Here is a 72089-nt window from a genome sequence, read left to right on the forward strand (position 1 = left end):
TGCTTGAATTTGGTAATTGGAGGGATTTTAGATTGCTTGATATTTTTTTCAACAATCGAGTTGTTAATCAAGGTGTTTCACCTGTATTGTTATTTTGACTGTGTACAGTTCAATTTGCTAATTAACTGATCTGTTTCGGACTTTCGGTAGTTTTGTTGCTATGGCTGTTAAGGTTTGTTGGTTCAGAGATGACGATGGAGGGAGGAACAAAAGAGGATGGAGAAAGAGACTAAGCGAGTAGTAGTAGTAGTAGAAGAAGAAGAAGAAGGAGGAGGAGGAGGAGGAGGAGGAGGAGGAGGAGGAGGAAAGAAAGAAAGAAAGAAAGAAAGAAAGAAAGGGATAAAGAGAAGGCATTAGAAAAGAAAGGATTTCTTTTTCTGTTTTTTACTTTTAAAGAAGCAAACCATCAGTTTAGTTGAAACTTGACGTGTTACAATCTTATTAGGAATGCACCACGGCACACACCAAACAAGTGCAGGAAATCCGGATTCCATCCGGACACCATTCCCGCCAAGATCACCGTCGAAAAAGCAGTTGGAAATACATCCTCTATTTTCCTCCATAAAGGGTGGGTGTGCATTGTAAAAGGAAAGACAAAGAAGAATGTGGAAACTGGTAGAGGAGTTGCAGTGGCTGATAATATCTACTTCGCAACAGGGGAGTTAGTTTGCAGAGAGAGCAGGAGTGAAGAAACAACCCAGATCCATAATTCGTGTCGAAATCCTTTTTTATGTGGACCGCAATGGATTTGCAGTTAAAAACTTCATAGAGGGGAAGCGGAACTCATGGCCTGTATCTGCATCTGCATGCCTGTCTTTCTATCAAAGCTTTGCCCTCCAACATCCTCTCCTCTCCTCTCTGCTCTATGAAACCCAAATCCATTTCTCTCGACCTCTTCTAAATGAAAGGAAAGCAGAAGAAATCAGAATACAAATAGGCCTTTATGAAACCCATCAACATCATCTTCACGTTCGTTGCCTTCCAAATGTTGCAGAAAAAACAGAAAGGATTTAATGCTTTATTGAAAACTTTGCTACTGACACAAAACCCAATATATCTAGAGACAACGTGGGAAGTCAATGCTTTATTGAAAACTTTCCTCCTTACCTTCCCATTAGGCCCATTACTGGTCTTCTGCAATGTGGGAAGCCAATATATCTACGGTCAAAGGATAACCGAGATGGTGTTCTCACCGTTTCTGGGTGCTAGGCGAGATGTCAAATGGCGAAGTGTCACGGGGGTAGTTCTACAGCGGAAGAAACACGTGCGGCGTCCTGACTAAGGCAGGCCAGGACAAGCCTTTCTGCGCTTAGAGGCTAGGAGTTGCCCGATGGGATGGCTCCACCAACGTCAGTAGCACTGGATCATGACCTCAAGTCCAATGGCCGGGGCACTCTCCTGGCTCAGACCGGTCCATGGGAGGCGCCGCTTACGTGCTAAAGGGGGACAACCATCATGGAAGGCGACCATGCGCCGTTGTGAAGGGTCTCCTATATGCCGATGATGACAGGCACCTGTGTGCCCTGATGATAGGCAACCGCTTGGGCCGGAACACACCCGTGCGCTAAGGGCAACGGGATAGCTCAATCAGCTTGGGCAAGGGGCTGGCGAAGTGAAGGGACATGCTTGAGCCAGGCCCGCATGCCAAGCCTCCCTTGAGTATCGGTAGCGCAGTGCCGGTCCAACACTGTCCCCATGAGCAAGTGTGCGCCCATGAGGAACCCTGGTAGCCATGCTAGCCGTTAACCAGGGCCGCCCCACAAGGGGATGAAGGTCTAGGAGTGCCAAGGTTAGGCACCCAAGGAGGTCGACCACCCCTCCTCAAAGAGTACGTTAAGCTTCTGGTGGTCTGCCTGAAGATGACATCAGTTCTCCCAAAAATCTTACAGGCGAAAATGACGGGCATGTCCCTAACGTAAGCCTGCCAAGCGTAGGCAAGGCTAAGCCTGTGCTGAACCGTAACAGGCTCCCCCACTCAATCCATTGTCGTCCTCGACAATGGGTCTTCCTCGTGAATGGGCGTCTATGTCCCGCGCCATCCACTCTTCTGCCAGTTTGGGGCTCGCCTGGCCAACCCGGGTCTTGCCTATATTGGTGTCCATTTATGGGGACGGAACCATTTCACCATGCCGGCCTGCCTGGACTTCACCCCTTGTGTCGAGGTTACTCAAACCGCGCAATGGCTATGCCGTTGAATGTGAAAGAAGGGCCCTCGAAGAAATGTGTGTGGTGCTTCGCGGAGGTCCGCCCCATGTATCATCTTACCTCAAGGCTCAACCGTCTTCATGGTAGCTTTTCTGTGATGCTACCGAACACGTTGATAGGTCTACTCCTCATGTTGGCGATGACACGGGTACCCTTTCACCATGCTGGCCTGCCGACTTCACCTCGCCCTGCGCGGGTTACTCAAACCTAGCCATGGCTTATGCTCTCTGGGCCCTCGAAACTACACTTCGCCTCGCCGACTCGGGCTACATCTTCACTCCGAGGGGGCCCCACTGCTACTGCCTCAAGGAGACCTGACCGCTTCGAACGTGAGTGTGGCAACTTTTACCCATGAGTTGCCGAACATGCACTCGCCTTAAGATGAGCTTCTACTGTTGCAAGTGTTCCACCTGAAAACTGAGCATGTCCACCTAAAACTTTGCCGGTGTAGGGCCGCCATGCTCCAACGGCTAGCGTAACCGCATTCCTAATAAGGCCCACGCGTCTGCCCCCGCATGAGGACAACAACCAATGCGTCTGCACCCGCAAGGGAAGCTGTTTTAGGGTCATTGGAATGGGAACGCGAACATTGAATGGCCTCTTGATAGGCCTGATAAACAATCTGCTCGGCAGTGTACCCACATTCCTATCAAGGCTCACGCGTCTGCCACCGCATGAGGACAACAACCAAAGCGTCTGCAACCGCAAGGGAAGCTGTTTTAATGTCATTGGAATGGGGACACGAACTATGAAATGGCCTCTTGTCAGGCCTGATCTGAGTTCTGCTCGATCCTGGGTGGAGGTGACTAGGGACCGCACCCCACAAAATGCTGCTTGTCGAAATGACCGCTTCAACTGGCTCTGGGCTAATCTGCTGAAAACCAACTGCTGTTGCAATTAGCCAACTTGCTCTGATACCAATTGTCACGGGGGTAATCGTTGGGGCCCCGTGCGGCACTCGAAATGGGCGAATAAGCCTACGAAACAAAGCAAACACACACACAAAGGCAACACGAAGGCACACGAATTAGCAAAAGGTTACTTGTATTGCATTAATCAGTGGTAAGCACAAGCACACAGTACAGTGTCGAGGGGATCTCGTGCTTAACCTTTACACGCTTATGAGCTCACTCGACTACCTACCTCCCCTCAAAGAGTACGTTAAGCTTTTGGGGGAGTGACAATAGGAAACATCAAAATGATGGAAAAGCATACTAAGTAATTACAATAACGCCATTGGCGGTCCCCCTTACAAAATACAAGTAAAGCCCACCCATGAGACACATGTTGACACCATGAAGGCACGCGGTTGGCACTCGGATGGCTCACTGTAGGTGCTTGATGGCACGACAAAGGAGTCACTTGTGACAGAAGGGCAATATCATCATTTAATGAAATCGGTAAAGGGAATTACAGGGACTTCAGAGACGGAAATGGGGAAATGTGTATCGTGGCTCACATACAGTGGAGTTATGACACGGAGATGACCGATGTCATTGGTAGCATTTTTCGGTGATTGATTTTTCACCATTTTCTTTCCCGGTACCACGAGAGTCCATGTTCATGACCGGTCTAATGACACAACCGGTGATTCTCAGCCCCATTCAACGACATGAATTATAGTCGAACAGAGCCTGGAGACACCACCGTTTTCTGATTGATTCGCACTGAACAGCGGCACCAGCACAAGTGTCTGGCACCAATGCCACTGCCGGCATAAGGGAGCCAAAGCAACAGCCAAAATCCCTCAGTGGCCTTAGAGGAGGGGACGAGGGTAATATTGGATTTTAAAATAATTTGACCCTTAGTCAATTGTCAGAAATAGTTAAATAGTTAAATAATAAAGGTATAATTTGTCAATTAAATAATAAGGATAGTTTAAGAAATTTGTCCATATGTATTTGCATTCTACACATTTGTATTTGTACTCCTTTCAAACTGAGCCATATGTGCAATACGCAAAATTTGAACCAATCATCTCTAGGAAAGGTATTAGCAATTGAATAGCCCTTACTCCTAAATCTTAATATTTGATGTTTTGTTCAATTCAAAAATTGATATGCATCACACCATAGGTAACAATACCTTGCAATATTTTGAACCTTGCATCAGCCCTAGCTATACTCCAATAACTCTACTATGCCTTGGAAGTAGGCTAAAGATTGATCATGTGGAAGAGACCTTTTGGCTATGTTTGGTTTGAAGGAAAAGGTAGTAAAAAAAGGGAAAGACAGGGGAACCTATACATGGTTTGTAAAGGTTTCCCTACTTTTCCCTTTCTTTCCTTGCATTTTCCTTCAAACCAAGCATAGCCCTGATCATGGGTTCACTTCCATGGTTACTTGACCATTACTACTGAACCTTTGTTGGACTAGTATACATATTGCCAACAAAAAAAGAGTTATAATTTAGATAAGTTGTAAGCACAATTAGGCCATGTTTGGGAGGGCTTATGCTAAAAATAAGTGCTTAAAAACAATTGCTTATTCAAATAAGCACTTATTTGCATTTGGCACCTACCTTTTTCAAAAAATAAGCACTTATTTCATATTGGGCATATGGTGGTCTTTTTCTTCAATAATCACTTAAATAAGCAATTGTGATTCTTTTGGCCTTTATTTTCTTTCAAAGTTTCAAAATATCCAATCCAAAGTGAATAAGTAAAAGTACTTTGATAGAAGTGTTTTATAAATGTACTTTACTTTTATAAAAGTATTTTCAAAAATACTTTTATAAAGGTGCTTTTGTAAAAGTGTTTTTATAAAAGTACTTCCATAAAAGTGTTTTTATAAAAGTACTTCCATAAAAGTGCTTTTATAAAAGTACTTCCATAAAAGTACTTTTATAAAAATTCTTTTGTAAAATTTATTTCCTAAAAGTGTTTTACAAAAGTGCTTTTATAAAAGTACTTTCATAAAAGTGTTTTTGTAAAAGTATTTTCATGTAAAAGTACTTTCCTAAAAGTGCTTTCAAAAAATGATTTCGTAAAAGTGCTTTCATAAAAATACTTTACTTTTGTAAAAGTATTTTTCATAAAATTACTTTTGTAATAATGGCTTTGTAAAAGGGTATAATTGGTATTCTAAAAATTTATCGAGGACAATTCTAGGAGAACAAATTTGAATAAGTGCTTAATATATGAGCACTTAAAAAAAACTAGAAATTTGGGATTAAAAAATAAGCCCTTATTTTAAAATAAGCACTTATTTCAAGCTTATTTCCCAAACACCAATAAGTGTTTAATGGTGTGGTTCCCACCCAAATAGGCTGAAAAGTTTACTAATCCATCTATATCTAGGGTTGTTCATAACAAGACCCAAACCGACCAAACCGACCAAACCGGTCCGATCCAATTCGAGTTGGCCGGTTTTTCTTCAGTACCGGCCGGTTTTGAGTTACAAAAAAACATAAACCGATGGTTTGGTTCGGTTTCGATTTTTATGTGTGAAAACCGAAATCGAACTGACCCAAACCGACTTAGATATATATTATATATATAATATATTTCAGATATTATATATATATATACATATATATATATATCAGTTTTAATATATATTTCAGATATATATTTGTGGAAATATATATATATATATATATATATATATCAGCTTTATTTAAGAAATATACATATTATATATAAAATTTCTGATATATAAAATCTCAGTTTTAGTCCATCAAATCATTTTTAATTTTTAGGCATCCAGCCTTTGCTTTCTTAGACTTGAATCCTTTACCGTTCATACCGAGATAATCATTCACAAAACCGACCCAAACCGACCCAACCCGATTCAAACCGGCTAGGTCGGTTTTACTTAGTACTGGGTCGGTTTCGGTTTCATTTCTAGGTAAACCGACTAGGTCGGGTCAGTTGGAAAAATGCTAGTAAACCGACCCAACCCGACCCGTGAATAGCCCTATCTATATCTATACTACTTATAAAAGTGTGAATGGGGTCTAACTTTTTGGAATTGGACAGAAATTGCCCCTTTATCTCAAGTTCTTTAGGCTGCATTTGGAAACGATGCAAATGGAGTGTAAATCTTGGTTCAAGGTAAATTTGCACTCTAGTTCACTTTTTGCCTGTGTTTGGCAACATTACATTTATGCATTGACAAATAACAGACCAATGCATATTTACATTGATAATAAGATGTAAAAGTACATCAATAAAACAGAAGTAAATTTGCATTCAAGTGGTCTTTTGATAAAAAAAAAAAAAGCATATGCTTTAATCCTTTTTAGAATTCGTGTTTGCATCTATAACTGCTAAAAGTCTGTTTGGTAAGAAGGTAAATTTGTCAGTGCAAAACTAATCCAACTTTGTAATTTATATGAACCGTTTTACACTCTACATATTTGCATTCACACTTATTTGCATCATTTCCAAACACAGCCTTAGGCTCAGTTTGGAAAGAGTACGAATACAAATATGTACAGTATAAATACATAAAAAATGATACAAAATATAAGGTTTTGCACTCTACATAGGGTAAATTTGTATTTTGAAAAAGATACTTTAATTAGGACAATTAAAGTTATAGTACTCATCATGCTAAAAATCACTAATCACTAGTCACCTATAACACCATCATCTTAGAAGTTATAGTCACCCACACACCAACTCATCCTCCAATTAAAATCCACTCAATACTCCCTTCACCCCTACATACACCAAAACATTGAAATCAAAGGAACAAAACTAATGAATCTAAAAATCAATTCTAAATCCACCCAATCTCGTCTATGATCCAACATCAGCGTTTTGCTCCTCCCGCGCGCTTACTTCAGTGTCATCAATAGTTTGGTTTGAAGGAAAGATAGGGAAAGGAAGGAAAATATATACAAAGTTTGTTAAGGTAGTCACCCATGTTGTCATAATTAAATAATAAATATTTGAAAAAAGATAGAGAAATAAAAATTATTAAAAATACAAAAAATTTATAAAAAATATTTGGACACATCTCTAATATTCTAAATTCGTTATGTTAAACAAAATTAAGTGTGATAAATAAGAATTGGTTAAATTTATATGATAGAAATGGAATAAAAAAAAATCAAAACTAACCTAAAAACAAAACAGTTTCCATCCAAGTGATGGATCATTCGACAAATCATACAAGTAAAATGAATCAATCAATGATGTCATAATTGAACACAAAAATATAAAATTACAGAAAAATTGATAAATCTCATATATTTTACATTTATCTTATTAAATAAATACTAGTTTGATAAACATGATTTATTTTTATGACTAACGATGAAAATAGAATGGGGAATTTAAAGTCACTCAAAAATAAAATCATTTTTTCTTTCGAGAGAAATGGATCAACCGATGATATCATCATTAACAATATAATAAAAACTCTACAAATAGATGAAAACAAAAATTTATAGAGAATACAAAAAAGAGGCTACACATCTCTAATATTATATAGCATACAAAATGCAAATAAATATGATAAATAAAAATATTTTTTTAACAATGAAAATAGAATACAAAATTTAAATCTTAGCACACCATAAACTCCTTTTTATTATTGTTATTTGAAATTGCGATGTTAAACCCATAAACTCCTTTTTATTAGTACCACCTAAATGGCAGAGGGAATGGAAAGAGAAGTACAAACTGAAAAAATATTACAAGGGAATTTTCATGATTTCATATGATGCAACAAAAATCCTGGAGACGCAACAAAATATCACATCCCAAACAGTTAGGAAATCCAGCCCTTTAACGAGTGGGGTCTACACTTCCGTTTCTGATAGTGAGATGCAACAAAGTATCAACTTAACATGTGTCGAGAACTGGACGTGTTAATGAAGGCACAGGTTGGATATTTATGGACTGAATCATTCCACCTTTCAACGACGTTCAGATGTTTTGAGGAGAAGGAGACAGATGGAGATGGGGGGAGCTGTGGATGAGGTTTTCCTTTGAGTGATAATATCGTTAAGTTCTCATCTCAATATCTCATCCATTGTTTCTGTCACACATCTATTGCATTAATTCTGTTATCCAATTTCCACATTCCATCGATACCCGAAAATCGAAAGGAAAATTGGAACCAAACAAGAAAATCCAGCCATCAGAAAAAAAAAAAAAAAACAATAGAGTAAAAAGAACAATAGAACTCAGTCTAAGATTCTCATTTGTGTTGTGGTTGTGGACCAGCGGGTGAAGAACTGATGAAATGAGGATATCCATACCAATGCCTCAAAAATTGACTTGATAAAATAGAAAATGGTCTATTCTGAGACTTGTTTTTCTTTCCTTTTTGCATAGCCAAAGAAATTCTGACCTTCAACAATGAATTGTGTGATGGTCCAGAACTAATTAATTCATGGTCCACTTGCTAGGTTCATTCTGGATAAGTCTTAATTTCATAATCATCATGATCCGTTTACAGTGAATTAGTTGTGTCCAGTCACCAGTGTATTAGTAATCAGAGTCAAGGGTCCGTTTGGTTTATAATCGGAATCAGAATCAGAATTAGAATCAAAATCCTTTAGAATCGGAATTATAATGGTCTATTTCCATAATCTGTTTGATTCAGATAAGATTCAGAATGAGAATTGAAATCAGCTGAAATGAGATTTTATTCCTAAGGGAGGTTGAAGGAATGGCCATTCCCTCAAATGGGGGAATGCCATTCAATCAAGAATGGGAATAGGATTCCAATGCCACCCAACCAAACAGTTGGAATCGAAATGGCGCATTCTACTTGATCATTGTCTCTCAAACAAGCTGCCACTCCTTTCTGCAGTTATTGGCCACATATAGGGATGTCCATGGGTCCAGTTTGGGTTGGATTCTTTACGAATCAAAATCAAATTAATTGAACGGGTTGGAAAGACTAATAGAATAGATATTGAATTGGACTAATCCAGACTTAATGGTCCAAATTATTTATTGGATTGGATTGGACCTGGTCCATCTGTAATAGATTTATATTGGGCTGGGTCGGATTGAACCAATACCTTAGTCCATTGATAGAAAATAAGAGCATAGGTGCCACTAGGGGTGGATTCGAGCCGAGCCGAGCCGAATAGTATGAGGCTCGAGCTCAGCTCGCCAAGGTTGTATAAGGCTCGAGCTCGAATTCAGCTCAACTCAAGCTCAACCTAAGGAAAAATATTTTATAAAAATAAAAAATTATATATAAAAGATTTTATTTGATATTTAAAAATAAGAATTATAATATTTTTACTATATATATATATATATTCGAGCTCGGCTTGTTTATTAATCGAGCCCATTGTTTTCAAAACAGGACCGGACCGGACAATCGGCTTGTTTATTAATCGAGCCCATTTTCCTCCAAAACCGCTTTTTCCCCCAAAACCGTTGATTTTGGTCAGCAAACCGCTGAACCAGCCAATTAACTATTCGAATGGTTTTGACCATTTTCCAATTTTTTAATTTTTTAATTTTTTTGTTAAAACGGGCTGGTCGTTCAGGTCGAACGGCCGGACTGCTCTAACCGGTAACCGAACCCCTGACCGGTTTGTTTTTAAAAACCATGATCGAACCTCTAAATTGGGCTCAAACTCGACATAAAACTCGGTTAAAACTGAGCTGAATTGAACTTTTCACAAGCCGAACTTGAACATCTTGTGAAAAACTCAGTTCATTGCCACACCTAGGTGCCACTAATGGGCCAGGTTTAGATTGGACTCAATTTAAATTAGAACCAATTTGAACAGATGTGAAAGTCCAGAGGTTGAATTGGACCAGTTTAGAATGGTCCAAAGTATTCATCAGATTGGATTACTGGACCTCATCCATATGTAATGGACTCAAATTGGACTGGGTCGGATAGGACCAATATCCACTCCATTGACAGCCCTAGATGCATAGCAGATGGATGCAGTTGTAATACTATGCAATGACATTATGAAATTTTTGCATCTTAATTAATAAATATGCAGTTGTAATGCTGTGCAATGACATTATGAAACTTTTGCATCTTAATTAATAAATAGGCTGAGTTTGGATAGAGTATAAATACAAATATGTACTGTGCAAATACATACAAAATAATGCAAAATATAAGGTTTTGCACTCTACATATTTGCAGTTTGGAAGGAGTACAAATACAAATATGTATAGTGCAAAACCTTGTATTTTTTATATATTTGTATCATACGTATTTGCTTTTTTACTCTTTCTAACCTAAGCCTTTTATGCTGCGTTTGGTTGTAGTGCAAAGATGCAAAATTATGATAGTGCAAATGATTTGGGTGAAAATTTTGATTTATTTTTATTTTACATTTTACCTTATTTTATTTAATTACAATATTAATAAAATAAAATAAGACCTGAAACAGAATAAAATAAAACTTTGCATTCTTTTCATTTGCATTCCCATGCATCTGTATAGTACAACTAAAATTGTATCGCAATCAAACACAGCCATGCTTTGATAGTGACGGTTACAACTGTATCATCGTTGGTTTATTTTATTAGCAGAAGAGACCCATGTCTACCATGCCTAATGGGCCCATGGCAGCTGCTCCTAGTGCACCTTCCTCTTCCACCGATGCAACTGTGGGCCCATCTACTTCTGATTTATCTCCTCAGTGTACGGCCCAACAGCCCCAACCCAATGAAGATGCCATTGTCTCCTAGTTCAACTAGCAGTGAAGGAAGAATCACCTCCACTTCGAACTAGGCCCATTTCAGGTAACCCAGAAATTTCAAATCCAGGCAAAGCTCCATTTGCAGAAACCATATACAATTGTAAAAACAGATTTTTTCTGGATTTTCCTTTTTTATCTTTTTATTCATCGAGGATTCAGATATATATATACAAACTCAGACCTATCTTTCCTATCTCAATTATATAAGATAAGGATTAGAAGAGAACGGAGACTCCTACTCCGAATTCGATCCTAACTCAGTGGAGTCTCCTAATCTCGGAGACTCCTAATTCAATCCTAACACCCCCCTCAAGTTGGAGCATGTAGGTTGTGAATGCCTAACTTGCGGAGAAAATACTCAAATTCTCTTCGACCCAGTGCCTTTGTAAAGATGTCAGCCAGCTGGATGGTAGTTGACACATAAGCTAGACAAATGCATCCATTTTGATTCTCATCACGAACAAAATGGCAATCAACTTCAATATGTTTCGTACGCTCATGAAACACTGGGTTTGCTGCAATATGCAAGACTGCCTAACTATCACAATATAATCGCATTGGGTTCGAATGCGTCACTCCAAGAGCCAATAACAATCCCTTCAGCCATTTTAATTCACACGTGGCCGTGGCCATAGACCGATACTCTGCTTCCGCTAAAGAACGAGCCACAGTGTGTTGTTTCGTAGTTTTCTAGGAAATCGGTGATTTCCCAAGTAGGATAAACCACCCAGACAGGGAACGCCGGGACAAAGGACAACTCGCCCAGTCTGAATCACACCATGCATATAATTGCAAGTCACAATCTGAATGCAAGAGAATTCCTTGACCAGGATTTCCTTTCAAGTAGCGCACCACTCGCAATGCAGCCTCCCAATGTCTTTCTTGCGGTTGCTGCATGAATTGGGACAGAATGTGCACACAATAGGACAACTCAGGATGAGTTGCTGAGAGATAAATAAGCCTGCCCACCAAGCGCCTGTATTGCTCAGGATCAGATAAGAGAGGCCCATCTGTCAAGGCTAGATTGTGATTCTGCTCCATAGGAAAAGGAGCAGGTTTTGCACCAAGTAATCCCACTTCAGCAATAATATCCAGAGCATACTTTCGTTGAGACAGAAAAATTCCTGTTGAGTTTCGGGCAACTTCAATGCCCAAAATAATATTTCAATGGTCCCAAGTCTTTCATATGGAAGCAGTCACTCAAATATTTCTTGAAGACTTGAATTACCATATGATCATTACCTAACACGATAATGTCGTCCACATACACGAGGACAAGCACATGTACCCTGTCTCGACGAAAGGTGAATAGGGAGTAATCTGAACCTAATTGCTGAAACCCATATGTCTTCAAGGCTGCGGTTAATTTAGCAAACCAACATCTCGGCGCTTGTTTCAAGCCATACTGAGATTTTCGCAACTGACACACCATACCTAGTTTATCTGACTGAAACCCAAGAGGCATTCGCATGTAGACTTCCTCATGAAAGTCACCGTGCAAGAATGCATTATGTACGTCCATTTGATGAAGCTCCCAATTTCTATCTGCTGCGACTGCAAGAAAGGTACGGACAATAACTATTTTTGCAACTGGGGCAAAAGTTTCATTATAATCAATTCCCTCAACCTGCTTGTTCCCAAAGATCACGAGACGGGCTTTGTATCTTTCCACTATCCCATCAGCATTGTACTTGATTCGATAATACCCATTTGCATCCTATGGCTCGTTTTTCGGATGGCAAAGGCTCTACGGTCTATATCTGATTATTCTCAAGTGCTTGTATTTCTTTCTGCATTGCATCCCTCCATTTTTCATCATTTACGGCCTCAGCAACAGAAGTAGGTTCAACTCTTGCAGTAATAGCTGCCAAGAAAGCACGATGTCGACAAGAAAAATTGTTACAATTCACATAGTTATCTATGGGATAAGGACTACCTGCAGGATGTGATTGACCGAGTGAGCTTGCAAAGGGACGCGGAGAGGGACTCAAGCGCTATGTGGTGTGAAGCACATAGTCTCTTAACCTTGTGGACTATTGTTTCTTTCGATGCCCACGCCCCAAATGAGAATCAGAGTGCTATTGTTGCTCAACATTGCCACCCCCTCTGACGTTAGGACTGTATTCGCTTGCATTTTCTGTGGTGACGTCAGAAGAATGCATAGGTTCACTGGTATTGGCATTTTGGTCTATGTGGGTTCCTTCTTCTACATCGACTCCTTCTGCGAGTTCACCTCGCTGGTTAGTCTCCATCTCGCCATTTGTTTGTCCTGGTAAATAAGTGGACGACACCAACACCTCATCTGTCCCACCTATTCCACAATGAAATTGGCCTTGTGCTTTGTTTGGTTGTTCATCCTCCTTGTGTGCATAAGGGAATTCATCATCTAAAAAGGTAACATCTCTTGATGCAAAGAACGTGCCGGACTCTAAATCATACAACCTCCATCCTTTCTTTTCAAAAGGATACCCAACAAAAACACACCGTTTGCTTCGACTGACAAATTTATCCCCTCCATGTCCATGATTGTGCGCATATGCCAAGCAACCAAAAACTCGCACATTATCATAAGAAGGAGGTCGCCAAAATAAAACTTCATAGGGAGTCTTTCCCTTCAATAGAATTGACGGTGTCCGATTGATCAAATAACATGCGGTCAATACACATTCCCCCCAAAAATCAATAGGCATGCTAGCTTGAAAACGCAATGCTCGGGCAACATTGAGTATGTGGCGGTGTTTGCGTTCAACCCTCCCGTTTTGTTGAGAGGTCCCGACACAAGTGGTTTGATGAATAATACCATGCTGAGCAAAATAACTAGCCAAGCAGACAAACTCAGTCCCATTATCAGTACGAACCACTTTGACAGGTTTGTTAAATTGCCTTTGAACCATAGCAAAAAAATTTCGAAGAACTTGTCCCACTTCTGTCTTATCAATCAGAAGATAAATCCAAACACTTCTAGAAAAATCATCTACTATTGTCAAGAAATAATGAGCACCACAAGAAGCTGCAGTTCTATAAGGACCCCATAAATTACAATGAATTAACTCAAAAATATCGGATGCTTTATTATTACTAGAAACAAACCCTTCTCGACATTGTTTAGCTTGGAAGCATATATCACAACCCTTAATACTGTCATCCTTATTATTTTTAGTACTAACAAAAGGCAGCAATTTAACAATTTTATGAGAATGATGCCCTAGCCTTTGATGCCAAATATCACATGTCTTGTTCTCTGTAGTCTTCATTGCTCTTGTTGTTGCAATGCTCCAGAAATAATAGAGTCCCTCTCGCTGCTGACCTGCTCCAATCAGCATCCTCGTAGTTCGGTCCTGTATCACACAGAATTTATTAGTGAACTGAACAATACAATTCGACTCCTCAATCAATTGCGACATAGAAATTAGATTGGAATGCAAAATAGGCACATATAAAACATTAGTCAATTTCAGATGATCGTCCAGTGCAATTGTGCCTTCTTTCTCTACTATTGTCGCTTTCCCATCTGCCAGCCTGACAGAGCATTGAATGATGTTCTTTATGTCTCTCATCGACTTGAGTCTTCCTGTCATATGATGAGAAGCCCCTGTGTCTATTATCCACTCTGACAATTTTCGCTTACCACTTAGTTGTTGACTCCCCTCTTTCTGTGTGTTCAAAAGATTGAGTAACATGTTCCACTCCTCACTACTTAGTCCATTTAACCCAGTCTTGATTGCATCGATTGATTCTCCTTGAGACGCATTGCCTTGCACAGAGACTTTGGTTGTATTGGCCTTGACTTGGCCGCCACGACCTTTTCCTCCTACCCCTGCTCCTTGTTTCCGTCCACCACGCCCACCGTGTTCTTTTTCTTTGTTTTCAGCCATATCGACCACCGTGTCTGCTGCAGAACTTCGACTCGCTGAAAACCCATTAAAGATCCGGACGCTCGTGAGTCTTATCCGGAACTCCCTGAAGAGGCAAAACCTGCCGCAGAACTTCAACCTCCGCTCCCGAAATCAAAAAATTCAATAAGCCTTTAATTTTCGTCTGCGCTTCGATTTCGTCTGGTAATGGATCCGTGATCGAGGAAGAAAAGGAGTGGACCAATGAGGATTACAATTTGCTGAAGAAACAGATGTCAAAGCACCCCTTGGAGCGCCGAGATGGTGGAAGTTGATTGCCGAGGCTTTTCACCACTGTCCAAACCAATTTACAGAAATCAAACTTGAAGACTTCAAAATTGTCCACCTCATCAAGCGCACATCCCAAGTATATCTTGGAAACAATGAAGATGTCTCCTAAGAATCTACCAAATAAAACTGTCATACTATGGCTTTTATATCAGTTCGAGGATCCTGCACTTCAAATAAGGTTACGGTGGCAGTAGTAGCAACAACTCCACTTCTATAATAGTTAGACTTCCATTAAAAGTATAAGCATATGCTTTAACCGATAAGCAATCATAATCTTACTGTCCAACTGTTGCTGCAAATCTTGATGAATCCATTGGTCGTCGTCAGGTCGGGCAAACAAGATGCAAGGCTCCTCCGTGTAAAAGGATTCCAGAGAAAACAGTCCGAGCCAGAGGCGGAGAAATTGTCATCCCATAAAACTAACCAGTCGTTGGAAAATGCCAAACATTCCATCCCTCGCATCTCCGCTAGACCTGTTCATGGGCCGGGTGGCCCGACGGGCCGGCCCGGCCCGGCCCTCGGACGGGCTTGAACACCTATATAGGCCCGCGGGCTTAACCTCAGGCCTAAAAGTCTGACCCGCAATAAATCCAAGCCGGGCTCGGAATTTGCCAAAATAGCCCAGCCCGAGCCCGGCCAGACCCGACCTATAAATAAACCTAAAAACCCTAATTGAATACCCCTCTTTTTTTCACCCCTTTCCCTTCTTTTTTCAACCGAATTCTTCTTCTCCACATCCTTTTTCCCTTCTTTATATATATATTTTTTAATATAAATAAATTTTGAATATATATATATTTTTAATGTAAATAAATTCTGATTTATATTGATTATTGAATAGGAAAAATTTCTAATTTTTTTTATTAGGTCGGGCTTCGGGCTCGGGCTCAGGCTTCGGGCTTTTTATTAGGGCCGGGCTCGGGCCCATGTTGTAGGCCCATTGGTCGGGCCGGGCTCGGATTCGGGCCTAACATATTTCTGTTAATGAAGAGTAAAAGCCCGACCCGAGCCCGGCCCGGCCCGGCCCATGAACAGGTCTAATCTCCGCCTCTCTGGTATGTGATTGACGTGGTAACGTCCTTCTGGCAGGCTGGAAAACGTCCGGTTACGCATTTTCCTCCCATGGATGAAAACTAAAAAAGGGCGCTGCTGATTTAGGTGGAGCTCGGACACGCTAGCCTTTCTCTATTGATTCTTCTTCTTCTTCTGCCTTCAATCCTTGGCTCTGTTGCCGAGGCTTTTCGAGGGTGGCATGGATTGGACAGTGTGACGATTCTGCCATTGGACAAGCAGAACTTTTTGAGGGCGGCGAAATTGTTGTTCGAGAAGAAACCAGGTGGTGGGGATTCCTTCTCGCAATTTCTGAAGCAGCGGAAACCTTGGACAAGCGGATCCAAGCCGTTGATGGAGAAATTCCGAGTGGCTCAACGGATAGTTGGGTTGGATTTTGGTTTTACCGATTGCGTTCGCCACTTCGCGTCTCGCACTTGCACTCGCCGGGCAGCATCTCGACCCCTCAGCACCTTGCGCTTGTTTTTCCAAGATGGAATTCTTGGACGAAGAAAGTAGGCCAAGGTTTCTTTTCCAATCTCGCGTTTCCTCGTCTTCAACCTCGCTCTGATACCATGTAAAAACAAAACTTTTCTGGATTTTCCTTTCTTGTCTTTTTATTCATTGAGGATTCAGATACATATATACAAACTCAAACCTATCTTTCCTATCTCAACTATACAAGATAAGGATTAGAAGAGAACGGAGACTCCTACTCCGAATTCGATCCTAACTCAGCGGAGTCTCCTAATCCCGGAGACTCCTAATTCAATCCTAACAACAAGTAAGAGTTTAAGAAACATGGGAAAGTATATTGTTGGCCGGGAGCCACTAGAATGCCAGAACAGTTCAGATTGGGTGGTTGCCAAGTAGAACGTCGATGATGAAGAAACCAAAAACTGGTAATCCTTTTCCATTCACTCAAAGCAGTCACCTAAGATCCAAAACTCAATACCTCACCACTTAATTCTATTTGCGAAACAGAAGATAGGTTGTGTGGGCGGTGGAGATTCGGGCTTTGTTGAGGCAGATCGGTGTTGTATAGGGGTGGTGGGGACGGAGGAGAAGAGAAGAGAGAGTGAATGAGAAAAGAGTAAGAGGCTATTTTTATTGGATGGGATAGAAAATTTTGTATCATTAGAAGGTAGACAATGCGAGCTCCACTGAAAATATTTCCTGTACTTATCATTGGAAGATGTTCTTGATACATGGTTGTGATGTATTCTATGACATTTTTGGGATGTATTTTGTGGAGGGGCAGATGTGACTTTTAGATGTAGGTGATAGCTAGCCTTTGCTAGGGTGGTTTAAGGTTTGGTTTTGTGTTGTGGTTTGTTTCAGCCTTAATTTTCTTTTGTGTTGGTTTAGTGGTGTTATGTGGGGCTTGGCGGTCTTCTTTTGGTTGGTGTCTGTGGGCTTTAATTTTCTTTTTATGCATTTCTGTGGGCTTTAATTTGGTTGGCCTTTCTGTATTTGGCTTTTTAAATTTTTTCTTTTAATTTTTTATTTCATTTTTACCTTAAAAAAAAAAAAAAAGAGTTTGGGCCTTTGAGGCTTCCACGCCTCCTAACTCCCAGCTCCTACCCCACCTCTTTCAAAAAGGAGTTTAATTACTTTCTATTGTCGGAGCCTAATAAACTTAAAATTGTCCTTTTTTGTCTTTTAGTTTTAAGGGCTGATTAAATTTAAAATAGTTAAGTAATAATAATAATAATAAAATGCATATAGAGCAATTAGTTGTAGTAAAGACTTAGTCCCAATTAGGGGTGTTTAGTTTGGTTCGGTTTGGAGAAGATTTTAAATCAAACCAATAAATTACAATTTAAGAAATTTATAAACCCAATTAAACCATTTTAGGCCAAACCGTTCTATTACATTTTGAGCCATTCGATCTATTGGGTTTAACCCAATTAGAAAGCCCAAATAACATGCATACTTACTTGACTAACAAATATAATGAAAATATCAAATTGAAATGTTAACAATTGTCACCTACTACAATTATATAAATTATATTCACACTTTCTCAAACATAAACAACTCATTGAGCATCAAATTCCATGTTAAAAATTGAAACAAACAACATACTAGTAAATATATAGATGTGTTGCACACAGGAATTTTACACAATAACAACAATAATTTCATTGTCCATATCAAAGTTCAAAGTATCGGAAATGCAAGGTGCATCGGAAAGGTAATTTTAAGAGATGTATCAAAATATGTTTTGGAAATGCATAGATATGGACAAAAAATCAAGATACGCATGAATACACTAGAAAATCAAAAAAAAAAAATTCTTAAAAATATGAACAAAAATAAAAATGAGTTTTATGTGATTATAACTAATTTGTTTAAACATAGAAACCATTCTTTAATGATTTATATAAAGTATCGGAATATAATTAGTAACCGTTGAAAAATAAAAGAATTAAAATGTGTGTGTATATATACTAATATTTATTATATATAGATTTAGATAATATTTATTATATATACAAGTTAATATATACCTTAATTTTTAATAGATAAGTATAATCTGTATTTATCTTATTATTATATAAATATTAATAATCAAATTTTAGCATTTGTTGGGAAACATCCACCAAGGCAAGAAAGATTACTTTAAGTATAAAAAAACGTGTTGTTTTAATAAGCAATTATGGTTGGCATAATGGTTAATTAATTATTCTTGTAAGCAAATGACTTGGGTTCAAAACTTGTTACTTTTAGTTTGTGTTTTTTAACAAGTTATTTGACTTAAATAACATTTAATGACATATTAACTTCCGTAATTATAATTAAAATTGAAATTAATGAGAGAGAGAAGAGAAGTTAAATTTAAATTTAAAAAGGAGTGGGAAATTAAATTCGGCTAATACATAGTGCGGAATACGAGGTCGATACAGACGAAAAATTTAAAACGATACATATCGGCCCGTATTAGTCGATATGTTGCAAAATTTAAAACCTTGGTCCATATTAGAACCTCTATAGTAAAGACAAGTAATCAAAGCTTTGTGTGGTGGTGGATTAGTTGCATTTCTAAGTCCCATCTTCAAAGTTTTCCTACTTGTGGCTCCTATTAATATTTTCAATCCACAATTGAACTAGATGGTTAGACATGTTGATTTTGTTATCTACGAAATTTTATAGGTTTGTTTCACCCAAGTCTTAAGTTGACTTTGTCAACAATTTTATAGGTTTATTATTTAATTTATAGCATCATCTTTTCACTTGTGTGAACCAGGTGCTTATCAAACTATTCTGTTGAAATTGACAATTCCAATTGATTCTTAAAATATTGGTTTTAGAGTATTTTTAGGGAGAATGATTGTTCAGCCCACCGTACAATTGTGCTAGGTGCTAGCTCGAAATTTATGTCAATACACATGTGGTTATTGATGCTTAGGGTGGGGATATTTGACATTTTGAATTATTGTAAGTCTGCAATGAAATTCAAAATTCTACAATGAGACGTAGTATACTTTTTCAGTATTTTTTACCCATGGTCAAATCAATCAATTGTACTATCAATCAATCACTCAACCTCTTGTGTCCATTTTCAAAATTGAATTGCTAATTGCAGGTAATTATTGCCTCCACCAATGACATAGTGACATAATTCATTGAGTTGTTAAAGCATTTAACCTGATTTGTTATCCCCTTTTGGTTTTTTTATTTTTTCATCATCATCGATTGAAGATGGGGAAAGGGGCTGAAAAGGAGTGGTCGCCCTTTCCCCTTGGAGGTTTCTATGCCTTCGATCAACAGGTTTGTGGGTGTTTGTAGTGATTTGTAGGAAGCCCCCCCTAATCGATGGTGAGAAGAGGGTTGGTTCGGGTGATGCAATGGATTGTTGAGTGCAAGTCGAATGTTTGTTAATTAGATAGGTGGGTTTTGTGAAGATTTCAGTGTAGATCGAATGGTTAATGAGTTGCAAGCAATGTGGTGAGAATTTAGGTAGTCGTGTAGTAGGGTTGTGGTGTGGAGAGTGAAGAATTTAGCGACGAGTGGTGTTGAGTGCAGTGTGGTGTAGTGTGTAGTGTGGTGAGAAGTGAATTAGAAAAAAAAAATCAGATATGGGAGATAACAGTGAAAACAAAACTAGTGTAATGGTTCCCACCGACTATTTTAATGTTCAAATGACTTCTATCAAATTGAATGGGGAGAACTATGTGCCTTGGGCAAAATCTGTAGAGGTCCTTAAAGCTAAGAAGAAAGTGAAGTATATAAGGGAAGAAAAACCCTCTACTATCTCATGAGTATGGTGATTGGGAACAAGATGATGCATAGATTATAACCTGGTTATAAAATAGTATGGAACCTAAGATCATTATGAATTTCATATTCCTTGATACAGCCATGGAGGTTTGGGACCATGCCAAGAAGATGTATTCAAGACAAGACAACACAACTAGAGTGTATCAACTTTATCAGGAGTACTTTAATCTGCAACAGGGTAATCAAAATCTTGAGTATTATGTTAGCATGAAAAACCTTCTCAATGAGCTGAATGTGTACCATCCCCACCTCTAATGTTAAAATTCAGAAACAGTAGAGAGAACAACTAAATGTGACCAGATTTTTTGTAGGGCTGAAATCTGAATATGAACCAATGGAGGCACAAATACTAAGAGGGTCAGCTCTTCTGTCTTTAGAAGAGGTGTTTGTTCGTCTTTGGATGATCTCTATTGGGATTACAAAGAATTCTAATATCTCTGACAGATTGGCCTTTGTAGTGTCAAGAGGGAGGGGCCGTGGTGTTAGAGGTGGAGCTCAGGGAGCTCAATTTGGCCGTAGTGGACAGGTGTATGATCGTAGTGGTGGTGGTGGACCTATTTATAGTCTTGTGGTGAACGTATTAGAGGTCGAGATTAAGGAGGAGTTCAGGTAGAGGATGTAGTTCTGGTCCAAGAAAATGTACATAGTGTGATATAGGACATACCATCAATTATTGTTATGATTTGCATGGCCCACCTTCAACTTGGGAAAATCATGTGGTGATTAGTGATAGCAGTTCCAGACAGGAGGGTCATCAAACTGATCAAATTCCCTTTATATCTACAGATGTTCCTAGGAAGGAGATGATGAGTGTTCCACGTGATGAGAATGAAAGATTTGTTCAGGCCACATCTCAACAGAATACAACCACTCTTGCACACTCAGGTATGACTTGCTTGGCATCCAAACTCAACTGCTGAATTATTGACTCTGGAGCCTCCGATCACATGACTGAAACTCCATGTGTGTTTTCCTCCCTTTCTTAATGCCCGACATCACACTTTGTTACCCTTGCTAATGGTTCCACATCTTCCATTTGTGGTGTTGGTAATGTTAACATAGACCTTTTATCTTTACCATCAATTTTGTATGTTCTCAAATTTTCTTTTAATCTTATGTCTATTAGTAAGTTGACCAAGTCCTTTAATTGCTCTCACTTTTTACCCTTTTTCTTGTGTTTTTCAAAATCTCAAGATGGGGATGAAGATTAGTGGAGGGCATGAAGCTGGTGGACTGCATTATCTTGATGGTGGTGGTATTACGTTAATAGCTCTTCAAACATCCCTTTCTCATCTTCAATGGCAATGTAGATTTGGTCATCCATCACTTAAAGTTTTGAATTCTCTTGTTCCTTCGTTGAGTCATGTTTCTATTTTGGATTGTGAGTCATGTCAATTGGAAAAACATCATGTGTTCCCTATAATCGTAGGATTGATAATCATATATCGAGTCATTTTTTCTTTTCATTCAGATGTTTGGGGTCTAAATAAAACAATGTCATACAATGATTATAAATACTTTGTTATTTTTGTTGATGATTATTCAAGGTGAAAGAAATGAGTGATTTTTTTTTTATTTTTCAAAAATTTTATGCAAAAATTCGCAACTAATTTAGTGTACACATTAAGATTCTCCGTTCTTATAATGGTCATGAATACTTTTATACACCATTTCAGGAGTATTTAGAACAACATGACATTATCCATCAAACTTCATGTACCTACACCACCCCACAACAAAATGGGGTAACTGAGAGAAAGAACCGTCACCTTTCGGAAACTACTCGATCCCTTATGCACCATATGAATGTACCCAAACATTTTTTGAGTTATATTGTGCTTACATCTTGCTTTCTAATTAATTGGATCCCCCACGCCCATCCTTGAAGGCCATTCTCCCTTCACCACTTTGTTTCTTACCTTGTCTCTGTTTCCCCTTACTCTTCGGGTTTTTGGATGTGTCTATTTTGTTCATAATCTTGGATCGAGAAGGGACAAGTTAGATGCACGATGCATTAAGTGTATTTTCCTTGGATATTCGTGGACCTAGAAAGGATACAAGTGTTATAACTCTATCTTCCGACGTTCCTTTGTGTATGCTGATGTTACTTTCTTTGAGTCCACTCCATTTTTCTCGAAGTCAGGTGATGTTTCTTCTTCCTCATCACCTCCTCCTCTTCTAGTCCCAATTGAGAACTCCATTCCACTTGTTCCAGTTGTGATCAAGTATTTGCCTCCGGTGCAACTTCTTGTTGAATGGCCACCTATTCGTCAAGTGTACATACATCAATATGTATCTGTTTCTCCTTCAATTCCATCACCGTCAACAGATCCGACAATTGTTCCCACATCATCTACAACCCTATTTTTTGACATTGATCTTTCGATTGCCTTGTAGAAAGGTAAACATAATTGCACACTTCATCATATTTCTAATTATGTTTTTATCACTCATCTTTCTACTTTCCATCACTAGTTTATTTCCTTATCTTCTATTATTGTTCCTATGGATGTCTAGGAAGCCCTTGCCTCTCCAAGGTGGTGCCATGCAATGGAAGAAGAACTCTCCGCCTTAACTCATAATCATACGTGGGATCTCACCACACTTCCTCCTAGTAAGCACGTTGTCAGTTATAAGTGGGTATACATTATTAAGTATTTACTTGATGGTTGTGTAAAGCGATTAAAAGCTAGATTGATCGCCAAAGGGTATTCCCAAACATATGGTATGGACTACACATAGACCTCTCTTGTTGTTAAAATTGGTTCAATCTGTGTTGTGATATCTCTAGCTACTATATATGATTGACCTCTCTTTCAGCTTGACATCAAGAATGCTTTCTTACATGGTGATCTACTTGAGGAAGACTATATGGAGCAACCATCGAGGTTTGTTGCTAAGGGGGAATATGGTAAAGTGTGCAAACTAAAGAAAGCCATTTATGGACTTAAATAGTCTCCTCATGCATGGTTTGGTAGATCTAGTGAAGTGGTAAAGAAGTTTGGTATAAAACAGTGTCAGGTTGACCACTCAGCCTTCAGCCATGATTCATAGGCTAGAAAGATCTTATTGGAAGTATATCTAGATGATATTATCATTATCAAGAGTGATAGATTGGAAATTGATAAGTTGAAGACAGTTTTGCAGGAACAATTTCAAACAAAGGACCTTGGTAAATTAAAATACTTATTGGGGATAGAAGTAGCAAGGTCTAAGCATGACATTACTTTGTGTCAGAGGAAATATGTTCTTAATTTGTTGGAAGAAACAAGATTATTATGTGCCAAACCAACTAAAACACCTATAGAATCAAATACCAAACTGAGCAGTGATATGGGTGAAGAGTTTGAAGATCCTAAAAGATACAGGTGGTTGATGGATAAACTAAACTACCTAACCATTACCCGACCAGATATTTCATTTGTAGCTAGTGTGGTGAGTCAATTCATGTAGAAACCTTGTGTTCCACATTGGGATGCAATTCTAAGAATTATAAAGTATTTGAAGGAAGATCCTGTTTGTGACTTGATATATAAAAGCGGAGGAAATATCGAAATAGAGGGATATATTGATGTTGATTATGTTGGTTTTGTATTTAACATAAGATTCACTACAAGTTATCGTACTTTCCTTGGGGGTAATCTGGTGACATGGAAAAGTAAGAAACAGATAGTTATGGAAAGAAGCAGTGTAAAAGCCGAATATAAAGCCATGGCACATACCACTTGTGAATTAGTGCGGTTGAAAAATCTTCTACAGGAGATGGGATATTCAATTGACACTCCAATGAAGCTTTATTGTGATAACCAAGTTGTAGTCCACATCTCTTCTAATCTGGTATTTCATGAGAGAACAAAGCATATAGAAGTTGACTGTCACTTTGTGAGAGAGAGTGCTGAGTAGAGTGATAGATACTGCATATGTTAACACAACAAATCAATGGGTAAACCTATTCACTAAAGGGTTGAATTGGGGGAGAGTAGACTACATGTGTAACAAGTTAGGACTATATGATATATACTCACCAGCTTGAGGGCGAGTGTTAGTGTCGACTGTGTAAGGGTATTTTTAGTCTTTAGTTTGAACCGGAATTTTCTTCCTCTCTATTCTCTTCTCTTTTCTTCTTCTACTTCTTCTAGTCTCCCTAATATTTCTTCAACTCTGATTCTAATAGAATTCTAGTGCAAATCAGGTTTATAATAATAACTAAGGGAAGTATGGTTAGCGAAGGGAGACAAAAATACCAAATTCTTCCATCAAACAAAAATATAAGAGATGAAGACAAGAAATAAGTTGTATTAAAATTCAATCAGGTCAATGGTCTACTACCAAAATTGACATGCTCATTCAAGGATCTTCTTGAACATGGTAATGAAGAGGACATACAATCTTGACACCACCTACTTTTGAGATAAATAACACTAATTTTGATACATTTTGGGAGGATATATACAATCTTGTGCTTCAATTCTTCCATACAGGAAGTGTTGAGAAAGAATGAATTTCCCTAACAAGTGGATTACTATGGTGGCTCAATGTATAGAATCTCCAACATTCGCGATTAAGCTGGGAGAGAAAGTTATGGGTTACTTCAAACTTAAACTTAAAAGAGGTTTACAACAAGGAGATGCACTTTCCCCTTATTTATAATTGGTATGGAAGCTCTTACCCAATTGCTGAACAATGAAATAGTTGTAAGGAACATGAAAGATTCAAATAAGTCACTTGTTATTTGTACATGATTGTATTCTTTTTTGCTGAGCAAAACTTAAACAAGTAAAGAGACTCATAGAGACAATTGTAGGGTTTCAACAAATCTCTAGACAAAGGGTAAAATTTGTCAAGTCAAGCATTGCTTTAAGTAAAAATGTTCATAAAACAACACCAAGAATTTCTCTCTAAAGTGGTTGACATTCATTATTCCAAGGATATACACACCTACTTGGGTGCCAAGTAATGGCGAGCTAAGAGTGTTTCAGCAGATCATAGAAACTTGGTTGAAAGAATTCAAGTAAAAACAAATATTTGAAAAGGAAATTTACTTTCGCAAGCAGCCCATACAACACTTACAAAAGTAGTGGCACAAGTCCCTCTTTAGACTATGTTCACCACAATGCTTTCAAGATAGTAACTAATACAATTAACAAAGTTCAGAGAACTTTTTGTGGCAAGGGTCATCCATTAGCAACACTCTACACAGTCTCAAGGGCTAAATTTTGCTTGCCAAAACCAAGAGGTGATCTAGGTTTCTAAGATACTTGAAGAACAAGGCAATGTTTAGGAAGCAAATATAGAGATTGGAGAGTAATTCTGATCCTCCAATACGATACATATTGGAGATTGGAGAGTAATATCATATCGGGAAGGCTCCAATATGATTTGTATCAGCCAATACGGGTCGATACATGACGAAATTTTGATCCCTGCATGACACAGAACTCCATGCAGTTATCAAGGGATTGGATGCTGCTATAGAGTTGCAATGCCAATTGATGCAAATTTTCTTTGATGATGAAGTAATAGTACATGGATTGATCAAGTGCATTTTGAGCAGATTTCACACCTCCAAGGCCAGTTTAGAGACTTAAATTCATCTATATATCCAGAACTAAGAACATACAAGCTCATCTATTGGCTTATTATGCTTATAAACATCAAAGGCACTCTACTATGGACATGCTACCTTGTACAACTTTATCATATAATATATTATCAACTCTTTTTTATGAAAGAACAGGGGGGAAACTGAAATGATAACAAGGGAAATGACCTTATTCTCCACCTCTTGGCGGTGGTTTCATCCAACTTTTACCTGTCTGCTCTTTGGTTGCCTCTTTCACAGGCCAACCTGGAAATTACACCCTTCCATTAATGCCATATGCTTTATTATGTTCTTAAAGAGAAAACAACCAAAACCTTGGCTTCCTCTGCTTTGGTTTGTAAGTAATTTTGCTCAAGCTTTCTTCCAAAAGATGGAACGTTGACAAGGCTGAGCGAAAGGAGAAATCTGATAACGCTGTGGAACTTCTATAGTAAGGCCTAGCAAAAAAAGGACTTACTAATATCTATACGATAGCATAAGTTACTCGTATAAGGAGAGACAATTATGGATATTTGATTTGTATCCAAATAGAGACTACTAATCAGACTATTACCAAAAGAACTTTTCCTCTTAATAAAGGATCCATCTTATGTTTTCTCAATCAATTGCCTTGGGAAATGAGGTAGAGGACCCAGAAAAAATATGTCCTCTCTGATATGAAGTCCTGTTGTGTTGTGATTCCTTGTGAACAAGGGGATCAGATGTCCGGTTCACATGAGTATTGATCCCATTACAAGCTTGCTTTTCTCTGTAGGACGCCCAGGTGACCATATAAAGTCCAGCAATAATCAGAGAACCCCCCAGAATGCTGTTCAACCATGGAAACATCAAAAAGTTAGCTTCAGTTACTCCCATACAACTATGATGTATACAACTAAGATGGTTTAGAAAAACGGAACTGTTTCACCAAATGTTAACCAAAACTGGCTTACAACACAACAATAAGAGCAACATGGTATTTCTACTCCGCTTAAAAAGCATCTACATGTGAATGTGCACATAGAGCATAAATAACAAATATGAAAATGGGTTTTGAATAAAACCTTCCCAGATATATAGGGTTTCCTAGGAATACTCTTGATAGGAAGGCAGATGCAGCAGGCTGAAGAGGATTGTATAGAGCCACCAATGCTGGCCCCAAAATCTTGTTGGACCATGTCAAAAGTCCATAGTTAACAGCAGATGCAATAATACCCTGTGAAGGTAATGCAATATTCAGTATGTTCTTATGTATCACAGACTGACAAGATTACAAAGATGCTCAATTGACCAAAACCATAAATCTTGCAAAAATTGAAAAAACAAGGATGTATCAACTTAAATATAAATAGCTCCAAAAGCTAGGAAAAGTTCCTTGCGTACAGTGAGCTTCTTTGAATGGCATTTTTATTCATTAGATTGCCAAAACAATAGCTCCACTACAACAAGGTAATCATTCAACCTCATACAAGTTCACTGAATGATCGAAGTACAGTAGATGTCTCCTATAAGCAGTCTGCTCATTTTCCATAGATATGACATAAAAAGACATGTTGCAAGGCTATTGTAGACATTTTTACAGTTATCAGATGTCAGATTTGGTGAAGAGATGTGTATAATAGAAGAAACAGAAAAAAGGAGATGAACAAAACAAATGCAAGTCCAATTAATTCAGAAGTGATGGCCCTTGGATCTTCCTACATAATCTCAGAACTTTGTTAGAACAAAGAGGGGGCTAAACTAGGGGTATTAAGCGAGCCGACCCAACTCACAAGCCACTTGGGCTTGGCTTGCTAAATACTCGAACTCGGCTCTAAGATTATCGAGTTGAGTTGAGCTTGACTTTTTTTATCAGCAAAGAATTTATTTTTTATTAAAATGAAAGCAGGTTACAAATTCTTTAGCTGCTCTGCTTCAAGGGAGCTACCATCAAAATTCTGCTTCAATTTATTTGGCTCAGGGTTTCCAAGGGAGCTACCATCAAAATTATCCTTCTATTTATTTGCCTCTGGGGGTTTCCATTCTATCTCTATAATTTCTTTATGTGTGCCCATTTGTACCACTTCCTCCCATTTCATCATTATATCATCTGTTAAGATATCTTTGAATGTAACAACAATTTTTACCCAGTATGCATATCTGATTTTAATTGTTTCTATTACTTCCTCTTTAGATATGTTCTCATTGAAAATTCTTTGATTTCTTTCTTCCTAGATGGTCCAAACTACAGCTACTCTTGTGACATTCCATAAGCATTTTGCCCTTTTTTTCTGTAGCCGCAAACAATTAGAACTGAATAAGCTTACCACATTTGTGGGGGGTCCCATCTACAGCCAAAGAGTGAAAAAAAGTAATCCCAAATGCAAGACACAAAAGAGCATGCGATAAGTAAACGAGGAAAGGTCTCACCACTACCAAACAGAGGATACAAACATGACAAGAGAGGCATTTAGCTAGCCTTCTTTTCTATAGCAAGTCGCAGGTATTAACCTTTCCAAGGTACACTTCCCAACAAAGAGTTTGCACTTTGGGAGGGATTGGCTTACACCATATTTCCTTCACTAGGAAATTCTCCCAGAAAGGTTCTAAATGGGTGAGGATGTTGAAGGAGGCACAAGAGAAAAGACCATCCAGGGATGGGAACCAAACTCTACTATCCACAGAATTTTGATCCAAGAAGACCTCTTCCAATTTTGAAAGCAGAAGAACTAGGGATTCACATTCATTATCCCTCAAACCCCTTCTAAAACCAAAGTCACAGTTCAACCCAGGTTCTGATAGTAAGCCAAACCTGGCAACAGGCTCAGCCTTATAGTCTGACAAAGCATAGAGAATAGGTAAATTGTTGTTTAAGGGGAGAATCTCCCAGCCAAAGGTCCTCCCAAAAAAGGACTTTGTTTCCACACCCCACATCACAATGGATAAAGTTAAGGAATGAAGTACCTCAAAGATTGCTCTCCAAGGGGAATTCAAGGCTATCTGAGGTGCTAGTTTTGCATCCCAGCCATTGTCCACTACACCATGGATGCTCCCAAAGAACTTGTGCCATAACCTTTCTCCTTCTAGGGGAAATCTCCAATGCCATTTTCCTAGGAGAGTTGTATTCCTCTTGACCAGATTCCCTAATCCAAGTCCTCCTTGGTCCTTGCCTTAACATACCTGTTCCCACATTTTTTTTTCATTGGAAACGGTAACTATCATTAATTCTTTAAGAAACTTAGTACAACTGTCACCTTCAAAAACCAAGGTGACCCCTCCACAGATTACAAACAGGCCCAAAAAAGGTTCTGCCTACTAACTCCTTGCTTTGCTAAAGTATCAGCCATTGCATTGGCTGATCTCCTACTCCATTTAAACCTGACTTCAAGCTCCCTTGTTAGTTGCATAATCTCCCTTACAGGTTGTCTAAGGGACCAGGCACCTAAGCTGTTTGTTTGCATCTAACCTATTACCAGTTTCGAGTCTTCCTCCACTTCCAACTGCTGAAAACCCAGCTGTTTAGCCAGCTTGAGCCCTTGTAGGAGTGCCAAAACTTCTGCCTTAAGAGAGTCCCCCAGTCCTACCAGGCCAGGACATTTCCTCCCCCATCTCTATAGACACCCCCAATTCCAGAGGGGCCTGGATTACCTATAGAACTGCCATCAAAGATTAACTTAACATCCAAAGATAACAGGGGCGACCAGTCCTCTTGAATGGCTAAAGAGGGGCAGGAAGAAGCTGCTACCGCACTCCACCCTCTAATTAAGTCATCTATAGAGAAGTCCTTGAACATATCCAGCGATTTCAGCCAATGTATGATCTTGATGGTGATCCCTCCTATGACTTCATGTGCTTTCTTTCCCTTGAAAGATTCTGTTATTTCTCTCTTCCCACACTGCCCAAACAACTGCTGCCCTCGTTGCTCTCCACATTACCCTTCCTCTTTTCTTTGACTGACAAAAAAAGCTAGATTCAAAAAGATCCACCACGCTTATAGGAGGAACCCACCTGCACCCAAAGATAGAGGAAAACCAATCCCAAATAAGAGTAACAAAAGGACAAGATATTAGTAGATGATTTACCGTCTCACCACTCTTCAAGCAAAGGCTACAAACATGAGGGGATAAGAACCAATTCACTCTTTTTTTCTGAAGCAAGTCCAAAGTGTTGATTTTTTGGAGAACCACTTCCCAACAAAAAGCCCTCACCTTTGGAGGTACAGGAGCACTCCACACTTCTTTTATAGGAAAAGAGTAAACTAAATTGGAAGAGTACACTAAAGCATTGAAGAAAGAAGAGCATGAAAAACAACCAGAGGACTCTTTAAACCAAATTCTATTATCAGGACAAGAATGATTCAAAAACACTGAATTTAGAAGGGAGAAAAGATCATCTACCAACCCTATTTCTGACTCCCTCAACCCTTTCCTGAACCCTAAATCCCATGCCTCAACCCTCCTGTTCCCACATTACCAAGTGATTTTTCTTTTCATCACCCGGATCCCATAAGAAATCTCATTATTTTTTCTAATTGCCTTGCAACTTTATTGGGATTCTAAAGGTGGATAGGTAGTAGGTGGGTAGGTTGGTTAGAGTGGATCTAATCAAGGTGATTCTTACCCCCACCCCCCATAGAAATGTAGCTCCTCTTCCACATGGCTAACTTCCTAGTAAATCTTTCTATTATGGGTTTCCAAAAACTCTCCGCTTTGGGGTTACACCCCCCCCCCCCCCCCCCAATGGCATGCCAAGATAATCTAGGGGTCAATTTTTTACCACACAGGCACACAATCTAGTGTTCCTGCAAGCAAGTTAGTTTCTTCCTCTCCCAAATTTACTCCTGCCACAACTCTTTTCCCAATTTACTTTTAAGATTGAAACTCTCTGAAAATGATCAACTAGGGGTCTTCAAGTTTCTTAAGCTGGAATACGAACAATCCTCACAAAATGTGATTATGTCATCAGCAAACTGCAAATGGGTCACCACAACCTGATTCCTTCCTACTTGGTTTTCCTAAAGGTTGTACCAAGTAAAGGAGGCTTGTAAAAGGTGTGGTTCTTTTAGCTCTACAGACTCTACCAAGGCATTAAACTTCCTTATACTAGTGGTTATGGTCTGGTTTGGGTTATTTGTTTCATTTGTATATCTTATGACATTGAAGTCTCACCCCAGACACCAAGGTCCCTCCCACAATCCCTTGATTGCTGCAAGTTCCTCCGAAAATAGGTCCCTTTCTCTATGAGTTAGGAACATACACATTTGTTAACACCCATTCACTTACACAACTTATTGTATTGGCTTTTATTGACACTGAATACAGCCTAATTAATTCTTCTATACACTCCACTTCCTCATTCTTCCAAATTGTGAGAATTCCACCAGATGCACCCCAAGAAGGGGCGAACGACCAAGTCAACCCCCTACAATTCCAAATGCTTCTTATCCACCCTCTATCCAGATTTGAGAGTTTTCTTTCTTAAATCATTACAACTTCTAGCTTCTCTTTCCTTAACACATTTCTTATAACTCTCCTCTTTTTAGCACTACCTAATCCCCTCCCATTCCAGCACAAAATCTTCATTTCACTTATTTTGGTAGGTCCTTCTACTTCCACCTCCTAGTCTCCCCCTTTTTTCTCCCTCTTTTTTATTTTCAACCTTTTCATAAGACACCCCACACACTAACTTTTCCACTTCGCTCATTTTCCTCTTCCTCTTTTTATCCACACACTCTTCCTAAGGTAGACTCTACGTTTTGTTTGCACTTTCCCTGGGTTTTCTGGTCTCCACCCCTTCCCCTTAGGTTGCTCTCTAGGAATACTTCCTCTGTCAATGATTTTAATGACCTCCCCCTCCCTCTCTACTAATTCCTGTTTTTCCATTTTATTCTCAGCAGAATTTTCCACCTCAATTAAGGTCTCTAAATTCTGCAAGACTAGATCCATAATCTCCTTTTCCCCTATATCCACACTTCCACTTGCTGCTGGTTTTTCTGGCACACTCTGGTCCAAAATCGCATCATCTGTAGTTTCCAAGACTGGATCTGCACAACCAAAGACAGTAGATTTAGCACAAGGAATAAGAGAATTGGAAAAGGTAGGGGAACAAGGGAAAGCAAGAGAAGAGGAAGGAACTCCCTGAAACAGAAGAAAGAATCCCTGCCCAAAGGCAGACTTTGAAGGGTTGTGTTCCTCTTCAGCAACATCCTAGACCACTAAACGGTTTTGTTCCTCAGTTGATCCTCGGTTTGGGTCATTTAGGAGGCCCAAGTCCCCAATTCCAATCTCTTGCTCCTGAGCTTGACCTGTTCCTACCTCCCCCTATCCTTGAGGAGCTTCTGTAAAACCCCCACAATTCGCAGTAGGCTCTTCCATGCTCACTTCTTTTAGTTCCAGAACTAGAATGTCTTCGTCCTCTCCAAATAATAGTTCGGTTCCAAAGCGGTCAAAGTTTTCTAATTCGCAACCTTTCATAGAGCTAACACTTCCGCTACTTGAAGGCTGATCGTCTTCCTCTTCTTCAATATCTCTAAGATCCTCCCAGTCCACCTCACCTTCAGACTCCTCATGAATCTCTCTATAGTACCACGGGTTTGGTTTCTCTAGCGTCATTGATTTCTCTACCCCCCAGAGACTCCAGTTGAGGTTTAGGTTTGACGACTTTAAGCTGTTTGGCACCAAGAAGAAGCCAAGGGAAGAGCAACTCTGCTAGCAGCAATCTCCACAGAGGACCTAGCGAGCTCAACAAGGGTCGATTGGGATAACAATAGACCCCTACTATCATCCCCAACCGAAGGCAGCAGACGAGGAAAGTGATATTTTAAGTTATCACGCGACCCCGGTCTGACTTAAGGGATCCGGTTAGCCCCTAAACTCAATTGGCTCAGAATAGAGAAAGGGTGGGCTCCAAAAACACCTTCTACCTGTTTTTCTCCTCGTTGAGGGTTGGGATCTCCATTTGTCTTTAAGGCCTCGGCATAGGACTTCTTTTGAGCCTTTGGATTAAATTCAAAGGAATTTGAAAAAATAACCTTAAAAGGGAAAGGGTCCGTTCTACCAAGAACTTTGACCTTTTCAGCTTCCTTCACCTTTGCCTTAGTTTGACCCACCAACCTATCCACCCAGCTTTTGCTATGCATAACCCAACCTTCCATGTCATCATCGTCTTCCTTCAATTCTGGGAACCAAAGCTTTACCTCCATCTCTGAAATCAGCCATATTGTAGGCCAGGGGGTGTTCTCCTGTTTTGCCCCCGCCACTTTCATCTTGGCAGCATGGAGATCCTTCAAGCAGTAGGCTTCCAGGACTCCACCACACACTGTTGCTATTTTATGGAACATGTATTCCTGCCAAAGGTTAAACACCAATCCAAAATCTTTTAGCACCTGAGATCCAATTGGGAGGAGCTTTTGACTTTGTTAGAGGTTAAACGGTCAAGACTCGTTTCCATTACCAGTAGTTCCATTTGACTTTGTCCTACATCAAGGATAGTTTTCCTTTCATCAAATGGTATTAGGGTCATCTTCTCCATTGAATGTGTTTTTTCTACTATTGCATCTAAGACTTCCTTCCAATGTTGCACTTTGTTCAGTGTTGTCACTACCTTTCTATTAACCCAATCTGTTGCTTTTTCTTCCCAAAAAATTTTTGAAACTGCGACAGGAGAAAACATTTTCATTTCCTTGGTTCCATAGTGTATCTCCATTTCTTCTAGCTTGGCTTCGTAACTCCCATCTTCTATGTTTTGCTTTTGTTTACCATTCATACTATGCTCTGTTCCACCAGTGCTACCCTCTGTTCTTAGTTTCCTTTCTTCAATGACAGTCATCTCTTCCAGTGCTTCAGCCAACCTTATCTATCTCTATTTTTCTTTGCCTTCTGGTACACAGACTATCTGTTTTTACCCTTCCCTAAGAACTCTGTTAATGTAATAAACCAGCCACCCCTATTTCTTCTATTTTCTACCACAAATTTCTTTCCTTCTTTGGCCAGCTCATTTCTCCAACCAGGAGTTTTCACTACATAAATTAATCCATCCACAAAAACTTTAAGTCAGCCAACCTCCTCCAGATCCAGTAAAACCATTGCCGTCCTGTCTTCTCTTATTTTCAGATTTGTTTTTCCTCTAGCCTTAGTTTCCTCGAGAAGGAATCTCTTCTTCTCCAGTTGTAGTTCTTTTCGCCATCTCCTTATCCTTTATATCCCCTCGCATTGCTATCACCTTGGTTTCGATGAATCGAGCTTGACTTGAGTTGAGTAGTTAGTCGAGCCATGTATGAGCTTTGTAATACCTTACTCAAGTTTTAAATAAAAAAAATTATAATCAAGTTTCATAATATGTTTTTATTTATAATATTTTCATAATATTGATTTATTTAAATTTTTTAATATATTTTTATTTACAATATTTTCAATATTAATTTATTTATAATTTTAATAGCAATTTATTTATAATTGGCTCAAACAATTCAAACTCGAGTAGCTCGTGAGTATTAACTCGAGTCAAGTTCAAGTATGAAACTCAAAACTCAATCGAGCTTGAGTTGAGTTTCGAGCTACAAGTTTTTGAATGGAGCTCGAGATCAAGCCCCTCTTTGGTTGCAGGTGGTTTTTTCCAACATAAGATCCCTCAACCTTTGTATGGCCTACAAAAAGGGGACGGTTGATGTGGAAGTGTATTAAAGCAGCCTCCTTATGGACTATTTGGGAAGAAGAAAGAGACACCAGAATATTCCAACATAAGGAGAGAAGCTTGTTTTTTTTTTTTTTTTGATGAATGATGAATGATGGAGAGAAGCTTGTTAGAGGTCAAGGATTGCATTTTGAGCTGTGTTTTAAAAGCGTAAGGCGCAAGGCATGTGCCCCTTTGTAGCAAGGTGCAAAAATACAAAAAAATGCTTAAAAATTAAAATAAAAATGTCAAAACATTCAAAAAAAATGCAACAAATCAAAAAATATAAACATAATATTAATAAAAAATATTCAAATGAAAATTTAAAAATAAAATCAAACATATAAAACATTTTCAAGCATGTAAAACCCACAATCTCTTTTTTTCCTCAATTACATTATTTCAAGTAGCTAATGTGATGTAAAACATAGTACATTCCTGATTCTACGAGCCGCCTTTGTGCCATGCCTTCTTAGTTCTCATACAAAAAATAGTGATTTTATAATTTAAATTGCTTTTTAAGAAGATATTTAATTAGGATGAATGAATGAACAACATTAGCAATGGTTATGAAGGTGAATTGAATCATAATTTTCAAAATCGGACTGAACATGAATAGCATCAAATGGGTGAATTCAATGGAGGAAAATTGCTCAATCATGGAATGGCTGGGTTTTGTGACAAATGGATTAATATGAACTATGAATGCATGTCGAGTTGTTCACCATCAGTTATTTGGTCCTTATCAGTGACTGTATTTGGAGTAATACCCTCCCTATACAAGGACTGTAACCATCAAAACCTGCAAATGGGTCCTAGGTTCCTGGTCTTAGATGTTAATATTTGCTTTTTTTACTTTCTAATTATTAATTCAGAAGTCACTCTTTAATGGTCATTAATAGTCTTACACTAATCATAGATACTTTTTATTGGAAATGCAACCTTCATTAAATGAGAAAATAAACAGAGTACCATGGATAGCTTTCCAAGGAGAAGACCGAGATGTTCTAGGGTCAAGACCAACATCACATCGATGTCTGCCAAGCCATGAATACTTACAATCACTCTATGTCACTAATCATAATTACTTACTAACATAGCTGTCAATGCAACGCCTAGCCGATAAGGTGCTCTGAGGGTCACCTTGTCCAAACGCTTACATATTTATATGCAAGACACCACATAATATTTTTATATTTTTATTTTGTTAATAATAGTAGTACAATAGATATTAATTGACAAAATTATTCATATGGGGGTTTACAGTATAACTATTACTATTATTGTATTTGTTTCCTTTTATTATTTTCTTATTTGTTTGGGTTCAATCAACACACAAGTCAGTGACATAGTCTTGAACCCTTAGGTTTCAAAGCCTACATTCACAAGAAATAACTTGAAGATTTTATCCTATTGACACACAAAAATGATCAATAGGCCTTTCTTCGTCATGATCTTCTTCCTAGGACTAAAATAAGGACTCAACCCTTGTGTTTTTGTATGCTTCCTTTCTCTTTTTTCTCATAAATATGTTGATTTTCTATCTTTTCATATGGGTTTTATACTTATTTAATGAGGATTATGGTAATTATTGGTTAAAGATTACTGCTTATTACTATAAAACCTAAGGAACTACTCTAGAATTTACAATTTTTTAATCAAAAAAACTCATCACCTAGGCAGGCAACCAGGCAATAAGGCGCTCCCCTATTGCCTAGCTTCACCTTGGTGCCTTGAAAACTATGCTTTCTGAATAAGATCTAAAATATAGCTGGCAAAGACACAAACAACCATACATTTTTTCTATGCATATGATCATCATGTGATCAATTCTTGTTGAAGAAAGCTTCAGTATCAGATGCCAGATCTTGTCTTCTTCCCCAAAGTGGATCAGGACATAAAGGCTTTTTTTTATTCCAAGAACACAGAATTTGAATTTTATGTCATCAAATACCCAAAGAATCACTTGTATGTCAATAAAAACATGTGATAGATCATATTCAAAGTTATTTGTAAATTTTTTGTGTTCGCCTTAACCTAGAAAATAGGAAGGAAGCTTTCTCAATTTCATCACTCAACTTGCAACCAAAATTTTAGGGCCCAACCAACAAGATTGTTAATTTGGGGAGAGATTGCATCTCGTGCCTCTCTAAGGGATGCTTGTAACGCTTACGAGTTATTAATTAATACAATTTGATTTAACCTATGACCAAGGTTTAAAATTTCGATATGATACGGGCGTATCATATCGTATCTTTGAAAAACAGATCTAGGATACACATGGAAATCAAGTGTCTTGTCTTTTTCATGCATATCGAACCCGTATCAAGGGTGTACCGGGGCGTATCGAGGGCATATCGGAGGTGCATCGGTAGCGTATTGACGAAAAAGATACGGCCAAAAACTGAAAAAAAAATAAAGGGGGAAAGCAAGCTCCAAACTCATTCCTAGAGTGCTAGATTTGCAAAAATTTGCAAGAAACAAGTGTGAATCGTTATTTTTTTTTAAGATTTTTCATATTTTGAAATAATATGGCAAAAAGAAGTTTTTTTTAAATTTTTTATAATATCTTGTGATTTCTTTTTTTTCTTGAATGTTTAAATTTATGTTGATCTACATTTCATACATTCAAAATCACAATTTTTTGTGTTATCAGTAGATTTATGGAAATTTAATGAAGATATTTGGGGAAAATATAAATTAACAAAAAAATTGAAAATGTAATTTTTTCTCTACCCATAAAGACTAAATATGTTTTAGATCTATGGATTTATCTATCATATCCATAGAGCAATTGAAATTTCTTCTTTATTTTTTTTTTATTTTTTATATTTTTAGAATTAAAAAATAAATAATTAATTATATTTTACCATTCGATCACAACAATTGAATATATCATAATTCTATGGATGATACAGACCAATTGAAATTTCTTCTTTAATAATTACTTTTTTATTTTTATATTTTTAGAATTTAAAAATAAATAATTATTTATTTATATTTTACCATTTGATCACAGTGATTGAATATATTATAGTTCTATGGGTGTACTGGGGCGTCTCGGGGTGTATCGCCCCGATAAGGGGGTGTATCCGGGCGATATGAGGGCGTATCAGGGTGTATCGGTAGCATATCGACGAAAAAGATATGGCCAAAAACTTGAAAAAAAGGTGGGGGGGGGGAGTAAGCTTCTTTTCCCTGAAATAAGCCTTCTTTCACCCTCAAATGACTCAAAAACTCTAAACCTCATTCCTAGAGTGCTAGATTTAAAAAATTTTGCAAGAAACAAGTGTGGTTTTGAAGATTTTTCATATTTTGAAAAAATATGGCAAAAATAAGTTTTTTTTTTATTTTTTATAATATCTTGTGATTTCTTTTTTTTCTAGAATCTTTAAATTTATGTTGATCTACATTTCTTACATTCAAAATCACATTTTTTTTGTGTTATCAGTAGATTTATGGAAATTTCATGAAGATATTTGGGGAAAATATAAATTAACAAAAAAAATTGAAAATGTAATTTTTTTCTCTTCCTATAAAGGCTAAATTTATTTTAGATCTATGGATTTATCTATCATATCCATAGAGCAATTGATATTTCTTCCTTAACTTTTTTTTATTTTTTATATTTTTAGAATTAAAAAATAAATAATAATTAATTATATTTTATCATTCGATCACAACAATTGAATATATCATAATTCTATGGATGATACAGACCAATTGAAATTTCTTCTTTAATAACTATTTTTTTAATTTTATATTTTTAGAATTAAAAAATAATTAATTAATTAATTATATTTCATTTGATCATAGTGATTGAATATATTGTAATTCTATGGATCATCTATCATATCCACAAAGCAATTGAAATTTCTTCTTTACTAACTATTTAATGTTTATTTATTTTTTACAACTTTTGAAAATAAATAATAAATAAAAATTATTTAAATAATAAATAATTGTTAATTATATTTTCACTTAGAAGTTGTGCCAATGCATGTTTTATGGTTGGATAGATGAGTTGGGTTTTCCCATTCCATAAAACATTCAAACTTAAGAATTATAATTTATAAATTAAAGTTAAGCATGGGATTTTTAATGAAATTAGAATTAACTACAATATATTTCTTCATAAAACCATTAAAATATATTAATTTAATGTATATACACCTCATTGAGGTCTTATATGTAGTGCTATTGATGTAGTTTTTATGATTTATTAAAGTATTTATAGTGTTTCCAAGCGTATCCATGTGTATCTTAGTTTTTCTCCAATACACATGCATATCCAAGGCGTATCCCGATATGTCTCTTAAAATTGCCTTTCCAATACACTTGACGTTTCCGGTACTTTGAACCTTGCCTATCACCTATCAAAGAAAGATTGTACAATTTGGGCATGAATTGAGAAAGTTAAGGACAAATTATGGACAGCCAAAAAATTGCAATGGGCCTCTCACTTTTTGGGTTATTTGAGCTATTGAATCCAAAGTGCATTGTTTCAGAATTTACTATGGCAGGCATCAGTTATAGAAAGCTGTTACTTTTCAAAACTTTGTGTCAGGTCAAAAAGAATTTTTGGAAAGTTGTTTCCAGAGTTTTACTTAGTTTTTAAGCCATTTCATCTAGGGATGACTGTAATGGATTTTAGAATCTTCAAATCAGGGAAACAAGTCTATATAGGGTCGATAATATTGTCTTAAAGAAAACTCAAGAGCTTTATTGGTTTGACTCCATTGAAGACCTCAATTGGATATCAAAAATGCTTTCTTGAATGGTGATATTGAAGAAGAGGTGTAAGTTGAAGAAGTCCTTGTATGGACTAAAACAATCACTAGGGACTTGGTTCAATAAGTTTCATTTAGCTATGCAGCAGATAGGCTACAAACAGTGTCAAACTAATCATATATTATTTGTGAAAAGAGGGGAAGGAAAAATTGCAATCCTGATAGTGTATGTTGATGACATATAATCACTAGTGATTGGAAAACTGAAATTCAGAAGCTAAAGGAGTTGCTAGCCACTCAGTTTGAGGTGAAAGATCCAGGTCCCTTGTGGTATTTTCTTGTAATTGAAGTTGCCCGCTCACAAAAGGGGATCTTCATTTCATAGAAGAAATGCATCCTAGATCTGTTACAAGATTCCGGAAAACTAGGGGTGAAGCCAACTAACTCTCCCATTGATCCAAATCATAGAATCACAGGCTAGGTGACTATTATGGTGAGACTATCAAAGATGTAAAGCAAACATTGCTTATGCCATGTGTGTTCTTAGTCAAAGATGTAAAGCAAACATTGCTTATGCCATTGATCCAAGTCATGACTATTATGGTTCATGACTCAACCAAACATTGCTTATGCCATGTGTGTTCTTGGTCAATTCATGCATGCCCCTAAGATCACTCACTTAGAGGCTGCTGAAAGAATCCTCAAGTATCTAAAGAAATTTCCGGGAGCTGGTTTATTGTTCTAGAAGCATGAGCATTTAAAGGTTGAAGTGTATACGAGTTTTGGCTGGGCCAGATCAGTTGATGACAGAAAGTCCACTAGTGGTTATTGTACCTTTGTGGGGGGGGAGGGGAAAACCTAGTTACATGGAAAAGCAAGAAACAAAATGTAGTGGCTAGGTCCAATGTTGAAGCTAAGTACGAAGAAATGTCACATGGAGTGGCTGAAATTATGTGGATAAAAAATCTATTAAGCTGGGTTTTTCAATTGAAGTTGCCATCAGTATTGCAAACAACCTAATTCTCCATGATAGAACAAAACATATTGAGGTGGACAAACACTTTATCAGGGAGAAACTTGTTAATGAGGAAGTGTGTAAATATGTTAGTTCCAAAGAGCAATTTGCGGATATTTTTACAAAGGTTCTATATCACTTGTGGCATAATGACTTATGTGACAAGTTGAGCATGATTGACATCTATGTCCCAACTCGAGGGGGAATGTTAAAAATGCCATGAATCTATTCTTTAGTACCACAGGGCACATCTGTATTTTTCTTTTATTTTATTATTTTGGGTCACCCTAGCATAAAGACTAAAGCTAGCACCGCCAACCCAATATTTCGACTCCAAAATCTTTGTCTTTTCTTCTCTCCTCTGACATTCTAGCACCTTTTTTTACTAAGAAAACAGACATAAAAGCATGGAATAAATCTACTAGTGCATAAAAAGGACAGTAGCAATCAACTAAAACAACGAAGGAAAGAATACATGAGAAAACGTTTGAAGTAAGCCAAAAAGCTTTACTAAGTAAAAGAATTTTACAACTAAAAGACCGACTTCTCATGGACCCTCATGGTATTTATGGGCAAAACAACAATTAATGTAAATTAAATCATTTTTGCTACTTATGAATTAATTGCACTTATTCCCACTAACCTTGGAATTTTTTTTGAAAAAGTAAAATAAAAATTTCACTAAAATAAAAAGAAGAATAGATAAGGAAGGTGATATCCCTGAGAGATAAAATGACTGCTGACGTAGAACAAAAACAATCCTAGCGGAACCAGGGCCCTAATCTTCCCCTTCAAACACCTACTGATTGTCATCATCTTCATCCCACCTCCCACCTCCGTTTTTCTTTTCCCATCTCTACATCATTTTTAGCCGCTTACTCGATGGAGATACTTCCTGTTTTCTCCACCTTCCTCTCTCAATGTTCTCTATTGCTTCCTCCCGCTATCAACTCCCCAATTGCTTATCCGGGTTAGAATCAACCCAGGAATCCTTGCCAACAACATCTTCGATTGTCATCTTTGTAAGACTGCTGCCCCTTCTCTTATATACCTTGTAATTCTTTGTAGGACCAGTCCCGACCAAACCACATTTTAGCCAAGAAAAAATTTTGGTGACGTGAACAGTTTGAGAGCATCTTACTCCAAATATTCCACTGGGTTTTTTGGAGTTCACTAATTCAGCCACATCTAAAACATTCTTAGCCTCCCTCCTCCTCCTACCCACATTCACACCTATCTTTCCAATCACCACCTCCTCAAAGTAACAATGATCATCCATTGCACTATCAGTTTGGGGTAGGGCACAATGGCTCTTGCCAACAATTCCATTTCCTTCAATGCCAATTACACGATCACCTCCTAAATCGGCATCAGCAGAGCCTCTTAAATCCACCTCCCTCTCCTTCAAACCATTCTCAGCTTCTTTATTAAACTCATTTGAGCCAACCAGACCTTCCTTCACCATAGGGTTAGAATCCAAAGGTGACTTACCATCGAGCACCTTTTGATTCCCGGCTTCAACAACCTCCACAAGATCGCCCCTGTTCCAAACGCAGCAAGCAAGAACTTTCACACTATTGTTAGGACTCCGATCCACATCACAAGAAGCAAAAACCTTCGCAAACTTCACAATAGCCTTCTTCCTTTTATTGCCACTGAAAAACTCTCATTCCCCTCTTAACTCTTTTCCTTTTCGAACCTTATCCCAAACATATATGCTCGATCCCCTCCCACTAACAACCTTTGATCGTTTAAAATTCACTAGGTGCTTTCTATTGACCCCTAGCCTAAGTGGGACAATATTCTTCCTTCTGCTATTTGTTAGAGACTTTGGAGGGTGGGCCACAATAACATTTCCGTTCCCATCATTGGACACCCCTTCTATACACGACGAAGGAGACTTTTCATCTCACTCGATATAACCCATTCCTTTTTCCTCTTGGCCTGCAACATGTCCCACATCCCTTATCCTTCCTATGTCATCAATATCCAATAAATCACACGTGTGGCCAGCCTTGACCTTTTCTTTAGCCAACCTCAGTTGTGCCCCACTTCTCCCATTTTCAAACTCTTCCCCAACTCTCCCCTCTTTACCTTCCCAAAGTCTCGAGAATCAAATAAGCCCATAATATCGACCTCACTATCATCATTTATTATTTTATTCCCAAACTGCCCTCTTCTTCAACCTCCTGCTTTTCCTCTACTACCAGCCCATTCAACTTCTTGTTCGAACCAGCCAAAGACTGAGAACCACTCCCCTCCTCCTTCCCAGAAAACAAGTTACCCAACCAACCACCAAGATAAGTTCCTTCTACCACCACTCTTAAGTCAAAAAATTCGCTGCCAAATTAAAGCAACAAGATAACTGGAAGAAGATGAATTCCCTTCACCTCAATTAAAATCCGCACACAAACTAAGTTCTTCCACTCAATAGTTCTTGAATCTATGAACCTAAACTTCACACATGCATCCCCAACATCTCTAAACGTTTCAAAGCACCAAACATGTAGAGGAATGCCAAAGACGTTTATCTAGACAAAACTTGATGGCCCCATGTTTCTCAACACTCCGACTAGAGGATTCCATCTCTCCAACCTTAAATCTAGAAGCCTTATTTAATCTAGTTCTCAATCGCTTCCTTCTCACTGCTGAAGGAGAAAAGAATGAACCCCACACTAAGTCTCCTCACCTGAAAGGACCTACTTGGTTTCCATTTAACAACTGCCCAAGCCCACACTTTTTCCACGTCTGGTTCAGAATTTACAAAACGTCCAACCAAGCATTTGTTTAACAGCTTAAGCCTACCAAAAGTTCCTCCAGTTGAGCTAACAACTAGAGGATTCCATCTCCCCACTAACCTTGGAATTACCTATGCATAACTCCTAACTAAAAAGACCAATGCCTTATTAATTCCTAATACCAAGTATTGGTCCAACCTTCAATATTTAACTCATTGAACTTTGTCATTCCAATGTTGACAGTTGACTCAAGTCCCAAAGTTGGAATTCCAGTGTTCCCATCTGAAGTCTCCACCTCCCATACTTCTTCCCCAATGTTTGTTTTGTTGAAACTAGCTACCTTTAATGTGTTTTGACTGCCTAACTCAAACCACTGGGCCTTTATTGGATCTTGAGATCGGACTAAATGATGGACCTTTATTGGACCTTGTCATTGGGTTGAATGATCAGACTGGGCCCATTGTAAGCCCAAATATTTTCAGTTGGATGTTCCAGCATCACATATTACACTGATAGTCCTACCCATATCCCTTTTTTTTTAAATGGTAAAATATAAAACTCATTAAAAAGAAGAAGAAAGGAAATACAGGAGCCCATGTACACCAAGGAACTGTACAATGGGAATATGCAAAAAGGGATCATAATCTGTCCTCCCATCGTACCCATGTCTTTCTGTTGGAACCAAGGAAATGAAGTCATATCCAGGGTTCAAAGTATCAATACGCCTGATATGCACAAACATGCATATCAAGTGTTTCGGGTGAGTCAAACTATTTTAATTTTTTTAGTTTCATATTTTTACAATGGGCTTATAATATTATTATTTAACATTTGAAAAGGCATTTCAGTGACCTCCCAGAACGATATGATATGGGGTGTATCGTATCAATACTTTGAACCTTACTCATATTCCCGTTTTCCATATCCATGTTCATGTCCAAGCATATAAGGAGGGGAGTTTTTTTTTTTTTTTTGATAAGTAACTGTAAAATTTATTATTTATTATATCAGGTAGTAAATATCTTGTATATCATGCTAACACCTCTTTGTTCCCACCAGAGCCACCCTAATTATATCACACGTACAATAAAGCCCAAAATATTCCCTAGACACCCCTTGTTTTGCTAGGGTAACAGCCAAACCAGTTGCAAAGCCGATGGTGAATCTTGTTACCACTTAATAATCTCCTGCCCATTTGTTTGTCCTATTTGGGATTGGTTTCTCTCTCTGTGGTTGTAGGTGGACTCCCCCACCAAGTATACAAAGCCTTTCCGACTCTTTTGTTGGTAGTTGGACTAAGAAGAGGGGTAAGAGGGGAAGATTCCTGTGGAGGTATACTAGAGAGCAGCGATTTGTTGGACAATTTGGGAGGAAAGGAACCAAAGAATATTTGCTGAAAAAGAGAGAAGCAGAGAGACAATTATAGAAGTGATCACCTTTAGGGTGGCCCACTGGGTAAAAACAGTGAAGATGTTTGAGGACATTCCCGTAGAAACCATTTTGAACAATTGGCAGGAAGTAGCAGCCTCAGCTACAAGCAGAAGCATTGCTCAACCTTCATAGTCTCGACCTTCTGCAGGATTTATCAAGCTCAATTTTGATGGGAACAGTGAAGGTAATCCAGGGCCTTTAAGGATTGGTGGCATTTATAGATCAAAGGTTTGGTAATAGCTCTGTTTTCAGGCCCAATTGGTTTTGGGGATTCACTGAGAGCAGAAATTTTGGCCTTGGTAGAAGGAGTGAAAAAGGCTAAGGAACTAAATGTTAGTAGGTTGATCATTGAAGGAGATTCAAAAGTGGTAATTGGCTGGTCAGGTAAGGTAGATGATGGGTTATGGACATATATCAATGAACGAAGACAATTCAAGTGGCTAACTCAGGGAATGGAAGTGCGACTACAGTGGGTCGAAAGATGTACCAATTCATTTGTAGACGCACTTGCCAAACAAGGGGTGGGAAGAAATCATTTGTTTTGGGCTACATTGTAATTTTCTCATTGGAGGAGAGTTAAGAGAATTTACCTCCCACCACCATTTCCATTGTATTTAAATCTTATCTTTTTACTCATAAATGAAATCCTTCTGTTATTGATCAAAAAAAAAAAAAAGATGATTGACCAGACTGAACATGACCTCTACCTCACTTGCTAGATCTCTAATCTCCCTCCCTCATGATCAGCCTGTACAACCAAGCCTCTAAGCTGTTGTTGTTCATCCCAGGATCCCAGCTTACCCAAAACAGAATTCTCCCCATTATAGTGTCACCAAAAGTGAGAAGCAAATAATATTTTATATTCAGACAAATACACTAACAAAAGATATAACAGCAACTAAGAACTTACAGCATACAAGACTGCAACTATCTCAGAATGTGTCAAGGTCCAGTCTGTAGACTCATTGGTTGACAAAAATCCTGCTGTTACCATAAACAGAGCGCCAAATGTGTATGAGTATGCAGTCACTGAAAGGCTGGCTGGATATTTCATCAAAACTGGAGCCTGAAATTTTGCAACACCAAATGTAACAAGCTACATTAAAATGTTTCTTTATGTAAACAAGAATTGACTCCGACCCACAGTAGAAGGTAATATTTTGAACATTTTTATGGCTCCTTATTTCATCTAGATCTTAGAAAAGTTGCAAAAATTAAATTTGAAACAGATATAAGAATATCGAGGAAATTTCAGCAATAAACATTAGCTTTTAGCATTACCCCTTAATCCTAAAATTATTATTAACAGCCTCATGTGGCTCTTAGAGGCCCAACTTGAGAGAATGAAATATGATTATATGAAACAAATATAAGAAATACAAATGGAAATATGGAATAACATGGTGATATATACTAGGCAGTTAGTATCATCTCTTAATCCTAAAACCAGTGTTGTACAAGCAAGAAGTGTGACTAAATAAAGCGTTCCTAGAGCCTGAGGGACAAGAGGTAGTGTATGCTTGAATGAACATAGGTACCACTTTTGAAAAAAAAAATAATTATAAAATAAAAACTAATATACAAGTATATATTAAACACAAGAACAAATTATATATTTCATCTTCCTTTGACATAGCAGGCTGCTACCATTACATGGCCTACTAATGTCAACAGGATTTCTTTTTCACTAGATCAGCAAACAAAAAGGTCAAAACCTTGCTCTAATACCAAGTTAGGTAATTGGGTCAAGGAAGAACAGAGGAAGAAGGAAGGAAGAGAAGAAGAAAAAAGAAAGAAGAAAGATAACATGCACACCAAAAAACTAGGGCTATTGACCTTCTATTATAATTTATAAATAGGGAACATTATTTATAGTAAAAAGAGAATGACTGTAAATTATATGGAAATACTCAACAATAATTACGTCCAAATTTCACATAAAGGGTCCATCCCACCATCTACCATATGTTGATGTAGTTGCAGAAGACCCTTCTCATCCTCTCTAAGTTTCAAGTACACTGACCACCAAAATAAAAGTAGAACCCCACAGAACCTAAAATACTTGCATACTCCAAAGCGTTACACAGCCTAAGACAAAGAAAGATTCTCCAAGACTTCATCTTATGTTAGGGAGTGTTACATGGACTATCCTAAATAGATGAAATGTCCATATTCGACCTCCATCAGATTTCAAAGCCTTTTTGGATTCTTAATTAATCTTTATGCATATTGTTTTCTTCTTGCTTGTTTCTTGGTTGACATAAATGAACACCTAGAATATAAACTTCACTTTTCTTGTATGTAAGTAGAAAAGATAGACTTCTCCACTTGTGTCCTCTTTCTTTATGCATACACTGTTAGAATTCACAACAATCCAGATTTTTAATAGTAAATACTCATTCTCAGACATGTTCCCTAATCCACATATTTTCAATTTTCTAAGCCAGACTCCTGAATATATGATAAATTCCAACTCCTGTCTACTTATCCACATAATACTGATCACAGGACATGCATATACGAGCACACATTTAACCCCATTATTTACCATCTCCCAGTGGTTCTCAGAAAATGAGCTGAATAAGAGGTTATAATCTCCATGGTATGTGAATATGTTTCAAATGATAACAAATATATTCAAATACCATGGAGATTAGTAACATGTATAGCTTTGAAGTTAAGACTCAAATAATGATAACAAATATATCCAATCTCTTAGAGCAGCTGCTCTCCCCTTCTATGTCCCTTCTTATCTGCTGAATGATGAATATCGTTTGCATCAATTTGTTTTAAAGAGATTTTACCCAATGGAAGTATAAGCTTAAGAAAAAAGATTAATCAATCACCTGAATAGCTAGATAAGCCGCCATGCACATGCAGTTTCCAATTAAACATAAAACACCAATGTGCCACCGTTCAAGCCCAAAGTCCATCAAACTAGATACCAACCATCCAGAAGGCTCTGGTTGAGATTTTGCAATTATCTCGCTTTGCATTCCAAGATCCAACCCGGACCCGGAGTACCCCAATACAGCTGGGCCACGGAAGAGAACCATTAGTACAGCACCAGAAACACAGACAAGTGTGCCACCAACCTTCACCTTGCCTTCAGTTCTTGATAAATTGACTGTTTCTGTACTGCATGGTTAAGATTGCTATAAATAAGCAAGAAAGGTCAAATGAAGTTAAGAAGCGTCTAGTCAAATCAGAAAAGAGTAGACATTCATCAGACTTACCCCATCATTACAGCCAAAAGGAATGTAAACACGGGTATTGCAGGCTGTATGGCTGCCGCATAAGTTGGGTTTGTGTAGCTAAGACCAATAAGAAATAAAAGCTGATTGCCAAATATCCTATTCATTGGTTAACAAGAAAGCAACCAAATTCTATAGATCAGTCAGAGCATCTTTTCTAATTGATAAAAATTGTCAATAGCATGGTTAAGTAATATAGGGGTATCCTTACCCGGTTAACCCAAGAAAGAAGAATGATATGAGAAGCCGCCTAGTTATTGGTAATCTAATCCTCCTGAAAATAAGAAAAAAGAGAAGCATCATAACACAGTGATTTTGGCTGCCCGTATATTGGAAAGCAAACAATTCCAGAAGTCATAGAATCAATAATATGGAGAGAAAATTAATTCAGAAACGAGGAAATAAAAAAACGTAAGGCAGTCTTAGAAGGACAGTTAATACCCATGCATAAGGATATTAATATTTCTATGCTAAACTACATAGATGAATCTGCACTTCTGCAACCAACAATCGAAAGAACTTCATATAGTCTCAATGTAGTTGAGAACCTAACTACTTCTGTCACATGTCTCATGATTTCATTTTTTTTCTTTTGACACATGTCTCATGATTTCATATGGTAGTACCTAAGGCAAGCAATGTAATTGCCACGAGTATTTCCTTGCATTCACAAATCCGAATGGAAGATTCTATGTACTTGACGCCTAAGAAGCTTCTTGTCCATCAATCTGAATTTTTCATTAACAATATAAGAAAGACTAGACAATATAACTTTCCTAGTATTTATTCTAGTGTAAAAGTATTTAACGGTTGTCTGTTACTATTAACAATTTTTCATTAAACACTACGTGTAAGCAACATATTGTTTCATGCTTCAGTTACTATTTTTTTCTTTTTTTACTTATTCCATCCAGTCCAGTACACCCCTCCTAAGACCCCGAATAGCCAGGACCAACATTGGGAACCGGCCTTTACTTGTTGTAATGGCCAGTATTCCTTCCCCCTTCTGAAAGTGGCCAGCAGCTTTTCCATTAAAAGTGAAGGACGGTGAGCAAGGGGGAGTGTAGTTGTATAAGGGGTTTTTTTTATTGGAAACGGTAACTTCAGTTCATGAATAAGGGTATTGGCTGTAAGTTCCATGTGATTCTACAATAATTCAGTTCATGAATAAATTAATTGAGCATCTGACAAATCCAGTTCATGAATAAATTAATTGGGCATCTAATAAATTCTACAAATAATTATTAAATTTAGGCAAAATCGGCGCATCCATCAGTTCAGATTCAGTTATTGAAACCAAAAAAAAAAAAAAAAAATATGTACCTTTCTATCATTGCAAAAATTATTATTTTGCTGCGGTGACTCTTGACATATTCTAGCTAAGTGCAATTCAACCAAGAGAGAGAAATATCGCAGAGATTGACTAAAGTAGTTGAAAAAAAGGATAATTGGCAGCTTCAAAAGAGAAGTTCATGATTATAAATGATACAGTTATTTAAAGGGAAACTAAAAAGTAAGAGGCAGAGAGAAAGCAAGTGAGAGAGAGAGAGAGACTAACTTTTCACGGAAATAGGCAACTGGAGCGAGGATGGAGAGGGCAAGTACATCACGGAAGACACAGAAAACAACCTGATTCATACCCACGTTCAAAGCAACCTTGGTGATTACATGGTATCCCCCATTGAAGAGCTGTACCATCGCCAATGCTGCATGCGCCCTTCTCACTTCTCCTCCCCCTCCCCCTCCAGCTCCCCCTATTTTCTCCATCTTCTCTATCATACCAGTCTAGTTCCCAAATCAACCAGGGTTTGATGACATCGATCGTCTACTGCTTCAAATCCCCCCAAACCCAGTAACCCTCTTTCCTCCCATCAGCCAGCCTCACAGGACACAGTTTCCTTCATCTCTCTCTCTCTCTCTCTCTCTCTCTCCGTGTCTGAAATCCTGGCCCTACTATCTTGGGTTGTACTCAACTTCTGTAACTTCCAAGTCAAACATTATTCTTCCGAAGCCCTTACTCGTACAAAAGATTTGGGTAGACCGTCTTGGCCTCTTGGGTTACATACATTACCATTACACCATACATAAACGGATAAACCTACACCAAAAGGGTAATTATTGGGGTCACCATCGGGTGACTCAGTGGCCTGACGTGGCTAAATTCATGGCCACGTGGTATGTCATAGCCTGATAGCCGCTTATTGTGGTCACCATGGTGACTCACTGTGGTCTGATGTGGTCACAATCATGGCCACGTGGCATGTCATAGCCTGATAGCCAGTTAGTTCTACTTCAAGCTGAAGCACCTGCTCTGCTCTAAATAGGCCACAAGTAGGATTTGGGCCTAACCGGAGATTGGCCCATCATATAGAACTTGGAATCTCATTAACTCTGGTTGTACAAAATTTATATGGAAAGATATTTTTGTGAAGGGAACATGATTGTCAAATTTGATTGTCAAATAAAATTTTATCCATTGAATTTAGACCGACCGACTCGTATCGGATTCTGATATTGAATATTAGTAATAAATTAAATTAAACTTGATACAAAATAGGGAAAAGTACGAAACACACAATGCAGAATTCTGAATTTCAGCCCCTCTACAACTAGCCCTCTCCCCCCTATAAATCACATTCTGCCCATGAATTTGGCATCAATTCACGGTCAGGATGTATTCCCCCCTAGTAAATTCTGATCTGGGTAAATTCTGATCTGGGCTGATTGGTACTTCTCCCTACAAAATATTATGTCATTAACAAAATAAACTAAAAATGAATTTGTTATTGCCTATAATGAATAAAATAGCTTCAATTTACCTTTTATTATGAGGTCATAGCCTTTTTTCGGTAAACACATAAGTACACGACATTTAAACAACCTTTATTATTAAATGCATATTAATTTTGTACAAGCATTAAATGTAAACGTGTGAGATGTTTATTTAGGCAAGAGTACAAATATATACAAAACAATATAAAAACAAGGTAGTCTTCTATTTGTATTTGTATTCCGTTCAAATTGTGGAAAGAGTATAAATACAAATGTATATACAGTATAAATATATACAAAATATAAAGTTTTGCACTTTATATATTGGCATTTGTATTTCTTTTGAATTGAACCCTTAATTTGGAAGGAGTATAAATATAAATATGTAGAGTGCAAAACCTTTAGGCTGTGTTTGATTGCAGTGCAAATTTATTTGCACTAGTTCAAATGCATGGAGTGCAAATGTAAAAAAAAAAAAAATGTAAATTCTTGTTTAATTTTGCTTTGGATTTTACTTTATCCTGCTTCATGTTTTAATTTACTTCATTTGTACTGCAATCAAATAAAATAAGCTAAAATTTGAAACAAAAAAAAAAAATGTCAGAATTTATACTCAATTCATTTGCACTGCCATAGTTTTGCATCAGTGTAAATTCATTTGCATTGCAATCAAACACAACCTTAGGCTCAGTTTGAAAGGAATACAAATACAAATAAGTAGAATGCAAAACCTTGTATATTGTACTATTTTGCATGTACTTGCACTATACATATTTGTATTTATACTCTTTTCAAATCGAGCCTTAGGTTGTGTTTGAAAATGATGTAAATGCATATTTGTACAGTGTAAATTAACATTCTACCGGTTTCAAAAAATGCAAACCAGTTTACTTTTGCATGTTTGATTTCCTCCCATCTTGTTTGGCAGAAACTATGTAAAACATCAGAGCACTTTTTGCCGGCATTCAGAAACCTATAACGATGTAAACAATAAAACAAGCATTCGACTGTCTTCTCCCATCCCAGTTGCATCAAATAACACAACAGATTTGAAACCTCTTATCTCAGTCCCGAATGACTAAACTATACAATTCCCTTAATCCCAAATCATCCTATGCGGTGTTTAATCAAACCAGAAATTAGCAAAACAGAGCCTATGTCTGGTATTCAAACCGCTCACGACAAGCACACAAAGATACTTAGACATGAAGATTTGGGAAGCAACAATGTTAAACAAAACAGATATAAAAGACAAAAGAAAGAGGTACGATGAACCTATTACCACATCTGCCATTGGCAAAAAATTTCATAGAGAATGGCTCTACAAAACCCCATCGGCGTCTCTAATTATACATCAGCCTGATGTGGGATGTTGCAATAGGGGATTTGAGAAAATGGTAATACCTCACCGGAAATTATCATTGTTGTAGCTCAAGTGGAAAACAGGGGATGAAGAAACTAACCAATAGTGTCGTATGAGGGAGAAAATGAAGAGGAAATCTGAGGAGAATCACTATCATATGAAGGAAGACAATGGGGATGCAATAAATGTGAGTAGATTGGCTTTACCTAACGCCGCCGTCAGTGTTAGGTTGAGATGTGAGGGACGATGAACGGTGGATTGAGCAATCGATGGAGAGAAAGAATGAGAAGAGAGAAATCACCAAACCACCACCACTGCTAAGAGTTGTAAAAAGGAGGACACAAACGATGGTTGTAAGAGAGATATGAAAGTGAGATGATGAGAGAGGAGAGATTACGAGAGGGAAGGAGGTTGGGGGTAGGAGAGAATAGTTCGAAGGGAGGTGATATAGGGTGATTTGGCCCGACCTAATAATAGAGGGACACGTGGGCACGACCTAACTGATAGGACGAAAGTTCATCCCGACGTACCCAAGTCTGCGATGGACCAAGCTCAGATAACCGAACCACCTCGGAGCAGGTTCACCTCGGAAGCAAATTCACTTCGGGACAAGTCCACTTCGGGGTACGATTGCATCAAGATCACCTCGGTTACCAGGCACCTCGGCATTCGTAACATGTCGGACCCGGGGGGCATTAGTTCGGGTAATATTGACTGGCCTCCACATGCTGACCTCGAAGATCTCATCACCGGATTCCACGTTTCACGGGATCACGCCTCGTAACAGCTGGCCTTATCTCCTTCGACCGATTCAGACGGCAGCGATATGCCTTATCGGTTGGTGATGTAATCTCCTATTAATACGGTAACGGGCCTCATCACGGCAAGAATCCTGGAACCGCTCCGAAAAACCCACGATGACTCAAGTATATAAAGACCCCAACACCTTGGGGGCAAAGGTACACGCAATCCCTACTTACTAGCTCTCTTGCTTTCTAAATTACCTTCAACTCACACATTACTGGCTTAAACATCGGAGCGACCTTACCGGGTAAGCACCCCCAGGTTCTCTGATTCTCTCTATGCAAGTCAGCCAACTCTGTCATCTACTGGAAGCCAAATCATCTCCAGCTAGGAGCGGCCAGATTGTGTCGCATCAGGAGGGAGTTCGTTGCCTCTTTTGCCATTGTTGTAGGTTGAAGATGAAGGTAAACTCTTCACCTATTTCTATCGATGGAAATGAGCGTGAATATTTACTTCGTTAAAATCAAAATAGTTTTTCACCCGAAGGTCGAAGTAAACTCTGACAAGATTTCAAATTTTTTCACATCATTTCCAAAAACATGCAAATCTGGACCGAAGTCTAATAATACACCGAACCGACAATTACATGCGTTTGGAAACGCAGCCTTAACATTCAGCCATTTAGGGAAGGTATTACCTTAACACACTTAATTAGTTAACTGATTTTTTTAAGTTTAAAAAATTCAGCCATTTAGGGAAGGTATTACCTTATAAATGTGTCTACATGTCCTAACTCCAAGAACCGATACATATCACATAGATGAAGATGTATATATGTAGGCTGTCCTCAATAAGATCAATAGACCTCACATGCACCCTGCTCCGTCCCCAATGTAGTGCATAGATCCATATAAAGGGTGGGTCTGGTTATAATTCTAAGTTCAATAAGCAAATAGCATTGCCAGCACTATCCAATTAAAAATTGTCTAACGTGCTGTATGAATTGATGGTGAACGATTAACCATAACCAGGTATACAACTTACCAACATGCTACGCCTGAATTTGAGTATTTTTAATGCATTAAAGGCCCACGATGAATGGTGGATTTATTTATTTTTGCTCTCATGTCAATAAGCACATATAGAGTAGATTCATGCAATTATGTCAAAAATATTAAGCATACCTTCCCATATATCAAGGGTTGGTTGGGAAAAGAACAAGTTCAGCCCTTTCTTCCCTTTTCTACATTGACGGGATGCCAAAGTTGGTTGTACAGTTGAGGCAACAGTAGTCTCTTGAGGCCTGCAGTTAATGTAAAACTTGAGTCCAATACAAATGTCCAAGCATCAGAAATTATAAAAAAAAATAATAATAATAATAATAACCTGAAATCAAGAATCATTCCTAGAAACAGTTCTTTTAGTTTAGAAACCTCAAAATATCCCAGAATACCAAATCAAAAGTAAATTGCACATAAAGAATGGGAAAAACTATAGAATGCCAACAAATCTATATTATCCAAGTATCAACCAAAATCTTTTGTAACTCATAATCAGCCCATCCAATATCAAACAGATGTGAAAACCAATCGGCATAGAAACTCCATTTACCAAGCTAAGGATGACATGGTTAGAGAATATCAGATTAATGACACTTCTAACAAGACATCTATGGCAGATAAAAATATCAATTAACAATTATACCAAATCAGAACATCTTAAGTATGGAGAACTCCTCTAATGTTTGTGAGTGACCTTATATCAAATCAGCTTCCCACCAAGGATCCAAATTCTAACATCCCAACTGATTTTTTATGTCTTTGCAATGTATTGTATATATATATCCCAAAAGCTTATCCTTTTATAGATTGTAGAGCCGGGCAAGGCCACTCTCTGTTAACAATAATTAATTAAATACTTAGGCATAAGTTCAGCCAAATCCAAGCATTCATATCTATATCACCTACTGAATTTTTTACCTAAGCAGTAGGCCTCCAAAATGCCTAAGCAAGGCATTAACTACACTCAAAAATTTTTGGCCAAGTAATTGGATTGAACCCAGATAGGGTTAATATCCAAACTGAATTCAATCCATGTATGTCCAGATATCCATTTTATTTCAAAGCTCATATACCTATACAGAACCAACATAAGCCAACAAAATTAAACACAAAATTAATAAGGTTTTTCATTTGCAGCCCTATGGCCAAGATAAACAAAAGCTAAGGCAAGGTTTTTTATTCCGTAAAATTTTGAAAAATTTTGGCAATGCTTAAGATAATGAATGAGCTGAAGTAAGCCATATCTAAACTCCAAGTTTCTCTAGGTATTTGCTCTAAGTAGAATCCAGAATTACTAAGTTAAAAGATGAATGCTGATAAAATTACCCTGGTGAAGCAAAACCCGCCCAACCCACATCTAACCCAGCCAACTCGCCCATTTACTTAGCGGGTTGGAAATGGGTTGATCACCCATTCGATCAATTTAAATGGGCTGGGTTGGGTTGGGTTATGAATAACCATTGGGTTAACCACTACATATATAAGTATTAATTCATTAGCCATTTTTTAAAATTTCTTCATTTGAATGAAATCATTTATAATTAATGCATTAATTTTCTATTAATTATTGACTAAAATTAGTTTTGTCTCAAATTAACACACTTCACCCACATAAACCCAAATCAACTTGACCCGAGTTCGGACCAGCTCAACTTGGTCTAAATATGAATAGACTCGATTACCTCAGTTCGGTTCGTTTGGGCCAGTCAACCCAGTCCGAACCCAAGTCAATCTAGGGCAGACTGAATTGGGTCGACCCGAGTTTGAAATGGGTCCGAGCATCCACCCTACTTGCTTTGCATGGTTTGGATCTTCTGGTCGGGCCTGTATCCACATAACCCGACCCGAATCCAGACCGGTCATATTTACTTCTCTTGACCCACTTCGGGCTAGTCGGTTCGGTCCCAAACCTATGCACGAACCTAATATGAGCTGTTCCAAGTCAATCCACCATTGACTGAACCTGTCTGGTCTGGTCCAACCAGACTGATCCAGATCTAAACGGTTCAACCACCCTTGATGTGATTAGCTCGAAGACAATCCAAATAGATAGTTTAAGTTGGTCTGATTGGTTTGAACCTAAGTGGTACACTCAAACCTAAAACTTGAACATAGTCAAATGGTTTCGCTGCTTGTGTAAAAATCACATGCATGTAATGTGATTTGAATCTTCACCCTAGTTTGAATAGTCCGGTTGGGCCCGTATCCACACAACCCAACCCGAATCTGGACTAGCCAGATTTACTTCTCTTGACCCACTTCGGGCTACTTGATTCGGTCCCAAACCTGTGCACGAACCTGATATGGGCTAGTCCAAGTCAATCTGCCATTGACTAAACCGATATGGTCTGGTCCGACTGGATTAATCCAAATCTAAACAATTCAACCACCCTTGATGTGATTAGCTTGAAGACAATCCAATTAGATAGTTCAAGTTGGTCTGATCGGTTTGAACCTAAGTGGTTCGGTCAAACTTGAAACCTGAACATAATCAAATGGCTTTGCCGCTTGTGTAAAAATAGCATGCATGTAATGTGATTTGAACCTTCACCACTTGTGTAAATAGCAACTACTATTACCACCAATCTATGGATAACTTATTTGTCAAGAGAGAATAAATTGTTTGTTTTAAGTACATAAACATAAGATTAATAGGTTTGGATGGGTTGGGTTGAGTTAAAGTGGGTTTGGGTTGAACCCAACCCATTTAATTTTATATAACTAGGTCATTAATGGATTGCCGGGTTAGATGGGTTGGGTTGAAGTTCAACCCAAACCAAACCCAACCCAAACCGCCCAATTGCCACCGCTACTGATAATTGAGAGATAGGTTGATGAGGATGCCTTCTATCATCCAAAACATTCAAAATACCTAAACCTTCTTGTATTTCATATCTTGCTCTTGAGTCATTCTTGCATGTTTTGGTTTGCATTTATGTGTTGGATCCTAAGTGGGCTCATTTAACATCATAGATCAATTATAGTTCAAGCTATAGTTGTATGGGAAAACAATGCTCCAGATGTTTAACATCCTTACCTATTTTTCTTGTGGATGTACCATTTGTAGTAATTTCGTGTTTCTTTACATTAAGTTAGTTTTAGTTGGATTAGGAATGCATTATTAGAGTTACTTTAAGAGTTAAGAGTCCTTATTTAAGTGTCCCTATGGGTTGGGTTATCCATTGGTTTGTTTTGTTTTAAAGCACTGAAAGTTGTCTTGGGTCAACTTTTGAGTTCAAATCGGAGCCTAAAGGGACACCCAAGTTCTTATGATGAGTTCATAAATAGAGTATACAAAGTCTGATTTAGTGAATTAGGGTTGTTTCCAAGATTTTTTTTTTCTTTTTTTCTCTCTCAACTATTTATTCTTTAAGTGGTCTGTCTCTATGTTGTTTGTCATTACAGCAAGAGCTCTTATCTTTATTTCTAATTTCTTGTTCATTCTTTTGTGGATAGCAAGCTGTCCACACTCCACATGCTTCTCCATCCCTATTCTTCATCATGAATCACCCAAAGCCCCTCCTTCACCCCACAAAGCCCACCACTAAATTTGTAGAAACCCCACCTCATACTACATCACCTGTTTGTACATCGAGAGAGCCGGATGAAAGAACAAAATTGTACACAAGACAAATACTTCACATGGAAGAATGCATTCATCATGTAAAAAAGTACAAACGTGTGGACAATGGCATACAAATATACACCTCTATGAGATTTCTTGTTATTATTTATAGTAATTTTAGTAACTGTTATTATTTAATTTTATTGTATATAAGGCATCCTCATTTATTATTTAATTTATATACACCTCTATGGAGAATGGCATATATATAAGGCATCCTCGTTTTTGACATCGAATAATAAATTTTGAACTTTCTACTTCTAATGCTGAAATTATCTAATTTTCTTGATGATATTGATTCCTTCAAGAAGCTCTTGGTGCTGACTCTATATAGTTCCTATAGCTATTAGCTGCTGGATAAGTTCAGGTGCTAATTCCTAGGTTATTTTTATCTTCTTTCTATTCTTTTTCAAGCCCATCCCACATCAACTATGATGAATAGAAAAGTAGTATAACTTGGTTAATTTAAGTGTAGCTAAAAGAACTTCTTTTCCGATAGTTCCTATAGCTATTAACTACTGGATAAGTTCAGGTACTAATTCTTAAGTTATTTTTAACTTCTTTCTCCTTTTATTTTTTCAGGTCCATCCCACATCAACAATGATGAATGGAAAAGCAGTATAACTTGGTTAATTTTAAGTGTAGCTGAAAGAACTTCTTTTCCTATTTTATTTTTCTTTCTGCAAATTTAATCAACTAAAAAGTACAACACAATAAACAAAATATAAGAAAATCATAAATGAATAAAGAAGAGTGTAAGCTTATATATTTTAGTATTTAATCATCCAAATACTTCTAAACCAAACAATTAATATGAAGATCAAGGGACTGGCCGACATTTTGCATGACTTGTAACTTTAGGTATTATTTTAGTCAAAGTTCTATAAAGTATCTTGATGTTCTAGAAAAGAGTATGAAATCTCAAAATTTTCAGATTTTCACAAGAGAAAAAGAAAAAGAAACATAAGAAATCTAAGTTATAGTGGAGAAAAATCAAAACAAAAGTAAGAATTTTTGAAATTTCTCACTTGCTACTAAAAATCCTTACCTATCATTATGCTGCACCAAACTACATTGTTGGGAGGTCTGAGCTAAAAAACCTGAAATGCTAAAAAAACTACCATAAGTTGAACCATTGAAATTGATATTGATTTTAACCCTCTTTGAATATGCTTCAGTGTTGATGAAGTAAAAAACCTATACCTGATCAATAAAGATCTATTGTTAAACCAAAATAGTAAAACAAATTACCAAAACAATAATCACAAAAAATTGGAACAAAAAACACAAAATAGGAAATATATTTATAAAACCTAAACCTAAAAAGATATATGAGAAAAACAAAGGTTAAAAATTACCACTGAGATGGGAAAAATCTTGACACTGCTGAGAAATATTCCGGCATGCATTCCGATTCAGTCAAATCAAAGAAACTAAACACTTGGAGTTCCATACGTGACAAGTGTCAATGCTGAAACACCCCCAGCTACTTTTCTCTTATTCGCCTTTTAGCACCAAAACCATTCATCAAATGGAGAAGCATGTTTTCCAACGCCAATAATAGGGTGCTTGTCCAATAAAGGCAATGGCATTTGCAGCCTTACAGAGGGTTGAAAAACCATTCGTAAAATGGAGAAGAGACTTCCTATTTCCCAATGCCAATAACAAGGTGTTTGCCCAACTATTACGAATGGGACAAATTAGGGTGTTCACCCAAACATTTGTAGCCTAGGGGTAATATTGGAATATCGACCTCTATTTATCCCATTCTCCCAAACATTTGTAGCCTAGGGGTAATAAGGGTAATATTGGGATATTGACTACTCTACTTGTCCCATTCTCTTTAGGCATTTTAAAAGGGTAGGATTGAAAATATAAAATCAGGGTATTAGATGATTCATCCATTTTCTTCTTTTTTGTAAATGGGTTTTTTATACAGAGGCATTCAGTAATGTCTAGGGTCAATAGAGAGAAGACGAATACCTAAACCCTTACCTATTGATGAGGGCAGATTTGGCCCTCCAATGATATTGTGACACATGGCACCTCAGAACAACTAGGTGACACCCGAAACCACTTTGGCAACAACTTGCCTTAGCCAAGTTGATGGTGTCCCACCTAGCGACCTGGCACATGCGCCGACCTGGCGACTTGCAAGACGTGCTTGCCGACAAATTCGACATGCATATCCAAACACTCCTACGATCCTTGGAGTTGGCCCACATGCCGAACGATTTGGAGGGTGGTCAACGTGCATGGTGGTTACTTCCAAGAATCTCGAACCACTTAGACAACCTCGCAGAAATCTCGGATATGGTGCGTGAAGCCCACGCCAAACAATGCCTATATAAAGGCACAAACCTCAATGGCAAGGAGGCGAGTAAAAAAAGTAGGCAAATAAGCAAATTCTAGATCTCATACTGTGTGATTTTTAGCTCGTAGTCTACTATGAGACTACTGACTTAAGCATCGGAGCGACCTCACTGGGTTAGCTACCCTAGGTCCTCTGACATTTGGTTCCTTGTAGGTCTCTAAAGAGCAACAAAGCTCATCAATCCAGCTCGCCACCTGGTCAACCCGGCACCTCATAGGCAGCTCGCCACCTGGTCAGCCCGGCACCTCACAGGCAGCTCGCCACCTGATCAGCCCGGCACCTCACAAATAGCTCGGCACATGGTTAGCCTGGCACCTCACAGGCAGCCCGACACCTCACAGGTAGCTCGACACCTCACAAGCAGCTCGGCACCTGATCAGCCTGACACCTCACAGGTAGCTCGGCACATGGTTAGCCTGGCACCTCACAGGCAGCCCGATAGCTCACAGGCAACTCGACACCTCATAGGCAGCTTGGCACTATAGTCAGCTCGCCACCTAGCCTGCCCAACTCATCCAGCCAAAGTTCTCCACTTCGGCCTGAGTCATCAGCCACTTGGAAACAAAACAAGCGACGAGGTACTTAGCTAAAAAATTGATCCATCACCCATCATTAATGGCAAATTCCCTTCAATACAGAGAAGACGAATACGGAGTATCCTTGCACCAATTGCTTCTTGTTCTTTAATAATTGAGCATGAAAAAGAAAAGAAAAAATTAAATAAATTTGACAAAAGAAAGATGAAATTCCTAGAAAACGCAAAAAGAATGATTCTAGGGTGTCTAACACATGAATTTAGGCCCATTGGGCTGTATAACATCCATTACAAGGTGGTTTTTTAATTTATAGCAAAGCGTTTAAGACCAATTTTGCAAAGGATGCATTTTTGCCTGACAAGCACATCTTTGATAATTTCATTATCACACAAGAGATCATTCACACAACGAAGAGGAGGAAGAGCAAGGTGGGTTCGTTAATTCTCAAGCTTGACATGACCAAGGTGTACAACAAAGTCAAATGGTCTTTTCTGATTCAGATCCTATCTCTATTGGGTTTCTCCAGTGAATTTTGTGCTCTCATCAATATGTGCATCTCTTCTTCAACAATTGCTATTATGATAAATGGAGAGCCTACTTCTTATTTCAAACCTTGTACAGGCATTCGTCAAGGGTGTCCTCTTTCCCCTTATCTTTTTTTGTTGGTGACAGAGACCCTCTCGAGGATGTTGACACGTCTTCAAGATCATCACCAGATACATAGTATCAAAGTCCATAAAAGGGGTCCTGCAATTTCACATTTAATGTATGCTGATGATCTCATTATATTTGGACAGGCTACTATGAAGGAAGTTGAAACCATAACCAAAGTTCTTGATCAATACTGCAAATGGTTGGGCCAATCGGTGAGCTTTGCAAAATCAGCTATCCTTTATAGTCCCAACGTTCACCAACGCTTTCATAGAAGATTTAACCAGCTGTTGGGAGTCAAACTCATGCAAAAGTCGGATAAGTATCTTGGCAATCCACTTTTCCAAGGTCAGAGTAGTAAGACAAGCTTTCAATTCATTATTGGTCGAGTGAAATCACGGCTTTGTGGTTGGCGTGCTAAATGATCTCATGTGGGATGACTCACTCTAATCAAATCCTCATTGGCAAGTCAACCAGTTTATTACTTGTCTATAACATTGCTTCCCAAGAATTTTTGTGACCAACTTCATGCTCTTATGCGTGATTTTTGGTGGGGTTTTAAGGAGGAAGGTTCACATATATATATCTATCTTAAAGCTTGGTCCAATTGCATGCTCTCCAAGGAGTTTTGTGGGTTGGGTATTCGAAATTTGTCCATTGTTAATCAAGCTTTAGTCACTAAGTTGGGTTGGAAATTCTTATCTGAACCTAATAGACTGTGGGCTCGTGTGCTCCACAATAAATATGTCCAGCAAAAGAATTTTTGGTAGATTAAGTCAAGGGCAGGTGCTTCTAAGGTTTGGCATGCAATTCTAAGTTGTAGACATATCCTGGCTAGAGGGGCTTGTTGGTTGATTGGAGATGGCTCATTGGTAAATGTGCAATTCGATCATTGAATCCCAGTATATGTAGATACAAACCAATTGTTGCTCAGGACCTACCTCCTACAACCAAAGTCAATTTTTCATTGGCAGCAACAACTGAACCTGGGATACCAATAAATTGCTTAACCATTTTGGTAACCCAGTGGTAAATCAGATTATCAAAATACCTCTGCAAAGCTATGACCCTCTAGTTCAAGATTCTCATTACTGGATTTTAGCACCTAAAGGAAGATTTACCACCAAATCAACTTATAAGGAAATCTTGAATTGTTCAACTTCAAGCTCTTCTCTCAAGGCACATGCGGCAATGTGGAAGAAATTATGGGCATTCAAATTTCTCCCTCTGAGAATCCTCACAGATGTCTTTCAAATGCCCTCCCTGTCTGTGCCATCCTTGCAAGAAGAAGCTCCCATGTTGGTCCTTCTTGCCCTTATTGTTTAGATGGTCAAGAGTCTTTGGAACACCTTTTTCTGCATTGTCCTATTGCCAAAGCCGTATGGTGGGGTTCTATCTTATGTATAAGATTTGAAGAAGTCGGTGGGTCCTTGTTTAATTGGCTCTGTCAATGGATTATGATAGCTAATGATCAAGACGACGAGGCTCCATTCATCATTGTAACAAGCTAGTTTTTGATAAAAAATCTAACCATCCACTACCCATCATTTCGAATGCAATGTCTCTACTTAATGAGTACAAAGAAGCACATCATGATGTCATGAGAATTTCGGAACCATTGATCCACTCCTCTCGGTTAGCTATGTCATGGATCCCACCTCCTGCTGGATGCATTAAAGTTGTTGTCTCAGATTTGGCTTCTGGTATTGGTGTGGTGTGTAGAGATTCCATGGGTCATCATCTTGCGAACTTAGCTTGTCATATTGCTCCCTGCTATGCCCCTTTCGCAGAAGCTTAAGCCTTGTTGACTGGCCTTAAGTTGGCCCTTTCTCTAAATTTTCGTCATATCATCCTTGAGGGGAGATGCCTTGGAAGCTATCTAATCCCTGTTGAAGGAGTCTTCCTCCCCGCTTTGGTCAATACATGCGTATGTTAGAGACTGCAGGAGGCTTCTCTCTTCATCTTTTGAATCTGTCATAGTTACCCACATAAATAGATCCTTTAACCCGGTGGCTCATTCTCTTGCCAAATTGGGTATTTTTGGTCATTTCTTTTGGAATGGTGTCGCTTCCCCTTGTATTTCAGAGTTAATTTATGAGGATTTGTCATGCTTTGAAGGATCTGTAATTCAAGACAGTTGATTATTATTGCATTTTGGCCTTTAGGCCCATTCAAAAAAAAAAAAAAAAAAAGATGCATGGTTAAGTTCTTCTTAGCCATGTTCTACAGTTATACTTTTAATTAAGTTTTATGGTTCAATTTTAGAAATGCAATAAGAGGATATACATAACATCCATGTATATAATTACCAAAAAAATACATGTACATACATAAAATACATAATTGATAGTAATCATCAGAATATAAGATTGAAGCTCATACAACATGAATAGACACACCAGATGGTTCTTGTTATATTGATAATAATAATCGAAGTACTGAATAATATCCAACCTGATTACAAAATAAGTGAAACGAATACATAAGGCATTGCCAAAACCTACCTATCTATATACATATCACTATGCAAGCTTTTTCATTTTAAGCAAAGAAAAAATCAAAGGAGATAAACAAGTAGTCAATAGATAAAAACCTTGTGGAGTTGGGATAAATATGTGAAAAGTGGATACTTTTTTAAAAAAGGCCTTCCTAGTTAAAAACCTTGTAAAGTAGGGTAAATTTACGAAAATTGGATACTTTTTGAAAAAAAAGGCACCTCTTAAGTAAAAATCGTATTGTGTAGGGGTAAATTTGCGAAAACTGGATACCTTTTAAAAAAAGGCCCCACTTAGGTAAAAACCTTGCGGAGTCGTGGTAAATTTGCACAAACTAGATACTGTTTGAAAAAAAGGCACATCAAAGGTAAAAACCTTGTAGTGGGGTAAATTTGTGAAAACTGAATACTTTTTTAAAAAAAAATGCACCTCGTAGGTAAAAACCTTATTGTGTTGGGGTAAATTTGGGAAAACTGGATACATTTTGAAAAAAGGCCCCTCCTAAGTATAAACCTTGAGGAGTCAAGGTAAATTTGCAAAAAGAAGATACTTTTTGAAAAAAGGCCCCTCCTATGTAATAATCTTGTAGAGTGGGAAAGATACGGGAAGATTAGATACTTATTGAAAAAAGGCCCTTCCTATATGAAAAACTTGTGGAGACAAAGTAAATATGTGAAAAGTGGATACATTTTTAAAAAAGGCCCTCCTAGGTAAAAACCTTGTAAATGGGGTAAATTTGTGAAAACTGTGTACTTTTTGAAAAAACAACACCTCTTAAATAAAAACCGTGTTGTGTAGGGGTAAATTTGCGAAAACTGGATACATTTTGAAAAAAGGCCTTCCTAGGTAAACACCTTGTGGAGTCATGGTAAATTTGCGCAAACTAGATGCTGTTTGCAAAAGGGCACATTTAAGGTAAAAACCTCGTAGTGGGGTAAATTTGTGAAAATTGGATACCTTTTAAAAAAAGGTACTTCTTAGGAAAATACCTTGTTGTATCCGAGTAAATTTGCGAAAATTAGATACTTTGTGAAAAAATTCCCCTCCTATCTAAAAACCTTGGGGAGTCGAGGTAAAATTCCAAAAACTAGATACTTTTTGAAAAAAATCCCTTTCTAGGTAAAAACCTTAGCAACTGGGGTAAATCTGTGTAAAGTGGATACTTTTTTAAAAAATACCCCTCCTAGGTAAAAACCTTGTATAGTGGAGAAAATTTGCAAAAAATGGATACTTTTTGAAAAGAGGCACCTCTTAGGTAAAAACCTAGCGGGGTAGGAATAAATATGCAAAATAGGATACTTTTGAAAAAAAGGCCCCTCCTAGGCAAAAACCTTGCAGATTCGTGGTAAATTTGTGAAAACTAGATATGCTTCGAAAAAAGGGCCCTCCTATGTAAAAACGTTATAGTGTGGTAAATTTACGAAAACAAGATACTTTTTGAAAAAAAGGGGCATCTCTTAGGTAAAAACCTTGTAGTGTTGGGTAAATTTTTGAAAACTGGCTATTATTTGAAAAAGGCCCCTCATATGAAATAACCTTGCGGAGTAGGGAAAAATATGCAAAAACTAGATACTTATTGAAAAAAGGCTCTTCCTAGATAAAAACCCTGTAGAGTTGGGGTAAATTTGTGAAAAGTGAATACTTTTTTAAAAAAGACCCTCCTAGGTAAAAAAACTTGTGAAGTGGGGTAAATTTGCAAAAATTTGATATTTTTTGAAAAAGGCCCGTCCTAGGTAAAAACCTTGCGGAGTCGTGGTAAATTTGTGCAAACTAGACACTTTTTGAAAAAAAGGCACTTCTCAGGTAAGAACCTTGTACTAGCGTAAATTTGTGAAAACTGAATATTTTTCAAAAAAATGCACCTTGAAGGTAAAACCTTGTTGTGTCGGGGTAAATTTGTGAAAACAGGATACTTTTTGAAAAAGTCCCCTCCTAAGTATAAACCTTGAGGAATTAGTGTAAATTTGTGAAAATATGATACTTTTTGAAAAAAGGCCCCTCCTAGGTAATAACCTTGCAAAATGGGGAGAAATATGGGAAGACTATACACTTATTGAAGAAAAGGTTGTTCCTACATAAAAACCTTGTGCAGACGGGGTAAATCTATGAAAAGTGGATACATTTAAAAAAAAAGCCCTCCTAGGTAAAAACCTTGTAAAGTGGGGTAAATTTGTGAAAATTGAATACTTTTTGAAAAAACGACACCCCTTAAGTAAAACCGTGTTGTATAGGCGTAAATTTACAAAAACTAGATACATTTTGAAAAAATAAGGCCCTTCCTAGGTAAAAACCATGTGGAGTCGTGGTAAATTTGTGCAAACTAGATACTATTTGAAAAAAGGCACATCTAAGGTAAAAGCCTTGTAGTGGGGTAAATTTGTGAAAACTGTATACTTTTTGAAAAAGGGCACCTCTTACATAAAAACCTTGTTGTGTACGGGTAAATTTGCGAAAACTGGATGCTTTTTGTAAAAAGGCCCCTCTTTCGTAAAAACCTTGCAGAGTTAGGGTAAATTTCCAAAAATTTGATTTTTTTAAAAAGGCCCTTCTTAGGTAAAAACCTTGCAGAGTTGGGGTAAATTTGCAAAATCTAGATACTTTGTGAAAAAAATCCCCTCATTCGTAACGAAGTTTGGTAAATTTGTGAAAACTAGATACTTACTTAAAAAATGCCCTTCATAGGTAAAAATCTTGCAGAGTTGGGGTTAATTAACTAAAATTGGATACTTTTTGAAAAAATGGGACCCTCCCACATAAAAACCTTGCGGAGTTAGGGTAAATTTGAGAAAACTAGATATTTTTTAAAAAATGCCCCGCTTAGGTAAAAACCTTCCGGACTCGTTGTAAATTTGCGAAAACTATATATTTTTTGAAAAAAACCCCTAGGTAAAAACCTTGAAGAGTTGGTCTAAATTTGTGAAAACTGCATACTTTTTGTAAAATGACCCCTCCTACGTAAAAACCTTGTGGAGTTAGGGTAAATTTTTAAAAACTATATATTTTTTTAAAAAAAGGCCCCACTTAAGTAAAAACCTTGCGGAGTTGAAGTAAATTTTTGTAAATTAGATACTTTTTGAAAAAAGACCCTTCCTATGTAAAAACCTTGTGGGGTCGGGGTAAATCTGTTAAATTGGATACTTTTTTAAAAAAGATCCCTCATAGGTAAAAACCTTGTAAAGTGGGGTAAATTTCCGAAAATTGGATACTTTTTGAAGTGTCGGGTTAGATTTGCAAAAACTGGATAATTTTTGAAAAAAGGCACCTCCTAAGTATAAAACTTGAGGAATCAGGGTAAATTTTCAAAACAGGAAACTTTTTGAAAAAATAACTCCTCGAGGTAATAACCTTGTGGAGTAGGGGTAAAATATGCAAAACTGGATGCTTTTTAAAAAAGGCCCCTCCTAAGTAGAAACCTAATTAGTCGTGTGAAATTTGTGAAAATGGGATATCTTTTGAAAAAAGAACCCTCATACGTAAAAACCTTGTAGTGTGGTAAATTTGCAAAAACTAGATACTTTTTGAAAAAAGGCACCTCTTAGGTAAAAAGCTTGTAGTGTTGGGGTAAATTTTGTAAAATTGGATACTTTTTGAAAAACGGCTCCTCCTAAGTATAAACCATGAGGAGTTAGGTTAAATTTGCAAATATAGGATACATTTAAAAAAAAAGGCCCCTCCTAGGTAATAACCTTGTAGAGTAGGGGTAAATATGTTAAAACTGGATACATTCGAAAAAAGGTTCCTCCTAGGTAAAAACCTTGCGAAGAAGGGGTAAATATGCAAAAACTGTATAGTTTTGAAATAACAGGCCCTTCGAGGTAAAAACCTCCTGAAGTCGTGGTAAGCTTGCAAAAATAGAATAATTTTCAAAAAAAGCCCCTCATAAGTATAAACCTTGAGGAATGAGGGTTAATTTGTGAAAACTAGAGACTTTTTGAAAAAATCCCCCTCCTAAGTAACAAACTTTGTGGAGTCGAGGTAAATTTCCAAAAACTAGATTCTTTTTTAAAAAAAGGCCCTTCCTAGGTAAAAACCTTACGGAGTCAGGGTAAATCTGTAAAAAGTGAATACTTTTTTAAAAGAAGCCCCTCCTAGGTAAAAACCCAGTAAAATGGGTTAAAATTGCGGAAATTGGATACTTTTTGAAAAAATGCACCACTTAGGTAAAAACCTTGTAGTGTCGGGGTAAATTTGTAAAAACTGGATACTTTTTGAAAAAAGGCCCTTCCTAAGTATAAAACTTGAGGAGTTAGGGTGAATTTGCAAAAATATGATATTTTTTGAAAAAAGGCCGCTCCTAGGTAATAACCTTTCTGAGTCATGTTAAAATTGTGAAAACTATATATTTTTTTTAAAAAGGCACCTCTATGGTTAAAACCTTGTAGTGGTGTAAATATGCAAAAATTAGATACTTTTTGAAAAAAGGCACCTCTTAGGTAAAATTCTTGTTGTGTCGGGGTAAATTTGCAAAAATTGAATAATTTTTGAAAAGAGGCCCCTCCTAAGTATAAACCTTGAGGAGTTAGGGTAAATTTGTGAAACAGGATACATTTTGAAAAAATGCCCCTCCTTGGTATACCTTATGGTGTAGGGTTAAATATGTAAAAACATCATACTTTTGAAAAAAAAAGGCTCTTCCTAGGTAAAAATCTTGCAGAGTCATGGTAAATTTGCAAAAACTAGATACTTTTTGCAAAATGGCTCCGCTTATGTAAAAACATTCCGGACTAATGGTTAATCTGCGAAAACAATATACTTTTTGAAAAAAGCCCCTCCTAGGTAAAACCCTTGTGGATTCGGTGTAAATTTGCGAAAATCTAGATACTTTGTGAAGAAAGTCCCATCCTTTCTAAAAACCTTGTGGAGTTGGGTAAATTTGCAAAAAACTAGATATTTATTGAAAAAATGCCCTTCCTAGGTAAAAACCTTGTGGAGTCGAGGTAAATTGAGTAAAACTCGATACTTTTTGAAAAAAGACCCTCCTATGTAAAAACCTTGTGGAGTTAAGGTAAATTTGTGAAAATTGGACATTTTTTTTAAATCCCATCTTAGGTAAAAACCTTTTGTACTTGGGATAAATTTGCAAAAAGTGATAATTTGTAAAAAAAAGTCCCCTCCTATGTAAAAACATTGCAGAGTCAAGGTAAATTTCCAAAAAGGTACCTCTAAGGTAAAAACCTTATAGCAGGGTAAATTTGTGAAAATTGGATACTTATTGAAAAAAGGAATCTCTTAGGTAAAAATCTTATTGTATCGGGGTAAATTTGCAAAAACTGTATACTTTTTGAAAAAAGGCCCCTCCTAAGTATAAACCTTGATGAGTCAGGGTAAATTTGAGAAACATGATACGTTTTGAGAAAATGCTCCTCCTAGGTAAAAACCTTGTAGAGCTTGGTAAATTTGCGAAAATTGGATACTTTTTGCAAAAAGGCCCCTCCTAAGTGAAAACATTGTGTAGTCAAGGCAAATTTGTGAAAACTGGATATTTTTCAAAAAAAAAGGGCCCCTCTTACGTAAAAACAACCCGGAATCGTGGTAAACTTGCGAAAACTAGATACTTTTTGAAAGTAGCCCTTCCTAGGTAAAAACCTTGCGGAGTCAGTGTAAATTTGCGAAAACTGGATACTTTTTCTAAAAGGGCCCTTCCTACATAAAAACCTTGCAGAGCCAGGGTAAATATTTAAAAACTAGATATTTTTTTTAAAAAAGGCCCCTCTTAGGTAAAAACCTTGCGGAATTGGCGTAAATTTGCAAAATCCGTATACTTTGTGAAGAAAGTCCCATCCTTTGTAAAAACCTTGTGCAGTTGGGTAAATTTGTGAAAACTATATACTTATTGGAAAAAAAGCCCTTCCTAGGTCAAAACCTTGCCAAGTCGGGGTAAATTAACTAAAAGTGGATACTTTTTTAAAAATAGACCCAGCTAAGTAAAACCTTGTGGAGTAAGGATAAATTTGTGAAAACTAGATATTTTTTTTAAAGGTCCCTCTTTGGTAAAAATCTTGTGTAGTTGGGGTAAAATTTTGGAAAAAAAAACCATTCCTAGTTAAAAACCTTGCAAAGTCGGGGTAAATCTATGAAAAGTGCATACTTTTTTAAAAAACCCACCCAATTTAAAACTGTGTAAAGTGGGGTAAATTTGTGAGAACTGGATACTTTTTGAAAAAAGGCACCTCTTAGGTAAAAACCTTGTAGTGTCTTGGTAAATTTGTGAACATTAGATATGTTTTGAAAAAAAGGCCCCTCCTAAGTATAAAACTTGAGCAGTTAGAATGAATTTATGAAAATATGATACTTTTTGAAAAAATGCCCCTCCTAGGTAAAAACCTTACGAAGTCGTCGTAAATTTGTGAAAACTATATACTGTTTGAAAAAAGGCACCTCCAAAGTAAAAACCTTATAGTGGGGTAAATTTGCAAAAACTGGATACTTTTTGAAAAAAGGCATTTCTTAGGTAAAAACCTTGTTGTGTTCGGGTAAATTTGCTAAAACTGGATACTTTTTGAAAAAAGGCCCCTCTTAAGTATAAACCTTGAGGAGTCAAGGTAAATTTGCAAAATAGGATATGCTTTGAAAAAATGCTGCTCCTATGTAATACCTTATGGAGTAGGGGGTAAATATGTAAAAACTGGACACTTTTGAAAAAAAATCTCCCGCAAGGTAAAAGTCTTGCGAAATCTTTGTAAATTTGTGAAAATTGTATACTTTTTGCATTAAGGCCCCTCCTACGTAAAAACATTGTGTAGTCAAGGTAAATTTGTGAAAACTTGATATTTTTCAAAAAAAGGCCCCGCTTAAGTAAAAACATTCCGGACTTGTGGTAAACCTGCAAAAACTATATACTTTTTGAAAAAAGCCCCTCCTAGGTAAAAACCTTGCGGAGTCGGTGTAAATTTGCGAAAACTGGATACTTTTTATAAAAGGCCCCTCCTACATAGAAACATTGCAAAGTCGAGGTAAATTTTCAAAAACCGAATATTTTTTAAAAAAATGCCCCTCTTAGGTAAAAACCTTGCGGAGTTGGGATAAATTTGCAGAATATAGATACTTTGTGAAGAAAGTCCCACCCATTGTAAAAACCTTGCGGAGTTGGGTAAATTTGCAAAAACTAGACACTTATTGAAAAAAGGCCCTTCCTAGGTTAAAATCTTGTGGAGTCGGGGTAAATTAACTAAAACTGGATACTTTTTGAAAAAAGACCCTTCCACATAAAAACCTTGTGCGGTCAGGGTAAATTTGCAAAAACTGAATATTTTTTAAAAAATGGCCCATTTTAGGTAAAAACCTTGTGCATTGGGGTAAATTTGCAAAAAGTGGATACTTTGTGGAAAAATGCTACCTAGTATGTAAAAGCATTACGAAGTCGAGGTAAATTTATGAAAATTAGATTCTTTTGAAAAGAAAGGCCCTGCCTAAGTAAAAACCTTGTTGAGTCAAGGTAAATCTATGAAAAATGGATACTTTTTTAAAACAAGCCCCTCCTAGGTAAAAACCCAGTAAAGTGGGTTAAAATTGTGAAAACTGGATGCTTTTTGAAAAATAGGTAAAAACCTTGTAGCGTTGGGGTAAATTTGTGAAACTGGATACTTTTGGAAAAAAAGGCCCTTCCTAAGTATAAAACTTGAGGGGTTAGAGCGAATTTGCGAAAACATGATACTTTTTGAAAATAAAAGGCCCCTCCAAGGTAAAAACCTTGCATAGTCATGTTAAATTTATGAAAACTAGATACTGTTTTAGAAAAGGCACCTCTTAGGTAAAATCCTTGTTGTGTCGGGGTAAATTTGTGAAAACTGAATACTTTTTAAAAAGAGGCCTCTCCTAACTATAAACCTTGAGGAGTTGCAAAATAGGCTACATTTTGCAAAAATTCCCCTCTTTGGTATACCTTTCGGAGTCATGGTAAATTTGTGAAAATTGGATACCTTTTGCAAAAAGGCCCCGCTTATGTAAAAACATTCCGAACTAATGGTTAACTTGCGAAAACAATATACTTTTTGAAAAAAGCCCCTCCTAAGTAAAAACCTTGCGGAATCGTAGTAAATTTGTGCAAACTAGATACTGTTTGAAAAAAGGCACCTCTAAGGTAAAAACCTTGTAGTGGGGTAAATTTGTGAAAATTGGATACTTTTTGAAAAAACGCACCTCTTAGGTAAAAACCTTGTTGTGTTGGGGTAAATTTGCGAAAACTGGATACTTTTTGAAAAAAGGTCCCTCCAAAGTATAAACCCTAAGGAGTCGGTGTAGATTTGTGAAAACATGATACTTTTTTTTTTAAAAAAAAACTCCCCTCCAAGGTAATAACCTTGCGGAGTAGGGGTAAATATGTAAAAATTGGATACTTTTGAAAAAAAAGGATTCTCCTAGGTAGAAACCTTGTGGAGTCATGGTAAATTTGCAAAAACTAAATACTATTTGAAAAAAAGCCCCTCCTAAGTATAAGCCTTAAGGAGTGAGGGTAAATTTGTGAAAATTTGAGACCTTTTGGAAAAACCCCTTAAAGGGAAAAAACCTTGCGGAGTAAGGGTAAATGTGCGAAAACTATATGCTTTTGGAAAAGTGGCCCCTCAGTGAAAACCTTGCAAAATCGTGGTAAATTTACGAAAACTAGATACTTTTTGAAAAAGGCCCCTCTTACACAAAAACATTTCGGAGTCAAGGTAAATTTGCGAAAACTACATACTTTTTTAAAAATGTCCCGTAGGTA

The 72089-nt window shown here is 37.5% G+C and overlaps 1 protein-coding gene across 3 annotated transcripts; it reads right to left on the bottom strand.

Moving 5' to 3' along the window:
- Positions 1–26068: 26068 nt before the first annotated feature.
- On the bottom strand, positions 26069–58407 carry LOC104610286 (WAT1-related protein At4g19185). Of its 3 annotated transcripts, XM_088896298.1 has the most exons (8): positions 58381–58407; positions 53831–53949; positions 47979–48041; positions 47750–47866; positions 47360–47651; positions 45424–45579; positions 27015–27166; positions 26069–26779 (listed from the first exon to the last, which is right to left on the bottom strand). In XM_088896298.1, the coding sequence occupies exons 2-8, from the start codon at positions 53836–53838 to the stop codon at positions 26569–26571; spliced, it is 999 nt and encodes a 332-aa protein (XP_088752424.1). In that variant the 5' UTR covers positions 53839–53949; positions 58381–58407; the 3' UTR covers positions 26069–26568. The 3 variants fall into 3 exon arrangements, with proteins under 3 accessions (XP_088752424.1, XP_010275134.1, XP_088752423.1); XM_010276832.3 differs by lacking the exons at positions 53831–53949; positions 58381–58407 and adding an exon at positions 49326–49814; XM_088896297.1 differs by lacking the exons at positions 53831–53949; positions 58381–58407 and adding an exon at positions 49091–49109.
- Between the last annotated feature and the right edge of the window lie 13682 nt (positions 58408–72089).

Source organism: Nelumbo nucifera, chromosome 1 (genome assembly GCF_055504915.1).
Source record: "Nelumbo nucifera cultivar China Antique chromosome 1, China Antique-T2T, whole genome shotgun sequence".
Classification (NCBI taxonomy): domain Eukaryota; kingdom Viridiplantae; phylum Streptophyta; class Magnoliopsida; order Proteales; family Nelumbonaceae; genus Nelumbo; species Nelumbo nucifera.

Coding starts and splice junctions, on each gene's coding strand:
- LOC104610286 (XM_010276832.3), bottom strand. CDS start 49,546: ATGATAGAGAAGATGGAGAAAATAGGGGGAGCTGGAGGGGGAGGGGGA. Junction 48,042..49,325: donor GTTGCCTATTTCCGTGAAAA/GTTAGTCTCTCT, acceptor TCTTATTTTCAG/GAGGATTAGATTACCAATAA. Junction 47,652..47,749: donor CTTTTGGCTGTAATGATGGG/GTAAGTCTGATG, acceptor TTAACCATGCAG/TACAGAAACAGTCAATTTAT.